The 72,089-nt window shown below is 36.8% G+C and overlaps 1 long non-coding RNA gene across 1 annotated transcript; it reads left to right on the top strand.

The window, feature by feature from the left end:
- The first annotated feature begins 33,138 nt into the window (after window positions 1-33,138).
- Window positions 33,139-43,810, top strand: LOC144367728 (uncharacterized). Its single transcript, XR_013427254.1, has 2 exons — window positions 33,139-33,340; window positions 42,747-43,810. It is a non-coding gene; the product is annotated as an uncharacterized LOC144367728 (long non-coding RNA).
- Window positions 43,811-72,089: the final 28,279 nt, after the last annotated feature.

A 72,089-nucleotide genomic window follows, 5' to 3' on the forward strand; every position in this document is an offset into this window, starting at 1 on the left:
AAATAGCTCTTAAATTTAATTTAAATTAATTTGCATTTAAATTTTATTAAAATCATTTTTAAAAAGTGTATTTGGGGACCATTTAGTTATATGAGTTCACTCTTTAAATCTTATGAAATCTCTCTTTCTCTCTCTCTCTCTCTCTCTCTCTACATATATATATATATATATAACATGTATTTCTGACAAAATGTTAATATCTGATTAAGATATTCTGTAGGTATAAAATATATACTAAATTTTGAAAACTTAGGAAATAAGAATATAAAACATCTGAATTTTGGGGGCTGGGGTTGCGGCTTGCCTAACATGTGTGAGGCTCTGGGTTCAATCCTCAGCACCATGTATAAAACAGGTATATACAGGCAACACTTGAAATTCATCCTTGCAATAAAAGGGGGTTAAAAAAATCTCAATTTTTTGCACTATTTTGGATATGTTAAATACATAAAATGTATTATCAATTACATCTGTTTTTTATTTATTTTTAATGTAGCTACTAGAAAACTTGAAATGACACATATGGCCCATTATTTCTTTTGAACAGTGTTGGTTTAGACTAAGGAAAAAGACTTTACTATGGGAACTTGGCAGAACGTAGGGGAGATCAGTAAAATCTAGTGAACAAAATCTCCAGCATCTGTGAACTTAATACCTAGCACATTTTGTTTTGGAGGAAGTAGCAGAGCAATTGGTGTGTACCTGAACCTGGAGCTTGTAAAATCAAAAAACAAATAGGACATGATGTTAGGCACACAAGAAGCAGAGTCATCACATCATCTCAGGAATTAGGGAAAGAAGTAGAAGCCAATTGTATGCACTCAGATTTCCTTTCTCCATAAGATCAGTTCCATAAAATCAGCAACTGGTAAGTTAAGGATTGGGTTAAATTTATTCTGTGCCCATTTCAACATTTTCTCAATGCAGAGAAATTTTACTTGATGGAATACAATATGTCTTTAACTGGTTTCTTAGGTACCTTCTTGTGTTGGTGGCAGAAAATTCAAACCATGCAAACCCGAACAGCTCAAGGAAACCCTTTTCTGGATCCTTCAATGGTAACCATCACAAACCCCATTCCAGTCTCCTTTGCCTGCACTCTCAGTGGTTTTCAGGCTTTCTTGGGAGTCTAATCATCCTAGAAAGCTTTGATCTATGATTAATAGACCTTTTTATGCCATCTTGGTGTGTGTGTTGTATTTGTGTGTGTCACCATCAGTCACCTTATCTGAGCTAAATTTGGAAGGGGAGAATGTCAAAAGTATATTCATCTCTGTAGGGTGATCTTAAGAGCACATCATTCTGGTTAACAGCTCTCTGCTTTCAACTCCTTAAAGTGTTCATTTCCTTTTGATTTTTATTGTTGCTATGATAATTGTGCTATTGGTATAATTTTAATTCTTCAAATATATGTTTTTTTTTTCCCCTTCTCTTTGGTAGATTTTAGAAGATCCTTTTGTACTTTGGTGTTCTGAAGTTTTACTGTGATGTATGTAGGTGTGGATTCAATTGTATTTATCAAGTATGGAAATACTTTTACTTCTCAAGTCTTATAATCCATGATCATCTCAATTTTGGAGCAATTTCTCAATGATTATTTCAATACTATCTCTTTTTAATTTTCTCTGTTCTATTCTGGACTCCTTTGGAAAATCTTTCTTCTATATTAGGCTGATCTTCATCTTTCTATCTTATGTTATAAGAATAATTTTAAGAGCTCTATTTTCCTATTTTCTAATTCTTTCTTTAGCTAGATCTAATCTTATTTAAGTAGATTAATTTTATATTTTATCAACTATATTTTTAAAATTACATGTGCTCTACTCTATTTTTTTAATTACTGACAGTCCTTTTATAGTATATTATTTTATCATTCTTTCATAGCCTTTTTAAATATTTGACAACTTAAACATGATTATGTTATAGTATCTAAACTTCTTACATGAGGATAAGATGGGACTAATCCCCTGCTTCCTGAATGTAATGATTTTATTTGTGGAGGCTGTTTTCTACTGTGTTTCATAAATTCTAATTTGTGATGCCATTTTGAATCAAGATTATCGCAAAGACTCAAATTCACCTTGTCGAGGGTTTATACTGCCATCAAAACTATGTTTTCTTGTACGTAGCAAGCAAGCAGTTTGGGCTTCTGACCTGTAAACTTCTTAGTTTGAGGTGGTATATACACACATTTGTAGTACAAATTTGAAAGACTTCAGTCTAAAGGAAAGTATGAAGTTACAAATTCTCAAGTTGTTATGGTTTAGATATGAGGTGTATGAGGTGTCCCTCCAAAAGCTCCCACATTAATGTAGGAGGTAGAAAGATTAGAGAGCTGTAACTTAATCACTTGAATTAATCCATTTGGTTGATTAATAGTTTTAATGAACTATCTGGGTGGTAACTGTAGGCAGATAGGGTGGAGCTAGAGGAAGTAAGTAACTGGGAGCATGCCATTAGGGTTTGTGTTTTGTTCCTGGTGCCTTAATCACTCTCTCTGCTTCTAGTCTGCCATGAACTGAGCAGCTTTCTGGCACCATGCCCTTATGTCACGATGGTCTGCCTCATCTTGACCCTGGAGGAATGGAGTTAGCTGACCTTGATTCAAAGCTCTAAAACCATAAGCCAAAATAAACTTTTCCTCCTTTGTTTCTTTCTTTTTTTTTTTTTTTTGGTCAGGTATTTTGGTCATAGAGACGGAAAGCTGCCAAATACAAAAATATATAGTCCTTTCCCTCCACTTGTTCATACAGAAAATCATCCTTATTGTTTTCCTTTACAAATGGGGAGGGGTTTTAAATCTATGCTGTGCAATTCCAGCTTCATCGTGGTGACTCCAGGCCTTGCCCTTGCCCACTGGTTTCTGAATGGCAGCCCATTCCTACTAGCACTGAAGGGTCAGCTCTGGGTCACTGCGCTGCTTGTTAATTTCCTATTTATTTTTTTAAACCTGGGTTTCTCACAACTTTGCCTATGCATCTAAAAGGATGTGTGTTATAATTTTTCTTAAGTTTCTAGATGTTTGATAGCTTGGAGAGTTTTCAAGTTACATAGTCCACAGTACTGGAAAACATGAGATTGTGGACCATGTCAAATTGCACAGGTTCCTGGATACATTTGGAGTAAATAAAGGGTGTGGTATCTCCACACGTTAACCTACCTACAACTTTAAGGCCACAGATTTCTCTGGTGCAAAATGCAGAGTAGCTGTGCCTTGTTGGTATGTGTGCATATGTATCCACAAATACACATTTATTTGTGTATGTAAATGGATACATATATAGACATAGATATTTCACTTTGGAAATTACTGCTTGTCAGTTCCTGTTTCTGTCTTGTATGTTTCCTGTTTCTCCTGAGGGGAGACCCTCACCACAGTTCCCAAAGCAGTCTGGATTCACAGTAGGCAATAACTGTGTCTCTCACAGGGCCAGAGCATAAAATATGATCACCCCAGATGATTACCTGGCCATTGTGCTCCTAATTTCATGTGCTACTAATCAGACCCAGGACTGTCACCTCTTAATGTCCAATGGGCTACTGAGTTGTTGTCTTTTTTTGTGTGCCCAAGTTTCTAGACTTGAGATCTTGGTTAATTTTTGCACACTCTCTTGAAATTCCTATTCTGAGAAACTCTAGTCCTGAATACGAATTCCAATCCACTTATTCTTGCTAGTATCTTTCCCTGGGAATAGAGCATCTGCCACCAATTGATGATATAATGCTTGAGGTACTACAACCATGGTTAAAACTCTTAAAGCAATCTCCCAAGTTCAGCTTGGTTCTCCACATACACATTGAGTGAGTTCCAGGTCTCCCCTTGGAAAAACTGGTATGTTATGTTTCCTAGTTTGTTTGTTCTGATTACTTACGTTCTTTAGACACAATGCCTTGCCTAGCTTTTCTATATTCATGAGAAGTACCATTTATTCTCACAACCAAATTTTCAGATAAGTCATTATCAACCATTTCTTTTAAGATGAATATAAAATGAATAAATATTTTAACCTCTATGAGTGACTATTTATACACATTTATATATATGCATACATATATATGTATATATACATATATACACATACATACATATATACACATACATACATATATACACATACATATATACATATATATACACACACATATATATTTCTTTTTCTGTCTGCAGAAGATTGGTTGCCAAAATATTCACTAGGATAATAATTTTGATATTTATTTGCAAGCTTGCCTTAGCTACTCATCATGAAATTGGAGACAAGATCTCCTTTCTCCCTGGGTTTTCATTTTTACAATAAAATAAAAATTCTTTCCACAAGAATTATGCATTATTATCTCATTATGCACATTCGATGCCTATTGTTCACCAATGAACTAAGTAACTATGGGAACTCTATAATAAAAATTGGCCACGTAAAACCTCAAAACACAGATATCCTCAATATTTTAGTATTAGGACAAAACATGTATTTCAGTCTTTTATGAGTGTGGTACAATGTGGGGGGAAAAAAAGAATCCATGAAATTAATGGATAAGGGAACATAGCTGATTAGAATAAGGATATGTTACCAATAAAGATTTTAAAGAGGATGAGGAATGAGCTGTGAGAAATCAGGGAGATGAAGAGAAAATTGGAGAGAAATGAAGAAGGAGCTATTCATAGAAGAGGAAGACATGATCTGCAAAAAGAAAAAAAACAGAAAGAATTAGAAAACATTTTTAATTACTCTGACAAAGATACTGGGCAAACACTTCTAAAATGGTAGAAAAGAACAAAGACCCTGCGGCAGTGAAGGAGGGTCCTTTTTGAGAGAGAGAGGGTCCTTTTTGAGTGGAGGTAGGATATGGTAGAGTTTCTGGCAGACATTTATTCAACTGGATCTTGTAAAATTTATTTCTGGAATTTAGAATTGGAAAATTGGATGTAACAGAATATTTAAGCAAAAAAAACTATGTAAAATATACCAATAGCAAAAATATGAAGTCAAGTCTTATATAACTTTTAAAACATTAATCTTATTTTTCCTCAGGAAATGATTATAATTCCATCCATAACCATAAGAGAGATTAATTTAAAATTTAAAAAACCTTCACATGCTCAAATTATTCTTAATAATCTGGAGATAGAATGTGTTTTGTGGGAGTTAGGAATAAAAATAAAGGATATAAAAGAATGCCATCAAGTAGAAAACCAGCTGAGGCTTTTTTATTTTTCTTAAGAAGTCTTAATATCTACTGAGCAGCCCACATAAAGGAAACACGTATTTAACATATTTTTTCATATTCAAACATATTAGTCACATTCAATGCATTTTAAAATATCACTACATACTTCATAAATGTAATTCAGAAAAAGTTTGCTAATTTTCACTTCCCTAATCTGCAAACCCCCAATTCTCCCAGAGCAGCCCATACATAGTCTTACTTCACTTCTCAGTGAAGATTTAATAGCTGAGAGCTCTATCGTGTTCTCATATTACTAAGACTTCATTACTTTTACATGCCACACTACAGGACACTTACTAATATACTATTAAGTATTATCATAAATAATTAAAATGCAACTACACTTGACAAAATGAAAGAACAAAGTGTATTCTGTGTTGCAGTCAACTTGTGTGTATGTTGGCTGGAGTGAGCCAAGCACATATTTTAAAAATAGAAAAATCAATTACCAAGAGCGACCTCAGTCGGACTGCAATGGGTTTACCTCTCATTAGTGTCAGTTAGTGAGGTCTTTTTCTGGCTCCTACCTGCCAATTAAATCATATAGCCATTATATCATTATCACGGTTAAATTTAAAAAAAAAATTAAGTACCAAGAGAGCTTTGTCTTCATGCCAGCCTCCTCCACATAGCTCTGCTTTCCATTCGTGGTTGATTTGGAGGAATCACTAAACCACTCCCTCCCTTGCCCCATACACCCCAAGGTAAGAATTTAATATCCTCTTACATGGTCAACATATATTTGGAAGTGCTTGCCGTGTGGTCAGCACTTGTATGAACAACGTCCAGGATATTTAAGGGTAAGCAATAGTCTTTGTCTTCAAGGAATTTACAATACAATGTGGGAAACAAGATCAGCAGAGAAGAAAGAAAATAACCAGCATTGGAACACACAGAGTACCATCTTGAACTGGGTGGTCTTCACTCCAGGGCTGCATGTTACAGGATGCTGAATCCAGAAAAGCTTCCCAAATTCTAGGAGACTGCAATAAGTATGGGTCATATGTGCTCTGCTGACATCCTGCAGTTGCTCTGTGAGAAGCTGCCCATTTATGGAGCTGTCATAGACTGTAATCCTTGTGATGTAATGTAGTATTTCTCCGCAGACCATCTACATCTCGAGGACAAGGATGAAATCTTGTTCTGGTCCCCTCTCGTGGAGGGCCCTGAACAGAAAGGAGGAGCACCCAGTGGCAGGAAGCTGGAGACCAGATGAGACCAAGGCACCCAAGACCTTTCTACAGAGTTTGACCATGAAATGGCACAGGCAGATCTGAATTTTGAGAAAAGCCCTCAGTCCACAGTGTGTTGAAGAACAGAGTAAAAGTAAATGTGGGGAGTTTAGATCATTTGAAATCAACATTTAGTTAAGTAAAGAGGGGTGGCCAAAATCAACATGTGTTTGTGGTGTGATTTACTCAAATTTGGGTAATAGCCAGACTTTTTTGGCCAGTAGCTTGGAAGTGTGGTTACTGCTCTGTTGTTATGAATCAGCTCATTATTCCTGAAGGTAAACAACTTAAATTACATTACTCTCACTTTTGATAAACTTTGATGGAGTATTTGCTGTTTTTAGAGGTTGTGTATAGATATGGAAGCAAATTAAAGGCAACACAGAAATACCTTCACATAGTTCTCCTTACTCTCTTAGCAGGTGGTTCTGCTGAGATACTCCAAATGGAGCATTTTGTTTTTTGAATCTATTATTAGTTGCTAATCTCACTAGGTGTGTGGTCCAGATTGCTGCATTTTTAATAGTGATTTGCATCCCCTGTGTTGGAGAATAGGAAGCTGTCCAATCAGTGTGCAGGACAACCAGTGCTACTTTGGTTCCTGGGAGATATGGATCTAGAAGGGCAGCACACAGTTTTGCAGAATGCAGCTAATCCCAGCAGGAGCTATGGTATTCTCACCCATTTCTCTCCCTACTTGAGGCCTCTGTGTGGCTCTATATTGTTTGTGGGGTCACTTCTAATAGCTGTAATAGGTTCTACCCAGCTTTGCCTGGATTGGCTGCCTCCTGCCAACCACAGAATTTTCGTCTCATCCTTTTCTCTCCCATGGTCAGCCACGCAGGTTTCCCTTAAGATCTTACATGTGCCTTCTTCCTTTGACAAAGGACAGGTCACCCACCACTGGACTCTGCCTGGAGTGTTCTTGACCCCGTCCCCAGCCTCCCCTCTAACTAGGTAATTGATTCCTGCTGTTTCTCTAAATCAAAGTTCAATAATTAATTTTTCAGACTAGAATTCTCTGAGACCCTCCCACCACTACCTCCACTCTAGGCTGGGTAAAACTCACTCATTTCCAAATGGCACCCACATATTATCCTTCACACTACGTTACTCTTGTACTATTTTGGTGGGGGGTGCCAGGGATTAAACTCAGGGGTACTCAACCACTGAGCCACATCCCCAGCCCTATTTTGTATTTTTATTTAGAGACAAGGACTCACTGAGTTGCTTAGTGCCTCACTTTTGCTGAGGCTGGCTTTGAACTCAAGATCCTCCTGCCTCAGCTCCCAAACTATTGGGATTACAGGCCTGCACCACCATGCCCGGTTAACACTGACACTTTTAATTAATTTATTTACATCATTATTTGATGCCCCTCCCTCATCAAACTGTGAGCTCTCTCTATTTTTGTATAACATTAGGTCCCTAAAGGTTAGCGTGGTACTTGGAGTGTAGTAGATACTCAATAAATATTTTTGAAAAAATAAATGACTAAGTGAATGGATATATATTTCTAACAATAATATTCCTTAAATTTCACTCTCTCTGTGATCTCATAGCCATTGATTGTAGGTTGTAATTTTCTCTCTGCATTTTACTTTGGGTTATCTATGTGGTAGCTATAGATTTTCTAATTGCCTTTCTTAATATAGTAGCTGAGAGGGTAGTAGCCACCAGGACAGTGGCTGGATCCCAGGAAGTCCAATACAAACCCACTGGGGCAATGTTTCAGCTTCCCAGTGTGCTCTCCTGCAACTGAGACAATAAAACCAATACCGAAGGACCAAGAGGGTCATTTGTACCAGAATCCTGGTTCATTTTCTGCCATTCAAAAGGGAGATGCCACCTTATGAGTTTTTATTTTATTTTTCTAGATTCAAAAGGTGGGATTTAAAGGGAATTGTTTTCAAGGAAAAAAAAAATAGCAACTGTACTAAAAATCATGGACAATAAGGACTTCATAAATTCACTTGAGTTCATTGTTTGGGCTTTCCCAGTGGGTTTTCTGCAAAATACACATACTGTACATGGTCCTCACAACTTGAGAGAAGTACATTTTTTTTTCTCCCCCTTCTTTCATACATATGTGGGACCCCTATCCTCCTCATAAAGAGAAATTACTTAAGGGTCAGTGTAACCTTAGACTAACTTTGTCTTTAATTCATTCTTACTGTTCTCTGCATGCATGTGACCATGGTGGTGGTGGTGACAAAAAGACTTGGAGGAAGAGGTCATTGGGAAATGGAGAAAAGCAACAGGTAATCACGAAGTGGGAGCGATTTAAGGCATGACTCATCCCACTGTTGATTCTGTGGGCCAGGGTCCCCCCAGTTCTTCTGGCTTCTGGTTGTCACAGACGCAGACCTGGAAGCAGAGACCATGTGGTCCCAGGGAGAGTGGAGAGGGCCTGCTTCCAGCAGCATCAGCTGTAGGAAGGCAAATTTGCCCTTAGAGGGGAAGATGGCAAAGCCGGCCTGGGGCCTACTGGGAGACTTGTTTTTAGTCCTCTTTAAAGTTGCAATAAAATGGCATAAAGTAGTTTTGAAGCCTCCTTTGAACAATTTTATCATCTGTTCCCTTTGCCACAGAAGGGTAAAGTTGATAAACTGCTAAATAATCAACCTTTGTATATTTCATTTGAAAACTTTAAAATTTTAAAGACTCATTTTATGGCCCTGATAAAGCATGACAAGGACTCAACGCTGTCCTCATTGCACTCTTCTGTGGGTGGATTGGAGATGCTTGCTTTAATAGCACACTAAGGGACTGTCACTGGCCTGGATTACACCCCCAGCCCATGACTCACTGATTGGAGACAGTAACTACTCCTGGGAAGCACCAATTTCATGCATTTCCAGGGAAGAGGCTGAGCCCAAGACAGAAATGGAATCCAGTCTTTCAGTATCAATTGGGGGAATAAATCATATTTATTAGGAAAGAAACACACAGATAGAAGTGGATCCCAGATTGGGGTGGGAGGAATCTAACAGCACACGTATTTAACACTTTGAAATATTTGTCTACTTTTCTGAAGACAGGGATCAGGTTAATCCATTTTTGTACTTTCAGTGTTTTCTGCAGTTTGGCACATTTTAGGTGCTCAATACATACTTGTTTGATGAAAGTCTCAAGGAGCGAGAAAGCAAACTGAGTAAACCTCCAGTGGAATTGTTAGTTTCCTAAGGTTTTTATAATAAAGCACACTGTATGGCTTATCTTATCTCCCAGTTTTGGAAACAAGAAGGCTGAAATGGGGGCTCAGGAGAATCATGCTCCCTATGGAGGCTCCAGGCTTCTCTTCCAACTTCTAGTAATTTTTTCATTTGTAGTAGCACAGCACAAGTCTTCACAGGGTATTCTCCCTGCTTGCACATCAGTTTCCAGATTCCTTCTTTTCATAAAGATCACCAGCCATATTGAATTAGGGATTCACCCAATCCCAACAGGACCTCTTCTTAACTAATTGCATCTGCAAAAATTCTATCTCTAAAATAAGGTCACAATTTGAAAAACTAGCAGTAAAGACTTTATTTCAATTATCATTGCTTCACCGTGAACAAAATACCCGATGTAAATAACGTAAGGGAGGAAAAGTGTATTTTGGCTAAAATATATTTTGGCTAAAAGTATATTTCAGAAGTTCCAGTTCTTGGTCTGCCAGCTCCATGTCTCTGGGCCTAAGGTGAGAGAGAACATCATGGAGAAAGCCCAGGGCAGAGGAAAACTGATTATCACATGGCAGTTGGGAAGCAAATAAAAGAAGAAAAGGGCCAGAGAGAAGATAAACTCTTCCAGGGTGTGCCCCCCCATGACCTACTTACTCCATCTAGGTCTCATTTCCCAGTAGTACATTCAGCCATGAATGGATTAATCCACTGATGAGGTCAAAGCCCTTCTGATCCAATCATTTCCTCAAAGCTCCACCTCTGAACACATGCAATTTGGGGGGACATTCTAGATCCAAACCATTAAAAGACTTTGACGTGAGTTTGGGGTGAACACAGTTTAACTTAAAACACCTTCTTTTATGCTCTGACTACACTGACAAGTTAGATTGTGGTTATAATATTCAAAGAACAACCTTGTTAAATACTTTTGTGGGTGTCAATAGATACAGGTTCTAGACTAAGCTCATCCATAAAAATAAACAAAGATTTCAGTTGAGCTAAGAAAAGGGGTTAGGATATAAAGTCTAAAAGATGCTTTTAACTCAAAAGTTCTGACTTTCCCAGCTATCCCTTTGAAACACATGGCTTATGGCCCTGCCTTAGTTTTCCTTGCTGTATAGTTAGATTAGATTTTCAGAAATCTGCAGCAATTGAGTCCAACCACATTTCTTCAAAGAGTTCAAGAGCTTGCCCTTCCTGCTTCAAGGAGACCAATGTTCCGAATTCATGAAGTAGGCACCATGTCTGTTTCACTTACTGATGAATTTCTATAACTAATACAGTGCTTGGCATTCCATACTCAGTAACAGTAAATCATAAATATGTGCTGAATAAAGATTAAATGAATGAATATATCTACTTCAGTATTTTCTCCATGAATTTTTCAAATGTGTTCATGTATGTTTTCATGTTTTTTCCTCACCATTAACATTCCCCTATATCTACTAACCACAGACTAACTTAGAGCTCAAAAATCTTGGGTTCAGTGTTCATAAATCAAGGGTTATCTATAGATAAAATAATTTTGAGATATCTATTAGATTATTGAAGTATTCTGAGTATAATGAAGACATCAAGATATAGTAAACATCTCTACCGCATGGAAAATGGCAGAAAACTACCAATATCCTTTATGAGCCCAGTGGAGAAGATTATCACCTCTACTAGGATGTTTCCTAATAAGTTTTACAGTTGATATTTTTCTATATATTTTAGATTGTTTTATTTAAAAAAAATATTTTTTGTACCAGGGATTAACCCAAGGGAATTTTACCAATAAGCTACATCCTCAGCCCTTTTTTATTTTAAATTTTGAGCAGCGTCTTACTAAGTTTCTTAGAGTCTCACTAAGTTGCTGAGGCTGAACTCAGACTCACTAGGCTCCTGCTTCAGCCTCTTTAGTGGCTGAGATTACAGGCATGTGCCACCATGCCCAGAAGTTTAGATTATTTTATGTAATGAGACACTCATGTATACATGAAGTAAAAAAGCATAATAGAAATCTCAAAAACATAGAAACCATTCATTTCCTTGTTACCTTAAAACACGTGACTTTGGGGTGGACACAGTTTAAAAATTATAAAATCTCTTTTGTATGACTAGTTAAGTCCCAGAGAAGTTGATCTTCCCTTCTGTTGCCAAGACTTTGATGTTATTTCTTCATTTTCAAGGTTTGAGATTTAAACTAGTCCTAATGAAATGGAGAGGGAGGAACATCCCAAGCTGCTGAATCACATCTGGCTAAGCAATTCCACCAACAATTGAACTTTGAAAGAGGACATAACCTGCTAAAAGCAATAACAAGCGAAATTTATGAAGCAACCCAATTCTTAAAGCATTTTAATAATTTAAGAGAGAATTTTAAGTTTGGGGGAATAGAATCCCAGGAGTAGCTTACTCGTCCCATTTCCACCTAACCCAGGTAACCCCTTGCTAGTGGAACTGCAGCAAGCCATTAGCCTGAAATGGGGAGAGCTATTTGAAAAATCTTACAGGGTGCAGAGGTGCCTCGGCTTACTGCACAGGACTCATCCAATGACGATGTTAGAACATTTTATCTAGTTTGATTTTTCTTCTACATCCTGGTTTCATTTATGAGACTGTTCAGTTCTCTGAGGCTGTAGCCAAATATCAGGAAAGCTTTTCTGCCAAAGAAGAAAAGATTTCCATTTGACAGAAATGCCGTTCATAGTGATTGATTTAAAAGTGCTGAACTCATATTCAGAGCCCGAAATCCAGAAACCACCAGCTGGGTTGGGATTCAAAATCGTAAGGCTGGAGTGAGTTTCTGAGTTGTGAAGCATTAAGCAGTGGGGGCAATTGGTTTTCTCACCTATCTCACATGGGATGGAGGAAGGGAAACATTTAAGAATTAAGAAAAGAAATTTCAGGACTGTTGAGTTACTGCCTCTTGCTCTGCTAGAGGCAGAATCAGCTTAGTAGGGAAACTTTAGTGAGGAATTTAATACATATTTTGGTGACTGTGAATTGTTTAAAAGGGAGTTGGGAGAAGACAAAAATAAATAATAGAGGAGGAAACCATATAGACCAGTTACTTTACTAAGGCTGGATTTACTAAATATGTAGGTGTCTGAGAGTATAATGGACCTATTTAAAACAGGCAAAGCATTTTCAGGGTGTGACTAAAAGGAGTTGGTCTACTGGAAAATGTATCTTTTGAATATTCTGCAAGAAACCCTAAGCACAAACAATGGTGCTGGGAGATTAGGGCGAATAATGTTAATTTACTCTTTTAATTTGTGTACCATGGTTTTTAACAGATGGATTTATCAGTGGTTTATTCCCCCACCCCCATAGGCATGCCAAGCTATTTCCTTGCATGCCATTTTAAATAAAAGTATTTTTAAAGGGGACACAATGTTAAGGGAGATGTATAAATAAGACCAGTGCTAATTACAGTGTCTAAAAAGAATTGTCTTGATCCTGTAAATTGCAGCATAACTGCTTACTCAGAGGAGAGAGTTCCATTCTGGAACTGCACCTTCCATCAAGTCACGGAGCGTAAATCTGGGCAATAAATGATCAGGAGGTACTGTACTGTGTAACTTGTACAATGTTCATAAAAGAAATTAATGAACAAATAAATATTCTCTGATGGACGAGCTGGCAAAAATATAGCTTGCAGAAATGCCTTCCTCTTTAGTTGGGGAGAATGGCACGGAAGTGACATCTCTTTGAACAGTGTGTCTGGTCTCACAGAGATTAATGTTTGGCAAGTAATCTCAGTGCCTGATCTGAAAGCCTTGACATAGGCCAAACCCCTGTGGCTGTCAGTGGGGGATCTGCCTGTGGCAAGGATGCAGGATCAAGGTAGTTTCTCACCTTCTGGTCACAAAGCCTCCAACTCACTTGAAATTCTTAGAGATCCCAGTATTGATTTGTATCCAGATAGGACTTTATGGGTCTTCATTCTGAATAGAAGTCACCCTAAAAGCTTGAAAATCTGTTTAAAAAAGAAAAAAGAAGAAGAAGAATGATTATGTCAGTTGGCATATTCGGAGTTTCGGCATGATGGTTCAAAGCACTCTAAGCTGCTTTTGTTGAAATGTATACATAATGCATACCACCAGAAACACCACTCTTGGATGCCTGTATCCCTGTATCTTGGGCAGGAGTATACAGTGGCTCTGTAGCTGTAACAGTCAGTCCTAATTCTGTGGTGTGGTCTTTAAGGTTCTGATTTATATAACTCTATTTCCCATTCAAAATTATGTCCTGCCATTTACAAAAGGAAATACAGTTGTCTCTTGGGATCCACGGACAGTTTTCCAGGTCTCTGCAGATACCAAAGCTACTTATATAAAATGGTATGGTATTTGCATGACGATATGACCTAAACATATCGTCTCCATACTTTAGATTGACTCTATGTCACTCATAATACGTTATATAATGTAAATCCTACATAAATAATTGTTATATTGAGTGGTTTAAGGAATAATGACAAGAAAAATAGCCTATACAGTCTAGAGTCTATATATATAATAGTCTATATATATAATAGTCTATATATATAATAGTCTACACAGTTGGGGTTTTTTTGTTTTTTCGTTTTGTACTGGGTATCCAACCTAGGGATGTTTAACCACTGAGCCACATCCCCAGCCCTTTTTATTTTATATTTTGAGACAGGGTCTCACTAAGTTGTTTAGAGCCTTGCTAAATTGCTGAGGCTAGCTTTGAACTTGCAATCTTCCTGCCTCAGCCTCCCGAGCTGTTGGGATTAAGGCATGCACCACCATAACTGGCTCACTACAAATACATTTTTTAAAAATATTTTTTATTTTCTATTAGTTGAGTCCACAAAGGCACAGTCCTGCAGATCCAGAGGGCAGAATCCATTTCTACTTTTTCTTTGCTTCCTACATTATCTTTTGTCTTTTCCTACCCTCATTCTTATTTTTTTTTTTTTTGTCCAAGGTGTGCATACTGCTTTTCTCCTGAAATTCTCAGAGATCTCAGTACTGATTTGTATCCAGATAGGACTTTATGGATCTTCTTTTTAAAATGCATGCCCAACCAGTCCTGCAAGAAACAAACCAAGGCTATTTCTCAATGAAACTTCCCCAACTGCTCCATCCCCATGATAATTGTTTCCATTCTCTAAATCTTTGGTTTGAGAACTTGATGACACCCTGAATTCGTTTTCTTATAATTGTTTCACTTTTTCATTACCTTCTAACTTAGGCCTAAGCCTTTTGAGGTCAAGGTCTATATTAGACAAGGCAATTCTGTTTTGTGTGAATATGTAAAGTAGGCATTTTAAAATAGTGTGACTTAATATATTAACAACTCCATATTTTATGTACTGAGTTTTAAGTAATGATTTTAAAATTAATTTATATTTTTAAAATATCAAGAATCTTATAATTTATAAAGATGTTATGTTTTAATCTTATAGCAGTTTTTTTTTAGTTGAAACATAAAAATATTCTCCTTCATTTGTCTTTGTCATGTGAACCACATTTCTGCTGACCTGAAATAAAATTTTTGTAAGAAATTTTGATCACTGTTGTGATTTTAATTTTAATTTCTGAATTATAATCTATTAAAAGGAAATTCAATTTTTAATTTATCAGTATTCAGGCTTTAGCAGCAAATTAATGTGATCCAACTAAATAACTTTGAATTAAAAGTTAGATTTGATAAGAAGATACTAATAAAGCCAAATAATCACCATGATATACCATGAATCATTTAGAACAAAATCCTTTCTGAATTTCTAGTGGAAATATGATGAACAGAAAAAGCAACCTTAAAATAAACACATCTTAAAATTCTTAGAAACTGTAAAATAATCCAGCCAAAAATGATTTAAAAATGGGGACAAAAAAAAATAAGTCCACCTGTTGTTGTGGCTATAAGATCAATACCTCCAATCTGCCCAAGGTTATAATGGCCATAGACGTACAAATGAATTCTGACACCCTATTCCCTGCTTTTTATGTTTATTACATTAATTATGTAAATTATGAATTTTGAACAAACACACATACCTTTCTTTTGTTGTATGTTTTCTACAGCAGAAGGTTGCCAGATAGAATGTAGAATAAATTAAAACTTACAATGTCAGATAACTTCAGTTAAATTGGAATGCCAGATAAACAACAGAAATTGTTGGTATAGGTTTTTCCCCAAACATTACATGTGACCCACTTATGATTAAAAAAAAGAACAGTTTACTGTTCATCTGAAATTCAACTTTAACTGGGTGTCTCTATAACTCTATTTTAGAAACATTCTGGATGATTTGTCATAATGAAAACTCCATCATGTATGTGTTTGCACGTGTGTGTAAAACCTAGTTTGGGGACTAGGGGTTGAAACTCAGGGCACTGATCGTACTAGGCAAGTGCTCTGCCACTGAGCTACACCCTCAGCCCCAGTTTGGACAATAATTTTTTATGAGTCATCTGGTATAACCGTTCATCTAAGATGGGTGTCCAGTTGAAAACATCCCTCTCAGTTTATCTCTGATTTGACACAGTGATGGAATTTAAAGTTTGGAACAAAACTGGCAAAGCTTCCTTGAACTTTGTGCCCCCCTCAAGAATAGGATATTGTCTACTGATTATTTTAGAGGGCATCTCCAAAATATTGAAAGACAACTGTATGGTTCCATCCTCTAACCCCTACTCCTATCTCTTCAATATTTTACATCTTTACACTAAGAAAAAAAATCACCATTTCTTTAAGTTATCTCATGATTTAGTTTCTAGAGGTTTGACTAGTTCTAGTAATTTTTCTCAGATCTCATTGTGATTTTTCATTTTTTTTCTTTTTTTTTTTTGTACCAGGGATTGAAAACAGGGTGCTTAACCACTGAGCCACAACCCCAGACCGTTTTTTAATTTTTTTTTAATTTTGAGATAGGGTCTCACTAAGTTGCTGAGACTGGCTTTGAACTTGTGATCCTCCTGTCTCAGTCTCCTGAGCTGCTGGGATTACAGGCATGTACCACAGCACCCTGCTCTCATTGTGATTTAACACTGCACAGTCTTTAAAGAGCACAGTTGTATAAAAAATCTTTGTGTCTGTTTATCTGCTCTCACTTTCTCCTCTGTCACCACTGAGCTTTGTAGCTCACAATTTGTAGATATACAGCCTTCCTTAGGCTTTTCATGATTCATCCAACCAGAATGTTTCTCCTATTTTTCAGTGAGAGAAGAGTGCCAGTAGGTCAGGGATGATCACCATGCTATAGGACTTTGAATTTTATGGGCATTATGGGAATTATTAATTATGGGAATTTTATGGGAATTTTGCATCATGAGCTTTTCCTTGGAACAAGGTTGAGAGCAGAAGAGATGGAAGAAGGAAGAGGTAGCCTCAGGCTCCATTCAGGTTATTTGTGGACAAATATTTCTTACCTGGAATGCATGATAATTAACTCCATTCATGTCAGGGCCATATCCTAGGCAATATGGGTAATATTCTCTCTCTCTCTCTCTCTCTCTCTCTCTCTCTCTCTCCAGCTTGGACATTTATTCTCTGTAGGGCATGGCTGCCTGCTTCCTGGTCTTGAGGCTGTACACGTGGCTCCTGGCAATCAGCCAGGAGGTGGTGCTGTGGGTGGTGACGGAGGAGGCAGACCACCTCAGGATAGGTCCAGGACTCTTCCGCCCTGGGGGATAGCTCATGCCTTCCTTGGAAGGACTATGGGATGGATGTACATGTGAACTTGCTCCACCCCTCTGACCTTTATTCTGTTTGGCTCCTGTGCAGTATATAAGCTGGTGTACTTCCTTATTAAATGAGATCCTGCTTTGACTGTTCTCCCTGGAAAGTCTGATTGTCCTCCCGGGAGGGAGGCAGGGAGGGAGGGCTGGGGTGGGCGGCCAGTCGACCTTTACCTTTCTTGGCTCCTCCTGTTGTTCGGGGCATGCTTTTCCCGCTTCTCCCACTGGTCAGGAGGAGAGGAGATCAGGGCTAAAAAACCCGACAATTCTCCACGGACTGAAGTTTTGATTTGGTAAGTCAGAAGGGGTGGGGACTATCCCTTCTTTCCTTCTTACTCCATTTGATTTCCTACTAAAGCTCCTGGATCACAGTGGGCTTCCTATATTGAGGACAATGCACTTTGACTGTAGCTACATCAACAGGTGCATTTTCTGGCTAAAATAACTGAGGGAGTGCTTGTTCTAGTGTTAGTGGTAGTTTTTGTTTCCTGAACATTGCCTGAATTCTGCTTAATTCATAGCCCGTTAGAAATAAATGTTTGCTAGTGTGAGTTGTTGAACCACTCAATCTATATTTCTTTATCTTGGTACAGTAGGGTCGCACTACTTGGTAACTTCAAAAGTCTCAATTCATTCTGGATGGAGATTGCCTTATTCATTCTGTTTTATATCATTTATGTGCTGATCCCCTCTTCTCCCAGACATCACATTTCCCAAAGATTCTTCCAAATTCCTCATTCAAATTGAGTCAAGTGGTCTTGATGCCCAGTGGAATAAACTGAGTGGTATTTCCTTTCATCCAGTCCCTTTTCTGCTGTCACTGAAGATGCTACTGGTGGTAAGTGAGAACCCTACACTGAGTTCATTTGTCTTGGTATCTTCCACTTATTCCCAACAGACACATTTTGACCACAGAAACAAATAGTAGCATTTTATCTCCCTCTGGTATTTTATGCTTGGTTGTAAAATTCAAAGTCCTAACCATCTTGACCTACTGGCACTCTTTTCTCTCACTATAAGATACTCATTGAATCCTGCATGCTTTCCTGTGAATTGCAGGCTTCTAACCTTTGAGCTAACAGGTCTTCTTGCTACCCCATAGCTTTCCACTGTTGCCCCATCCACTCTTGTCCAGTGAAATTTCTTCCAATTTCTTTCTTCTATAAGACTCTCTTTCTTCTGTGTATAGTGGGTACTCAATAAATCCTGACTGTCCACTTTATATCTGTCATACTACTTCACTTTCTTTATTTAAAATTTTCCCAAGCACCACTTTTTGCAGACATTTCTTTGATACAATTCCTTTCCAGAGCTATCATTATTAACATGCTTGCTCATATTTGGCAAATATGCTTAAAGTCACAATAAAGATATGAGGTGAGATGGGGTGATGAGAGAAGTAGCAGAAAATTCTCCATTAAGTGAGAACAGCACATGTCCCATTTAAATTCACATTTTGAACCATAAAAAAATCTATATTTTTGCAGTTTTATGGTCTGTTCTACATGATAGCTGATTAGCTGTTACATTTTAAAAACCACCATGTCCGTGATCCACAAAGGCCTTTCTGCTTCAATAATTTTAGTAAACAAAAACAAAACAAAATACAGCCCACTGACCCACATTTATCCCCTTGCTAAGCTTAAAATAGCAGGCAAAGTGGTCTAAGAATTCTTCCAGCCCTCCCCGTCCTCTTTCCCTTTAACTGAATTGTAATTTTATCTTACTCTAAATCAATATTAGGATGAACGAAGAGTTACCTTCATGTGCAAATGGAGAGGGTCAGGATGGGATTTGGGGGTGCTTAAAACTCTTCCCCAGTGACTAGTCCTTTGATTTCTAGAAGCAGTCTTCATATATATTTATTCTTCTGCTCCACATGGATGTTCCCCCAAACCATTCTGTGGTTCTACCCCTTTCTGTGTTTCTCCCTAAATTCTACTATGGCAGTCTGGGCACACATCCAACATCAGTAAATGAAAACCTCCTCCTACAGCCCAGCTACAGCACTGGAGACCAGCAGTTAAATGCTGTCTGTCCCGTCTCCCTCCACATCCAAATGTTAGCATATACAATATCAATAAGCTGTTCCTTTCATCTTCCCAACACTACGGAGGTGTTTATATTTGTGTGGGACATTTAAGCACTTCCAGCCAATGGCTTTTTACATGGGGGTAGGCCCCAGGCACAGAGCAGCCTCAATTGGAAACAGGAACTGAAAGTGTTCTTGGTAAAACTCAACCTCAGCCCAAATCTAGTTGTCTAGCTCAATGCCTGACCTTCTAGAAACAGGTCAGTCTCAGAATTATGGGGCAGTTTGATAAGCTGGAATATACTAATTTATTGGCCATTAAAAAAAAGAGGAAATTTTATTATGGATTACTCTACTTTCTTGAAAACGTTTTTTTTTTCTATAATTAAAAACATCTGGAAGGCATTTTAATATATCATAAACAAGAGGAAATCCAAAGCACGTGACTTCTAAGAAAATGATGCAAATAGAATTCTTTGCCAAAATTTACTGTAATCTGTTATCTCCCCTACCCACCCACCCTCCCTTTTTTTTTCTGGGGCGGGAGTTCAAGAAAGGAGGGCAAGTGAAAATATCATTGAAAATTCTGCAGAGAAAACAGTTATTTCAAAATTAGTCTACTGCTATTTTTGGCCAGTGTTAGAAGACATTACACATTGGCAGAGATTGTGAAATATATTTGGTTTCTTTTTAAAAATTAGTCATTTTACTGGTAACTTTCTTTCTGAAGTGGACAAATAATTAAATAAACACAAACTAAATTGGGAGGTTGTAATAAGAAGTAGAACCTGAATGGAGACATCTTCCAGGGTGACGCTAGGTAAAGAACAGACTATTTGCTTTGTATTTCACTCTTCCTTTCTGCCCCCATCTTTTATTTGGATATTAGCATAATAAGGTTACATGCATTTCTAATAGCTATCACTCGAAATTGCTGCTGCATACAACACTTCAAAGATTTCCCAATTTGTCTTTCATCTGATAGGGAATAATCTAGCTTGTAATAGAAATGGTGTGTTTGGGGGCACTTTCTTTTAAACATTAAACTATATGTAAAGTATCATCAAGCTCAAGAATTGCATCCTCTTAAAATTGTGGGTAACACACCACACGCCCCTGCACACTCACCCCTCCATAAAATAGGCCTAGCAATAACAATGTGGCCCATGTTTACCTTATTTGGCGTCCAAATCCTGGATGCACATTTAATAATTCCATGAAAATAACAATGTGCTTTTGTTTGGTGTAGAGCATATTTTAAGTATATAAATAGTTTATAAAACTCATTGCACAGCTATAAATCTATAATTACACAAAGTATGTGAAAGAAACAGTAGCATTTTATAAAACACAGGAATTCTTATTTTCCTGGATAAATTCCAGATTTGGTGTTGTGGGGAAAGCCAGAGTTGAAGGAAGATGACTTATGTTCAGCTGGTGGCTGACATGTTATAGCAGTGATTCCCCTGAGTGTCATGTTCCTCATTTCTAAGATAGGAAATAATATTAGCCATATTTTCTATGAATTAAATGAGATAATATTAATATATTAAAAAGCTGGCACAGTCTAAGAGATAATGGGGTACTGACTGATAGTTATTGATGATGATGATGATGATGATGATGATTCAAATAATCCCATGAAGGACCCATTGGTGACAAGGCAATTTGTGACTCATTTCTGTTTTCTTTCTGGGGGTGGCTATTCTACTTTGCCTCTTTTTGTTCAAGAACTTGATCAATGAATTGAATGACTAACTTATCCCTTCAACACATTTTACTATCTGGGGGTGGTGGATTCTGACCCTTCTCCTTAAGACCCCAATGTAGACATTAGGGCCTAAAGGAGAACAATTAAGTATCCATTTAGTGATAGACATTGTGAGATGTTGATATGAAATGGGTAAGACAGCTTTCTGCTCTGCTTGAGGAGCTCAAAGAACATTTGTCTTTTCCAGCTTAGGCAGAGGTCTAAACAACTGGAGGACAGAAAAGGTGGCTAATGTTGACTATGGGACTTGAGGGGTGGGGTCAGAGGTCAATTTATACAGAGAGCCCTCTCGAACTACAGGTTCAACATCAGTGGATTCAATGAAACTTCGATTAAAAATATTTTTAAAAAATTTAATTTGTGCCAAACTCATTCAGACAATTTTATTGAAATTATTCTCTAAAAATACAGTATAAGAGATGTTTGCATAGTATTCACACTATGTAAGGTATTATAAATAATATAGAGATGATTTAATGTGTATAGGAAGATGTGAATAGGTCTATGCAAATGCTATGCCACTTTATATAAGGAACTTGAGCATCTGCAGATTTTTGGTATTCACAGGTCCTGGAACCAATTCCCCGTGGACACCAAGGGATAATTGTATTTGGGTGCAATGTGCCAGACTGAAACAAAATTAATAAAGATCAGCATTTTAGATCTTATTTACAAATATCTATATGGAAAGAAAAATGTTTTCTATAGAAAAATGTTATAAATTATTTTAGGCAATTAGCAATTATGTAAACCCTAATAGCAAATTCATATTTTCCAAATTGTGAGATCCAAGTATTTGGAGGTTGTGGGTGAGGAGCAAAGAATTCAAAGAGGATGTGTACCAAAATCAGGCAGACATGATTTCATATTTCAACTCTGTAATTTCCCAGCATGAAGTATTAAGAAAGTTATACAATCTTTTTAGCTTTGACTTTTCACTGACAGAATAGGAAAAAACATATATAAATATACAGGGTTGTTGTGAAGATTAGTATTAATTTATTTTAAGAATCTGGCAAATGGCAGCCCTCAATAATGCTATGAGATATTGTTGTCCATTATTATCATCATCAACAAGAAAGTCTAAAGGCTTATTTAATTTACAAATGACTTTCCCTGAAATGAAAATATAACTCACATTATTTTTAAATTTACATGTGGTCCTTCTGTGTTGGTATGAGTGTTTGGTCATTAGCCTTGGACATGAGCTTCTAAAATATTTTGAAAAATACCTTATCTATCCTTATGTATGTTAGAAGTTTTAATTATGCACTATTTTCCAAGAAATGTATTAAAATAAATATGGGGTCTAGCACTTTCAAAGATGACAGCCAGTGTTTTACAAAATTTATTTTAAACTAATGTAAAAAAAAGGAATCATTTAAAACCCATATCTGAACTAGATGATAGTAGATTATATTTACCGCTCTTCTGACTCCTTTGTCCTTAATAGAACCACAAAACAACAGCCTGAATAATACTCAACTGCAGATTAGGTGAGCAAGAACAGACTTTTATTACAAAGGAAATTACAAGGCTAATTTGCATTGACTGGTTTAAACAACAGTCTACCAACCACACTAATCGAGAAAATATTACGCATAGAGAGAAATGGAAGGGATGAGGCTAAGATAATGCTTTTTTCACATTCATATTTCAGAATCATGATATCTTGAAATGGATTGTCAGATGTGTTAATGGGCCTTACTATTTCATTTTAACACTAAATACCCTCCCCAAAAAAATGTGTTTCTGGAAACTACACTTTATCGGAGGCTTCCATAAGCCCAAACCCAATAATTGTTAGCTACACAAGAGGCATGGAGCACATTAAAAGCCAGCAAGAGAAAGGTGCATTTGGTAGACCGGGGATTTCATCATAAATATTGCTATGAGGAATGAGGTATAACAAAAATTAAAGCAATCAGCTGTAGACAAAATACTAATATTTAATAAAAACATACACAGCTTAGAGAAAATGGGGGAAACAATACATACTAGAAGCAATAGAGAGAATATTAATAGCTGTTTCACCAATTCTGTGTAAGCCCTGACATGTTATCTGTCACCTGCATGGGATTCAGAATGTCTTTTTCTCATTTTGGATCTTGGCCTATGATGATATTCTTTAGCCTGTGCCATCTACTCATGTGGTTTAACAATTTGTACTGTCAACCAGTCTATGTACATATATTTTGAAGAGATCTTTGGCTTCTGTTAGTGGAGCCATTTCCGGATTAGAGAATAAAACAAAGGGGAAACTTTCTGATCCAATGTTAAAAAACAAACAACACCAGACACATACACACACACACACACACACACAAAACATCTCCACAAACACACACAATCTTCTCTAGAATTAGAACAAGGTAAATATATTTAGACAAGATAAATAGACGCCATGAGCATTAACTATAACCTATGTATTTAAGGATGTCAGCCATCATGCAACAGAGACAAACAAGGGCAAAAAATGTCAGGGATGTTACTCAAGCTGCCCACATTAAAGTATTACTTCTGTAAGAGGTCATCAGTAAATTTTAAAACAGTGCCCGATTACTCTTTTTCTGTGCTCAGTTACTGATGCTATCTGCCAAGATATAGTCAAACTGTGTAAATAAATAAACCAATAAAGCCCTTGGAGAAAAGTCCTTAATCTACAACACAGTGGTTTTATAACTTGGAAGAAAAAAAAAACTTTGAAAAATAAACTTCAGCAAAATCATGCTAGGAATGATGTTCATCCTTCTACCTATGGAGTTGACAAAAGCACAGGAAGTGGGTTCATTAATTTTGCAAAATATTGCTTAGTCAAACTTGATACTATTTTGGAGACTAAGACAGTTATGGTCTCCGTCCTCATGGAGCTTCTGGTCTAGTATAGTATTTCTTAATATCTTTCCTTTAATGTCTAGGCAATATGTATATTAGCCAAACAATCATCCATCCTTGCAAACTCTGCCTAGAACGTAAAGAGTAAGAGCATGTACGGTGGAAAATAATGTTGGAAAGGCAGGGAATCTGAAGTTCCAAGTATAACCTCATCTAAGTGGCAGACCTCAATTTCTCAATGATTACTATCACAAATGTAATTTTAAAAAAGATTCAGCAATCTGTATACGGGGTAAAAATGGGAGTTCATAACCCTTTTGAATCAAACTGTGAAATATGATATATCAAGAAAGATGTAATGTTTTGAATGACCAACAATAAAAAAAAAGAAAAAAAATAAATAAATTGCTGAGGCTGGCAAAAAAAAAAATTTCTTCCTCCATTAGAACATGTTATAAAAAGAAAAATTACTAGAAAATTTGAAAAAAATGCTGAATATAGTTTAATTCATTTAAATTGACTTATTCAACAAACTTTGGTTATATGCCCCTTAGACCCAAGAAGAAAATCATCATGGCCCAGGCTACTTTTTACAAATAGGATATAGTATACTCACAGGAAATCTTAATGAAAGGCAAAAATTACAAATGTGATTATAAAAGTAAAGTACATTAGGATGGGTCCTTAGATGTTGAAATGGATTGTTTTGACTGGGGAAACTGACCTTGGGCTGAACCTTGATATATAGGTAAGATTTGATGTGAGGAAATGGCAAAGGTATTCTTTGGGAGGGAAAAAAAAAAATAGACACATAGTAAAAAAAAAAAAAAAAAAAAAAGTCCCTATATAGCCAATTAGATAGCTTGATTCTTCAGATTTTCCTAAATACTTTTTGTGATCCATAAATAACGAGGAACTTAGGATCCTGAGATAACTGATAGGAACACTGAGACACAGGCTGGAATTAGATTGGGGGACCAGATTATGACTGATCTTGATAGAAAATTAATGACTCTAAACTTTTTTAAGCAAGAAGAATCTTGAAACTTTTGACTGTAGTCAGATCTGGTCCTAAGAAAGATTAATTTAGTAGCCTTTGCCCAGTCAGTTAGAGATAAGGGAAAGACTGGGAGAAAGGTCTGGCAAGAATTAGGCTAGAAGTAATGAAGGTAGTAAGGTTTGCAGTGATCTGAAAATTAAAAAACTTGACAGTGGAATGGATTTAGGGGCTAAGGAAAAGAAAAGAGTCCAAATGTCTGCCATATTTCAAAGTTAAGTAACTGGGAGAGTGGTATGACAAAAATTAGTAGGATGCTGGAAAATGTTTAGCTTTCAGAAAAAGGGAAGAAAGAAATGAGAGGAAGAAGGAGAGGAGAAAGAACAAAGAAAACAAAGCCCTGATTTGTAGTTTTTGCCTTTATCTGTAGTATAAATGCTCCCACCATGGCTGACTTTGGGATTGGGGAAAAAATGCCCACAATGAGTCTTCATAAACTGGTATGAGTCAGGTCTAGCACAACACTGCCAGAAAAGGACACAGAGAAGTAACGGGACGCCTGAGAAGGATATTGGGGACCTCAGCTTTGGACATATTGAGCTGAAGTGATTGATAGGAATATCTAAAGTGATAACGTTCAGCAAATAGTTAGAAATTCAGGATTATAATCTAGCGGAAAACTCGGTTGAAAATAGAGGTTATAAATTATTTTTGCATAGAAGTAATACTCAAGGTACACAGTATAAATCCAAAGAAGATATTGCAGGGAGGAAAAAGATATTATGACAGAATCTTAGAAAACACCTGTATTTGGTGTAATGAATTAATTTTTTTGTTGATGTAACAAAAAACTCAAAGCATGAGGGCTTCCTATGGAAAAGAGGCTTGTTGAGTTTGAAGCTTGGAGCTTGAAGAGCAGGGCACCAACATCTGTTCAGGACCTTCTTGGCTGTTCACAATATGGCATCATGGCTAGCACATGCAAGGTAAGTAGCCAGAGATGTTTAGGGATCAGGGATTAGACTTCTTATTTTATAACTTCTCACTCTCTGAGAATGAGCTCCCTCTCACTACCTTTCCAGGGCCATGCCTCCACCCTAATCATTTCCCACCAGGCTCCATTTGTTAAAGTTTCCACCACCTTTCAACATCATCCACAGTGGGTCTCAACATTTGAACCTTTGGGGGACAAACAACATTAAAATCATAACATTTGGGGAGCAAAAGGAGACAAAAAGAGTAATTGTTTAGAGAGGTAGGAGGCAAATCAGATCTTTGTATTCTGGAAACCTAAGAAGAAGGAAAACACAACACTTTAAGAGATCTTGGTTAAAGTGTCAAAAAAGGAAATCAAGGAGAATAAAGTTGAAAGAAAAGTTATTGAGATGAATCCCTGAACCACTGGGACTCTGGAAGAAGCAGTTCCAGCAGAGTTATGGGCTGGAAGAGAGTTTTAGCAGTGTATATATTCTTATTTTCCCAAAATATTTGGCAGTGAAAAGAATAAGAAAAGGGTAGCATACTTGTTTTTTCTTTTTTTTTAAGCTACTATGCTATTATTATTTCAATGGAAATTAAGCTGCAGGATTAGAAGAAAAGTACTAGTAGCAAAAATGGATTTATCCCAAAGTCCAATCTTGCAGACCTATTGGGACTGACCCTTGGGCTGCTCATTATTTGCCATGAACTTGCTTAGTCAGACCACTTGGGAGAAGAAAGATGCTCATGGACAGCTGTGACCAAGTAAACAGAAGCAGTGGAATGAGCCAGCAGGAATCTCATGAAGAGGAAGAATATGAAAAAACAGTTGCTTTATGAAAAATATGGAGGCACAGGGCCGGGCGGGGGAGGATGCAATGCCAAGAACAAATATCTGAACAAATAAATTTTTCTAGAATTTGTGTTGTTCAGCCAACTTAATGCTTACTACAACACTGTCTTCCGAACGTCTAATTTCCCAAGCCATTCTACGTGCTGATTTCTTCTTGCCTCAAAGAGTTGCTTTCTCCGTTTCCACCTGTCCTGATTCTACCCTCAGTGTGAGGCTGAGCCCACCTTTCCTGCTTTATTTCTTCACTTTCTTATCAAGTTGCTCAGACTGGCTACTCCTTTTTGCTATTCAACAGATGATGTAGGGCAACATACCATACCCAATATTGGGTACCTACTATTTTCCCCAAAGATTTGGCAGTGAGAAGAATAAGAAAATGGTAGCATACTTGTTTTTTTCTTTTCTTTTTTTTTAGCTACTATGCTATTATTATTTCAATTACAAGCAATAAACACATGTTGACACAGTTATTTCTAGTCTTCCATTTTATTCTGATTGTACTATGTGTTCATTGGCTGAGTGAAGATCTTGTCTCTTCCTTGTATAAACCTCTCCACCCTACATTATTCACAATGTTGGAGGTTGACAAAATATACTTGATGCTTTTTCAATTAGATTGAAACTTCAAACATTCTTATTGAAATCCTCCTAGTACTATATGAAAACTATTGTGTAGCTCAAGATAAACTATAGTCTATCTTTATTTTAAAGTATTTTGTTTTTAAAAAGTAAGTTCTACAGAAAAGGAATGGATCTCTAAGAAATTAATTTGAAAACCAAGTGGAAGACAAAGTAATTTCTCACTATCATCAGTTTCAACTATAACAAGGATAAGCCTTTTTGAAGAAATTAATTGACCCTCCTTTTATTCAGCCAGAGGCATCTGTTATCTCAGGAAGGACTTGGATTATTAAAACAGGAATACAAAGAGGGAAAAAGAGTTATTGTTCATGTTTTTTATTTAATCATCAGTGTGTAGTGAGACAAAAATCTTGTGAATCGAGATTTGTGGTAACTGAAAGGATGTTTCTAAGTTCTAGGAGCTATTTATGTATACAAATTAAGTCTTGGAGGAATGAAAATAGGCTTCAGTGTAGAGCAGAAAAGAACTAGATGTGAGGAAATCGCAACTTAAACCAAAAGCAAGACAAAGATACAGTCCTGAGAGTGGTTCTGAGAGAATTCAAGGGAGGGGAAGTAAGAATTCAAATTGAATGTCCTGGCTTTTCCCTTAGGAAAATGCAAAAGGTAAAAGGGAAGGAAGTTAGGTTTGAAACACCCAGGTCTGGGAGAAAAAAAAATTATTCTCAGTACTTAATGTTTCAGGCTGCAGCTCAGAAAAATTATAGTCTCTGGAAAAAAGCAAAAAAAAAAATTTCAGAGGCTACATTATGCCACTTATGTTATTTTTTTTTAGAAATTGTTGGCCTGTATTTAATCAAAAAGAGGGACTAAGAAGAACCTTCACATGTAGTTCACATCAACCCTGGGGCAACTGAAAGGTCAGGATGACCTATTATGGCAGAGAAAAGGTGGGTATGGAAGAGATCTGTAAGTCACCTTATGAATCTAGGAGGCTCAAGCAACTGGTTGAACTACCATGCAACAGACCTTCAATGGGACCACCATGGTGAGGCTAAGAGCAGATGAAAGGCAGCTGACCAGAGGTTCTGCAGAGACCATAAGAGCTGAGATAAGGCAGTGAAGACTGAGCAGGACATTTCCTTGAAATTCGCCAGACATATATCAGCAATGGCATTATGTCCATCCCTCCAACCACTCAAAAAGAAAGCAGTACCAGCAACAATTCAGTGGCACTAGAGCCAGATGCTAGTGACTAGAGAAGACCACGATGCTTTTGTCAGATCATAGACCAGCAAAAATGATATGGACAGCATGCAGACCTCCTTCCTCTTTGCAAGGATACAGAATTCTTTCCATGAACCCAGACACTACCTTGAGAAATAGGAAAGAAAGGAGAGAAATATCACGAAGAAGCAGCTAGACTATGAATTAATTGGTATTTACCCAAAACACTTTGTTTTAAATGCAGAAGTTTGGGATTATTTATTTGAATGCTTAGACTGATAATGGAAAGTAAGTATTAAACTTTTTTTTTTCTTTTTGCACTGGTTGAATTACAGTCCACAGATTTTGATATCCAAACTAACAGGGGAGGAACAAAAATGTTGGAAAATATGATTTGTTGAGATCGTTTTTTAGGTTGCCATGATATCTATCTGTCATTTATAATCTTGCAGTGAAAGGTAGTAAAAACAAATAAATGAAAAGAAAGCCATGTTTCCTTTGCATGACACAGTAAAGAGAGAAACTTCCAGGAAACTGAGTACAGTCCAAAGAATTCTCAGCATCTCAAGCATCACTTATAAGTAGAATAAGTTTATTTTCTAAAAAAAAAAGGAGGTTTAAGTAGTAGATTAAAGTAAATTTTATTGACAAAAAATAATACGTGTCTAGAGAGTTGTGCTCATTTAAATAAATCTTGCTTTAAAATTGATTATTTTAAGACTATGGAAATGCTAAAATTTATCATTGTATTTGTATTACTCTTTTAACAAATGTTTTATCTTAACAGGAAAAAGTTAATGGGACAAAAACACACTGTATGAAATTCAGAAGTTTCTGACTATACACTCTGTTTAATGGACTCATATTCATCAGCCAGAGATGTCACCAACACCTGTTGGTGGTCACCTAGAGGGGAGATGCCATTTCCAGGATGATTCAAAAAGTTGTTAGGTGACAACAAATATCATATAGTAAAGACATGATTTTGTAAGTAATTTATGTAGGATATTCTGGTTATTGTAGATGTTAAAGAATCTTGTCAAATTTGAAGGACTTTTTTAAATTATGAAAATAAAAAATTACCTGAAATTACTTCTTGCTGACAGAATTATTTTGATTTATTGAAAACAAAATTTTGGTGCAGGCAGTGAAAAAATGTATATCTATGTTACATTGTGTCTTCCCAAGCATTTGAAAAAGTCATTCATATTTATTGACATATTGTTTTCCTTAAAAAAAATGGTACTATTAGTTCTGCAAAAACCTTAGCACCACCAATATCTTTAATTTCAAGAATAAAAATATTAAAATAACTTTGATAACTATGTCCTCCTCTTTAAAATGTGCTTCCCCTCTAAGAAACATGAAAAATTTTGTAGATTGAGCTTCACCCTAAAAATAAATAAATAAATACTTTATCCTGGTTGTGCCATAGGCAACGAGATTTTAGATTGTTATTGATTTTACCCTATAGGTTTGTAGTGCTCTTGTAGGGTTCCAAGACCTCTCCTTTGTGGGGAAAGATAATGTTAACAGATCCCACTATCAACAATATACCACCCATGAACAATTTGTTGTAATTAAGACGTTTGTAGGTTAGTCTCAATGTACAGAAATGTTGGATTCAATTATTATCTAAAATATAATCAGTAGTTTTTTGAAAAGGGTTATATTTTCTCATGGTGGACAATACATTGGAGGTGAGGCATAGGAGGATATGCTGAGGAGGTAGGATGTGAGGATATAGAGTTAATATATCTTAGGAAGTATGAAGGAGAAATCTAGAGAAGAGGGTTAGTAGCAAGAGAATAGACAGGAAGTAATTTAGGGTAGGCAATGACAGTAGAGTACAGAAAACAAACGCACATATGTATTTAGAAAAATACAGATGTTGAAACATTAAAATTTGGAGGGGAAAAGAAAAATGAAAGAAGGAAAAGAAAAAGAAAAAAGGGGGGTCATACACAACACCTCAATATTATATTATTTAGATGACTCAGTCCTCAAAGTCCTATTTCATGCAAAGTTCTTGGTTTCACATATATTGGGGATGTGAGGGCCGGAGGATAGAGGAGTAGAAGAGGAAAAACAAACAAACAAATAAACAAAAAAAGGAAGAAACTGGGGTTGTAGCTAGCTTTAGAGATTCCTACCTTTCCTGCTTCTTTTCTCATCCAATAGGTAGGGTCATCTGTTGTCAGCTGGTGTCTCTACCCTCCATATGGTGGAGGTAACCAGGGTGGGAAGACTGGTCCTGGTGCAGGGTGCCTGGATGCAGGGAGTGGCAGCTGCCAGTCCCTGCAGAAAGAATGCACCTCATGGGTCTCTGTTTGGGACCGCTGGCTTGTATGACGTGAGTGCCCGGTACTATCTCCCTCTCTTGCCTGGAGATTTCCCAGTTCCTGGTCTCTCTGTTAGGCTCCAAACTTTAGCTCTGTTTCCCTCTCCCCTAGCAGTTCCCAATTGAGGAAACTCACCCTGGGCTCGCATAGACAGCTCCCTGGTTGCACTGCATACCTGTACTGGACAGCAACTGTGTTGGGTTACTGCCACTGGGGAGAGGGGAAGGTTGGAAATTGGTACCTGGCCGCTGGAGATCTGATCTGGGAATTGCCTTCACCTAATGTGATGAGAATGTTGAGCCAAGATGGCGGAAGCCTGCTTTCAGTGCCGGGGAGCCTGGTGAGGTGGGGGGAGCCTGGTGATGTGGTTGGTGAGGTGGGGGGGGGAGCCTGGTGAGGTGGGTGGTGAGGTAGGGGGGAGCCTGGTGAGGTGGGTGGTGAGGTGGGGGAGCCTGGTGAGGTGGGGGGGGGGAGCTGGGCAATTGGCCTTGTGCTGTGGGTAGGTAGCAGCTGAGTGACTTGCATGGGAGTGGAGTGAAGTCTTGGTGATCTGCAGATATTTTGATAGGTGATTCTGCTAAGGCGCTCCGGACCCTTGCATGGGCTGGAAATTGGGACTTTGGGTCCTGCTTGAATGCCAGGCGTCCTACTGGACCACTGAGGCCTGTGTGGGATCACAGTGCTGATGATTTCTGTGGAGAGCAGCTATATAGAGGTCCTCAACACTCTCAGAGATGCAGTATTCCAACTCGGTGAGATCTGAATCACAGAGCAACACAGAATGCTGCCTCCCTCTGGTCCGCCATCTTGAAGAGCCTTTCAGTTCTTCCAGGTTGACTCTGCAGCAGTGGGTTGGGTGGGACGCAAAATTTTAAACAATTGAAGTAAGACCTAAAACATTAAAAGAAAAAATGATATATAGAGTAACATGGACTTGCAAATATATTCAGATTTGCTCCTTAGTAATCAAAGGAGAATAAGGAAAAACAAAATTTCAAATTTCTGCCCATTAAATTTGGTGGAAATTTTTCTGGTTGTTTCTTTATGTTAATACTGATACTTGCCACCGAGCAATGAGTTAGGTCTCCCCTCCATGGTTGGAAGAACCATAATTGGTGCAATCTTCCTGTAAAGCATTTTGAAAATATGCATGGAATGTCTGCAAATATTCATAGGGCTGAAAATAGAGTCTCCATAGCTGAGGATCCATCCTAAATATGTAAAGGTAAATCAATGCTCCAGATACAATCATTTTCATTATGTATTTACCATAGCATTGTATTTGAGTGGGATGGGTAAAGAATAGCTCCAAATGTTACTTTAAGGTTAATTCTCAGTGGTGAAATCATATGTGACTTTATATTATGTCCTTTTAAAATTTCTCTGAATTTTGCAAATTTTTCACCATTAGTTTTTAAATCAGAAAAAGTAAAAATTATTAAGCCCAATGACAAAAATAGATCTTAAAAACCTCATCCCTATTATATTGTACAAATAAAATTTATCCCTCAAATTTCTATTTCAATGCAATATTGTATTTGACTTTTTCATGCAAATTAAAATGAAGTTCAGAAAACTTCAAAAAACCATGTTAGATACTAGCCCCCAAATCAAGAGTATTGTAAATAATACTTCTTATTTTATAGAAATATACAGTTCTCAAAGCAGTTAGATATATATGAATCATCTGCTTTTTTTTGCCCGCTCAAGCTGTTTTTAATATAGAATCAGAGAACCCGAGTTGGAAGGAAACCCTGGGAGCCAACCAATTGAAATCCCTCTTAGTGCAAGAGAATTATTATAACTCCCTGAGAAATGTTTCTTTCAAGCATGTTTCTAAAGCTTATAACACCACGAGTCATTTTCATTTTCTGGAGAGTTTTGATTGTTATAAAGTATTTCCTACACTGAATGAAAACAGGTCAAAAGAGTCTAGTAGTTATTTATTCCACATTTCTTTATGTGAAAAGACATTGGCTGTCCCTGTCCTGAGCTTCCATTTCTGCCACAAATTAAGGAAGACAGCTGGAAGCTAGAGCCGGGATTCTAGAAGTGTGGTCTGAGAACCTTTTGTGAAACAGATTTCCAAGTTTTCCCTGAACACAACTATCTGGAGGTAGAGTCTAGGAATATCCCTTTCCACGAGCTTTCTAAGAGAATTTTAGGTGTTTGTATGGGCAGAAGGCCTTACTGGAAAGAAATAAGCTATTCTGAGAATGTTGCTTGCTTTTATTTGTAGATCCTGGCTTTCGTCCTCCACTGGCCAGCACCAAACTGGTCATTTCTTGCAGCATTAAGCCTCATGTTAAACTGCTTCATTCAACAACCACTGTGTACCATGCCAGACACTCCATCAAAGGCTGGGGATAAACATATGAAGAACGCGTGGTCTATGCAGGTGAGAAGCTCATTGCAGAGCATAGCAGCAACATGTGGTCAACCTGGCTGAGAATGGTTGACCATTTCTGGTATCAAAATTTGATGATATTTTTCCCCTTGTTAACTTGCTTTGGTAAGGAAAATCAATTGGAAGGTTCTTATATTAGACTAAGATTTATTTTTATAATTGGACCCTGATGTTCCCAATGGGTTCTTTCTGATTTGGAGAATTAGTCCCTTGAGAAATTTCCCAATATTTGCCTGGAGGATTTTCAAAACCTTTATGCATTTTTTAAAAAACTTTTATCTGGTGAATATACATTCTTTTTGCTTTGTTTCAATGAGGTACAATTAACATCACGTAAAATTAACCCCTTTAAAGTAAACAATTCAGTGACATTCATAATGTTATATGACGAGGACTACTACCTCTATTTAGTTCCCAACATTTTAATAATCAAAAGGAAGTTCCAGACATATTGAGGAGTTCATTCCCATCTTTCCTTCTTTGAATATTTTTGATGGTTCCTCTTTTGGTTAATTTTCACACCTCTCCACTACCTGCCCACTTAAGGCTTCTCAATATGGAGACATTGTTTTTGGTTTTGTCAGCAGTGTTCTGGAAATGTTCTACATCGTGGGCAGCTGATAGCATCTCAATTTTTCCTTTTATCATGAACACTTAACTACCAGACTGTCAGATGGTAGTGAAACACTTTTGTGATGGTAATACCATAAGTTATTTCAATTATAAAAGTAATGCACATGTTTGGTGAACATTTAAATAACATATAAGTAAAGTAAAAGGTGGAGTTTACCAGAGTGATTACTAGTAATAATTTGCCATGTAGCATTGCAAATATTTCTTGATTTAGTTATATGCCTATCCCCTCCCCCAAATTGTCATATTAATCATATACTTATATCAATAGAGTTTTATAACTTGTTCATTAATTTTATATTTAACTTATTCATTAATCCTTTCAATCAATATTTATTGAGCACTTATTAGAAGTCAAAAATTCTTCTAGTAAATGAGGATAGAGGATGAATAAATATCCATATGAGCATCTGTCAGCTCATTACTTGAAATAGGTAGACATCATTCCATCACCTAGATGTGCTGCAATTTAACACAATTTATTTAACCATTTTCTACGGGTGGAGAGAATTCTTTTAACTAATATTTATTAAATACTTACCACTTATGAAGCACTAGACTGAGATGAGGAGTACATTTGCTTCTTGTTTTTATAACTGAAATTCAAATCAAGTATTATTCTGTAATAAAAATAACCTCTCTTTTGTACCTAAAGCCAAGTTAGGTTTTTAGGAAGCTGTGGGTGAAAGACACACACTCATTTCAACTATGTGCTCAGAACTATGGGGAATACATTAACCCCTCCCTTTAAGATCATATAGCAGGAAAAAAATAATCAAAATAATTAAAACCTTCCTGGCAGGGGCACTAACCATTCAAATGGACACCTGACCAATGAGAAAAGGTACACATTATTTTAAAAAATGAATGCCTATCAGTTTAGCTATACACCCTGGTAAGCACTGTAGGGGTAGCCAAATCACAGTTCAGTTGAATCTTTTCCACACCTTTGTGTATATGTGATTTGTTTGCTTTGTTTTGTGGAAAATGGGCAATATTTGTGTTTTTTCATTTACATATTTGGCTATGTAGAAACCCCAGGGAATGAATCATTCTGGATAGTTGAAAATTTTAATCATTTTTGATGGAAATCTTTCTAAAATGGATTTCACACTTCTCTGCCTTCTTAAACAGAGTAGATGGAATGTAATTAATCTCTTTTTGATGACTTGGTTTTATCATTATGAACATTAATGACTCTGCTGTGCTATCCAGAGATGACATCTTCGACACCAATTGTGGTGTGTAGGATGGTCTGTGGTCTGAATATTTCTGTCTAGATTATATTCTTTCCTTGCTGGTGGACTATCAGTTGCCACTCTTGCCATTAACAGTGAAGCAGCATGATGTAACTACGAAGAGGTGGACTTAGGAGAAAGAGAAAGCTGTATAAAAATCCAAGCTTTTCATTTGGGGTCACTTATACCCTGACCTCAATATCTTTATCTGCAAAATGAACACAGTAATATATCTAAGAGTGATGTATTAAGCACTAAATCATAGGTCTTATGCATAAAGAAAAGTAAACCAATGTTAGTTCCTATCCAGTATAAAAATCTTACTTATAAAAATAACTTTCCTGACTACATTGTGTGGTTACTACTCTGCTGTGGCACCAAAAGCTGGACAGTAAGTTTGATAGGGTTATGTACAAATGAAATTAATGAAATCTGGGGGAGATGAGGCACTGAGAGTTCTCAGTTGGATTCCATATAGATGATGTGATGTTGACTTTGGGTACTCAGATGTGCAGGTTACTTCTTGATTCCTAAAAAAGGTATACCTCTAGAAAATAGAGTTCTGAAGGGAACAATGCAACTTAGATATTTTCAGGTCCATATATTACATGGAAATATCTTACATCGGTTTGAATATACCCTCATAAGTTATAAAGTTGGTTTTCAGGACCAGAAAAAATTAACATCTTTTAAAAGCTTGAATCTGGTATAGTTATCAAATACCTTCCTCGTGCTAAGTATGTTTCTAGGTGCCATGGATGAAGTAGTAAAATAGAACAGATAAAAATCTCTGGCCACATGTACCATCCATTTTTGGGGGGAGGCGGGGCAGTGGCGGAGAAAGAAAACACACAGAAAAGAAAATGTACAATGCATCGTTTTATAAGTTCTCCTGAGGAAAAAAAAATAGAAAATAATATAAATAAAACCAGGGATTGAGGGAAGAGATTCAATTTTAAGTAAAATGATCAGTGAGGATCCCATGGCAAAGAGGACAGTTGAAGAAAGGCTTAAAGGAGAGAATCATAAATATGCTTGACAAAAATCACATAAACAGAGGAAGTAGTAAATACAAAAGGAGACAGGAAACTACTTGTGTTTGAACAATGGCAAGGAGTCCCAGAGACTGGAACAGAATAATTATGTCAGATGGCGATAAAAGCAAGGAGAAGTAGGAGTACTTGGGCTGAGATAATAAGTGGAGTTAAAGTACAACTTCAAATAGACAATCACATTAAAGGTAAATGGTCTAAATGTCTCAATTAAAACACAGAGATTATCAGATTGGATAAACATGTAAGACTATATTTGAACCTATAAGAAATACACTTTTATTAGAAAGACACAAACAAATTTAAAGTAAATATTGGAAAAGAAAAAAGGCAAGTACACCAGAATAGCATAGAGCAAAAGAAATTTGGAATGGACAAACTAATATCAAACAAAGTACAGTCTATGGCAAAGAAGATTACTGTGGATAAATAAGGATATTTCATGATAAGTATGAGTGAAATCATCAAGAAGACATCATGGTCCTAAATATTTATGTACCTAACAATAGAGCTAGATTATACGTGACCAAAAAATTCATAGAACTCCAGGGAGAAATAGACAAAAATCATTATCAGTAGATGCCACATTCTGCCTGGGCACAAAATAACCGAGTTACCACAAAAACTTGTAGATTCCAACAGCAACTCTTTATTCCCGAATTCTCACCGGCCCACTACATGCACGTTCTGGGGAAAAATCACTCCCTCCACTGGGCTCTGCATACCAAATATTCACGGGAACTCAAGGAGCGGGTGCCTGAGGCAGCAGGATCCACTCTAAACCTGGAGCCACCCTAATCCAGCAGGATCCACCCTAAACCTGGAGCCGCCCTAATCCCTGAGCAAGGTCACCTTTCAAACCAAAACTCTCAAACATTCATGAAATGTCACTGCAAATGACCTGGGTCCAAGTCAAGCCCATTTCCACAATGGAGAGTCCTCCCTCTAAGCAATATTGGGTAGGCTGACAAGGAAATTGCCATGCGTCATTCCTACTTGGCTGTGGCTCTCAGCAAGTAGAGATTTTTCACATTCCTCTCTTGAGAGTTAAAAGAATGAGTAAGCAGAAAATCAGTGAAGGTCTAAAATATTTGAACAACACACCAACCATCTAGACCATTTTGACATTTATAAACACCCTTCCACAGAACAGCAGAATACAGTTTTTTCTTTCCCCCACAAGGGCATACAGGATATTTATCAAAGTATGTCATTTTCTAAGCACAATCCACAATCTTAATAAACTTAATAAAGTTGAAAGTATTCAACTTATGAAAGTGGATATCCTGATTACAATGTAGTTACTCTTTTAATCAGCTTTTTCGCTGCTGTGACTAAAAAGACCTCACCAGAACAATTTTAGAGGAGGAAAACTATATTCTGAGGACTCACAGTTTCCGAGATCTCAGTCCGTAGACAGCTGGCTACATTCCTTGGGGCTCCAGGTGAAGCTGCACAACATGACAGAGAGTGTGGTGGAGAGAAGTAGCTCACATGCTGATCAGAAAGCAGAGTGGGTGGCAGGATTCCACTTGTCAGATACAAAATATGTGCCCCAAAGTCATGCCCCCAGTGACCCACCTCCAGCCACAGGCTACCTGCCTTCAGTTACCACTCAGTTAATTCTGTCAGGGGAATAACTCATTGATTAAGTTAAGGCTCTCATAGCTCAATCATTTCTCTTCTAAATCTTCTTACATTGTCTCATACATGAGTTTCTGGGGCACACCTCACATCCAAACCATAACATTTACAGTACAATGTAAAAGTCAATAGTGAAAGGATATCTAGAAAATCCACAAATAATTGGAAGTAACTAACACAATACATTTGTCCCTTACATCCATGGGGGATTGGTTCAAGCACCTCTGCCGATACCAAAATCGGAAGATGCTCAAGTGCCTTACATAAAATGGCATACTATTTGCTATTTTAGTATATGTTATTGCCCTTATAGTACTCGTATAACCTACACACATCATCCTATATACCTTAACTCACTTCTAGTCTACTTGCAATATCTAAAACAATGTAATTGCTATGTAAATAGTTTGTATACTGTATTGTTTAGAGAATAATGACAAGAAAAAAAATTCTGTACCTGATCAATATAGACACATTTTTTTTTCTTAAATATTTTGGATTTGCAGTTGGTTGATTCCATGGTAACAGAAAGTATGGATACTGAGGGCTGATTTCACTAAATACCTCATGAGTTAAATAAAAAATTGAAATGAAAATTTAAAGGTATTGTGAAATAAATGAATTTGTACACAACATTACAAAATTTGTGAGATACAGTAACAGTCATATTTAGAGGAAAAATACATACATATTATCCTTAAGCACATGCTATTAGAAATAAATAAATAGAAATTAGAAATAAAAGTCCAAATCAGTAACCTCAGCTTAAGAAATTATGGATTGAACCCAGGGATCCTTAACCACTGAAATACATCCCCAGCCATTTTTACTTTTTATTTTGAGATAAAGTATCACTTAGTTGCTTAGGGCCCCACTAAGTTGCTGAGGCTGGCTTTGAACTTGCAGTTCTCCTGCCTCATACACGCATGTGCTATCATGCCCAGCAATAAAAATATTAATAAATAAGATGAAGAAAAAAAATCCAACTCTGGTTGTTTAGCAGATCATTAAAACTGATTTGCCTCTAGGTGTTCAGGAACAAGGAACTATGTAAATTACTAATATCATGAAGGAAAGAAGTGACATCATTACAGATTTCACAGGTACTAAAATTATCATTAGTGAGAAGTATGCAAACTTAGTCTCAATAAATCTGACAACTTAGATAAAACAAACAGATTTCTTAAAGTTACAAACTATGAAACTCTGCTCAATAATAAATAGATTACTTAAGCAGTCCTCTCTATGTTAAATAAATTATATATAGTTAAAAATTTTCCACAAAGAAAACTACAAGCCCAGATGGCTTCAGTGGACAGTGTAAGGAAGAAATAAGACCGTTCAACACAGGCTTTTCCAGAATACTAAAGAAAAGGGAAAACTTCCTAACTCATGTGAAACCAGCATTATTCCTGTACTAACACCAAATATAAGGCAAAACAAACAACCACATATCAATTTACCTCATAAACATGGATATAAAAGTTCTTTACAAATACTATAAAATTGGATTAAAAATATATAGAAAGTATGGACATCATGAACAAGTAGTGTTATGCCAGCAATGAGAAAGTGGTTTAACATTTGAGAAATCAATGGATGTAATTTATAGTAGACTAAAAAAGAAAAAAAAATACATTCAATTATCCCAATAGAAATAAGTAAAGCATTGGACAGATCCAACATCCATTTCTAATAATGTCTTGGCAAACTAGGAATAGATAAGTTACTGAAACTGTAAAGTGGCATCTATGAAAAATCTGTTTAATATCGTAACCATTCTTAATGGTGAAAGACTGAGTGCTAAGATCAGGAGCAAGAAAAAAAAATGTACGTTTGTTACTTTTGTTCAAAATTGCACTGAAAGCTCTAGATAGTGAAATGAGATAAGAGAAAGATTGGGAAACAGTGAAATACTTCTTATTCACATATAAAATGTTGGTCTATATAAAATCCCATGGAGCCATGAATTAACTGGGATGAATGCAGGATAGACGATCAATAAACAAAATTGGTGTGTTTTTACTAACATCAAGCAACTGAAGTTGAAATTAAAAATCTATATGATTTAGAAAAGCATAAAATAAAATATTTTGAAATAGATATCATAAAAAGATACAAATGACTTGCATGTTGTAAACTAGAAAACATTACTGAACAAGATACAAGTAAATGAAGAAATATGGATTCCTGGATGGCAAGAAAGAGTTTTTTTCCTAACAATTATCCTCACATTTATCTAGAGAAATAATACAATCCTAATCAGAATTCAAGAATGATTTTTAATGTCAAAATTAGTAAGCTGATTCTAAAATTCATAGGAAAATGCAATGGACCTAGAAAAGTCTGACTAACAGGAAAAGAATAAAGTTTGGAAATTTATGTCACTTGATTTTAAAACTTCATTATAAAGATCAAGACACTATTATAAATATCTTTATAGTGTGATATTGGTAGAAAGAAAAATATTTTACTGGGACAGAATAGAGCATTTAGAAATAGACCCAGATATATTGTTATTCAATTTTTGACAAATTGCAAAAAGAATTCAGTGGAGAAAATGGTCTTTTCAATGAATAAAATGAAAATAACTGGATGTCCATATGTCAAAAAATGAACTTTAATTCCCTACACTGTGGGCAAAAGTTTCTTTTTAATTTTCTTCCTTTCTCCCTCCTTCCCACTCTCCCTTCCTCTTCTCTCCCCCTCCCTCCCTCCCTCCCTCCCTCCCTTCCTTCCTTCCTTCCTTCCTTCCTTCCTTCCTTCCTTCCTTCCTTCCTTCTTTTCTTGAATTGAACCCATGAACCCAGGGGCACTTTACCACAAGCTAGGTCCCCAGTTCGTTTTTTATTTTTTATTCTAAGACAAGGTCTCACTAAGTTGCGTAGGGCCTCACTAATTTGCTGAGGCTGGAATTACAGGAATTCACCACCACACACAGCTTAGGAAAAGATTTCTTAGATATATTAAACACACAATTCATAAAAGAAAATAATGAATTGGACTTAAAAGCTACTCTTTGACAGTTAAAAGAATGAATTGTGACACAGACTGGAAATTGAAACGCAGTAATAAGAAAACAAGCAACTCAGTAACATATGTGCAAAATATTTGGACATATATATTCTTCACTGAAGGTGAAGGTGTGTGGCTGGCCAATAAGCACATGAAGATGTACTCAACTCATCATTACAGCAATGCAGGTTAACACTAATATAGTATATCTTAAATCCCCTACAAAATGTCTAAAATGAAAACATGGATCTATCAGTTGTTGATAGAGGAAAACTATTAGTGGGATTATAGAATGGTACACTCACTTAGGAAACTTTGGTAGTTCTTGGAAGTTAAACGTACTAATAACAACCCAGAATTCTACTTCTATATATGTGGCCAAGAAAAGTGAAAATGTGTGGCCCTACACAATTTATACATAAATTTTCAGAGTAGTTTTCTTTGTAATAATAAAGATCTAAGAAAAAAATCCATATGTTCTTCAACAGGTGAATAAAAAAAATAAATGATGATATAGCTGCACCCACAGTACTATTGCTGAGAAATATCATTTGGCAATTAAAAAAAAAGGGTAAACTAATGCAGGCAAAAACCAAAACAACAACAACAAAAGGATTTATCTTGGCCTAAACATGGTGCGTCAGAGAAGTCAGACATTTCCCCCCAAAAGAATTTATAAGAATTACATATTCTATTTATGCAAAATAGTAAAAACTGCCAGCTAGTGTATACAGAGGAAAACATACAAATAGTAGCCAGGGGACAGTGTTGTGGGGAACAGAAATGGACATGTGAGACTACTATGGGACAGGAGGAAATTTTTCAGGGTTATTGAATATTTTCACTATCTTGACTCTAGTGATGTTTTCACAGTTGTATGTGTTTGTCAAAATCTATCACATTTTACACCCTAATTATGTACAGTTTACTATATGTCAGTTGTTTCTCAGAACTGTTAAAAATTAAGTTAAACTAAAATTAAAATACAAGATGCCATATAATAAGAAAGATAACTCTAAAATTTGCTCAATGTAGATATTTTAATATTAAAAAATTAGACAGGCAATTTAAAATTTTTAATTTTCACTTAGTAGTCACTGATACAGTGCTCACTTCATGGTACATATTCTTAGTACTTTACAAAATTTTACTTACTTAAGTGCTGTAGATAATTCTGCTGGGGTGAATATGGCATTACCCAACCCATTTTAAGTATGAAGATACAGAGGCACTGAGGTGGTATAGTTTATAAACGAAGAGCCAGATTTCAACCCATTGCAGTTTGGCTCCAGAGATACAGCTCTGTTTAATCTTGCTTATAAGAGAGAGTGTATTTGTACTACTTCACAGATTCAGTAACTGTACAATGGGATTTTAATTTCATTCTCCTGCCACCCACATTTTTTTGAATAGATTTTTGAACACAGGTTGAAATGTTTACTGCCTGTTTTATAGGAAAATACTTTAAAACATACTAAACACTGCTCTCATTAGCACACATTGTCCTGCCCACCAGACCCCTGCCTTAAATACATCTCAGTCTTCCTATTCCTTGTTTCTTTTCCAAATTAATTCCATCCTGCAAAGCATGAGTCTTCAGGTTTTGAAATGAATACAGCAATGTACCACTTACTTTCTTTCTACCTAAATCCTTCTACACCATTGTAAAGTTTCCATGTCATTCATTATCCATACAGGATTACTGAATATCTGATTATGTATTACTTCTAAAGATTCTTGCTTGTAGTGTAAATTTTATGTTGCCAATTAGATTATTTATATTTGTCATCAGAAATCAAATCTTTTCTTTTTCAGGTACATTCCAGTAGACCTATTTTGGACTCAGATTTGCCAACTTCTCTTGACTCACAGAAACATACATGCCCCACTTCAAAATATATTCCTATTGTCTTTTTATAGCACTCTTACAGAATAAATTACTCAGAACAGAGGATTGTCAATGCATCCCTCCCTATCTCTAGCATTTTCTCTAAGTTTCGCCTTGGGTTTGTAACGAGAAATGTTCAGTCACTCATGAAGAATGGAAGTGAAATGAATAATGTTTAAATTGCGAAAATGGTGCCCTTTATGTGGTTAGGAAAAATTCCCAATTTTTTTCTCCCTTAAAGAATGTGACATTTGCATTGAACTAGTGAAGAGTGGGGGGTCTTCTTGGAATAGATAAAAATTCATTGAGTTCAGCAGGAGCAGCAGGATCCACGCCTCACCTCGTCCCTCCTCCTCAAATAGTTTTCATTAACTCTCTGAGTTCTAAAACAAGTCACTCTCATTTTTTTCATTACATGTTTCATATAATTTATTGTACATAATAAATAGTTTGCAAGAGTTGGGTTTATGAATAGCTTGAAACAGGTTTTCCATGTCCAAATCAAGCTGCCATAGTAACCATTTTTCATTTCTGCCAAACGTATGGTCTATTCCTTTTTTTTTCTGACTTGAAATATGTTGTTTAAAAAAATCCCAAATTATTCAGGAAAGTTGATCAGGTTTCATTAAAATAATGACTTCATTGTTAGCAAATGCTCATTTCAATCTCTTATTAAATGACTCCATTTTACATTATGAGCATCAAACTAAAAAAATCTATAGCTTTAGATTTTGATTTTTGTGACATTTATCATAAAAATAAATTAAAGCACGTTTTTGTTCTCCATCCATTTCATGGTAAAAGAACTCTCTGCCCTCTTCAAACAATAGAACCAGGATTGGGCCAGGTGAAAGTTCTGCCAGCACAGTCCCATACAGAAAGTCCAGGAAGACAGTAGAGTCTGCTGTATATTTATATCCAAACACACTCAGGGAGCTTCAAATTCCTTGTCAGAAAGGATTTTTTTTTCTTTTTTCTTTTTTTTTTTTTTTTAACAAAGGTTGTTTCTACAGGTTTTTTTCTCAAATTCTCATCATTATAATATTTTGCTTTTTTAATTAACCAGCATCCCCAGTTGGAATCCTCCAACAGGTGACCAGGACCTCCTATATAAACTAACAGATTCTAACAGCCAACTCAGTTCCCTGTAGTTCACAAAAGCTGCAGTCAACAGCCATTCATCTCAAATCTTCAAACAAAAACCTGCCTTCGAAGGTGACTACAAGTGTGTGCACTGTAACAGTTCTATGGAGGTCAAAGGGAGTGGCTGTGTTCTAGCAGGCAGCAGAAAGATCTGCTTTTATGGAGACTTTCTTTATGTTAAAAAGAATCATAATATTAAGGTTTCTTTATTTTTTAATTAAAATTTGAAAACTTTTGGCTTCCTATTTCTGTTCTTTCAACCTTTACTAAGTGGTGTTTAACTGAGAGAAAGAAAATTATTAATTAGTTCAACTTTTATTCTGCAACTCGGGGACAAAAAGAGATGTACCCATTTTTTAACCATTGCCTATTAAAATGCCTTGCTTTAGAGTATTTGCTGAAAGCCTCCTTGTTTTCTAGTATATTCTCTAGATTCTTACATTGCCAAAATAACTTTATTTTCTTCAAAACTTTCTTCCATATATTCAACAAATATTTAATGTAATATCATATAGGTTGCATGGAGATATATATTCAAGAGTAAAGTCTGAAGTCTATCTAAAGGATGTAAATAAAACATAAAGGTGAAATGAAACATAAAGGATGGAAACAGTTTATGTAAAATTTTGAGAAATAGAAGTCTGTGAGCTGGGGATGTGACTCAAGCGGTAGCGCGCTTGCCTGGCATGCGTGCGGCCCGGGTTTGATCCTCAGCACCACATACCAACAAGGATGTTGTGTCCGCCGAGAACTAAAAAAAATAAATATTAAAAATTCTCTCTCTCTCTCTCCTCTCTCACTCTCTCTTTAAAAAAAAATAGAAGTCTGTGTTATGACACCACTGTTACTAATAATATATTGTTCTTCTTACTATAGCAATGACTAATACTAATATTAACAATAGTTAAGAAAAAATGTAGGTTGCAGATTCTAACTGCAACTAGTTACCTGAGAAAATAGTAGTGAGGGAATCTACTGGAAGATCTAGAGTATCACATGGAATCTGAGGCTAACCTTGAAAACTAGAGGGATTAGTGCCCCTGTGGATTCTGAGCTAGAAGTTTTGTCTCTTGATTACTGCTACAAAACTGAAACAGCTCCTAGCTTCCAGTCGAAGGCTTTTGATTCACAACCCATAATTCTGAGAGAGAGAGAGACTCTAATAGCTAATCTTGAGTCAGTGTTCATTACCAGCCAGCTGTAATTGATTGAACAGGTTCACTTACAGCAGTCAGTGATGTTGGGGTACAGTCCTGGGCATTGGGCCAGTGAAGTTAGGAGAGGTGGAAATCATGGTGATAGTTGACAAAATGTGCCTTCCAACCAGGAGCACACTTGTAATTCCAGCAGCTCTAGAGGCTCAGACAGGAGGATTGTGAGTTCAGAGTCGGAGAGCAATTTAGCAAGGCTTTAAACAACTCAAAGAGACCCTGTCTCTAAATAAAATATTAAAAAAGCCTGTATATGTGGCTCAGTGGTTAAGTGCCTCTGGGTTTAATCTCCAGTACAAAAAAAGTGACTTCTGTAACTACAGCTGGAGTTTCCTAAGTGAGGCACTACCACGTGTCAGGTCAGGGTTCAGTAATGGCAAGACCTGCTAAGCACTGTGCTAAGAAGTACTTCTCACAGGTTATCTAAACTCTCTCCTCTGAAAAGCCTAACTCAGTAGACTATTATTCTCATTTTTCCTGTAAGAAAATAAAGGTTTAAAGGGGATACCAGCCAATGAGCTGTGAGCCAAGTTCTAAAGTCTGCTCTTCCTCACTGCAGAGCCTCTAATCCATCCTTCATCTTGCATTCAGCAGGTACACATGTAGATTGAGTCAGGTACCTCTGTTCCTGTGGGCTCTCCATCCTCAATGTTTTATTTTAAATAGGTGAAGAGTTGATTGAAAAAGAATTAAAAGAACTAATAAATACATGGTTAACTAATGCCCAAAAGGAACTTAGCCTTTTTATCACATTCTGATATTAAAAGGGAAATGTGTCCCAGGTATATATGGGTGTGCTTCCCATGGAATCTGTGTGATGCATGGTACTCAGACAAAAGATAATATGACACTAATAATATTGTGCTCCAGTGCATTATAAATGGAAATAACTTTTTGTGGGAAACCAACCACGATCTATTATACTGTTTCTATGCAAAACTCTAAACATTTGACCTAGAAATAAAGCCTGAGCACATACAAGAACTACTGGCCCGTTAGACATTGCCCAGAGATCATTTCTTCTGGACACGGTCACCATAGTACAATATGAAAATGAATATAATATTATTTTTTCTAATGAGTGAATCTTGACTTGAAAAATGGGAAACAATCCGTATCACTTTTCCAATAGAGGAGTGAAATTCCTCTGGGAATTCCTAGAAGAGGATTGAGGACTGAATTTGGGGTAAGAGAAATCCAAGGCAGCCATGACTTCTCTGTGCACGTTTGCACACTAGAAGGTAACATTCTGGGTGCTCTAACATATGAAAAAAGCCCAGTTCCTTGTCTCCTCGCAGGTGGAGTGGATAGTGGAAATAAGAAGAAGGTGTAGGGAGAACAAGGCTTTGCCATTGCTCATTCATATTCTCAGGTTATTCGTCCTAAACTACAAAGTGAGGGTCTTTCCATGAGGAAAATCATACTACATTGTAATACTACAAATAAAATGGGTGGAAATTCTCATCAGGGTAAGCACACACAACCTGTAAATAGAATTTGTGAGCTTTTCATTTATGTGGTGGACCTGTTCTTGAACATATAACCTTAATAAAAGCACTTACATTGATTGCCTCTTTTGGGTTAACTGTAGGAAATGAAGTTTTTGATGAAATGAGAACGTTTGGTCCTAGATGGAGGGCAGGATTCCACTGTTGCCTTGGAATTCTCAATAATGTGAAGATCAGCTGGACTCCCTGGGTGGATAAGTTAGGGTGACTCTTTAAACCTCTTAGTTTGCCTACTAGTCACAATATCTTTGTCAACATCACAAAGGAGTTAAGGAGAAGGCAAGAATGTAAAAATATACAAATTAACATTGATGAATGAATTAATTAGGATATGACTAATTCAAAAATTCTGATAACAAAAATAGGAGCCGGTGGGAAAGTAAATTACCTCTCTTCTATCAGAGAAGGCAACACATTCAGACCTTCTCTTCTGATATTCAGTTTAAATATAGCCCAAACATACTCCAGATTACTTTTCTTCGTGATCTCAGAGAATGTACTTTTGACTAATTCATCTGGTTGAGTTTCCAAGAAGATTCTGGCACAAAAAGGAAGACTTGTCGTCTGAAGGGTACACAGAATGTACTCAAACAGCTCTGACACTAAGTGGCTGAGCAGAGGGGAGCTACCTCCACTTGTTAGGTCAGAGCTGGAAGGAATAGCATGCAACTGCTGACATTCTCATGGTACACATGACACAGGTGCCCTTCAAGGGACAGAGGAGAGGGGAGGGTGCAGGAAAAGAGAAAGGAAAAGATGAGAAGAGCAGAGGAGAAAGGCAGAGAGATCAAGGAGAAATTTTCAATGGACATGGAATAGTCAATTAAGATGATGTGATTGGGAATATTTTCCCCCCCAATTCTTAGGATGTTAGAAAATAATTCTCATTTAAAGGAGAGAGAAGCATACTGGAAAGCTAAAACCATTTCCAGAAAATTGGCCACAAACTTCCTTCACACAAAGACAAGTTTGAGAGATACGAATAGTCATGGGAGGAATATTTTATGGAACAAAATATTTATTCTTGTTTCACTTATGAGGATATCAAGACAGAAAATTGTCTCTGGAGGAAATCATGCCTCGGAAAGATATTTTAAGATCAAAGTTTGCCTGACACATAAACCAACTCACTAACAATGAAAAACATGAAATTCTGTTTTGAAAGATACTGATTTTTCTTTTCTTCCTTTATCAATTCATCTCTTTTGTCTCACAAAATATACGTGCAACCGTAACAAAGTGATTTTTTTTTTTTTTACCTATAAAACTTGAAACGGTGTAATGTGATGAGAGAATTCAAGCCCCATATGGTGCATGGAACTTAGTTTCCTTGACATACTTCTGATAATTTTTTGAAACAATGAAATTTATCTCATGCTAAATGCCATCAATCTTCCCATTTATATACACAATGCATGCTAAATTTTTGAAAAAAAGAGACTCAATAGTATAATGTCTTTTCTGTGGCTCCATTTCTCTTTGGTCGATGATGAGAAAATCAGAAATACATTATTCTTACTAACTTGAGCTGAATGAAAGTCTTCATTTAAGTAACTTAATTATATACAGAAAGTATGTAATAAAATAATGACCTCTATTATAAATCATAAGTAGCAATCAAAATAATGATCAAATCAGATAATAAGTTTGATTATGAGCAGAATTCCACTTTCCTTAGGTATGTTATTACTCTCAGAACAGGGTGGAAACAAAAGGACTTGGCTGGAAATAGGCTTTCTCTTGATCACATGCCTAGTATGGTTCTCTGTGCCCAGTGGGTTCTCAATAAATATTCAGTGATGATTATAATGAGTCTTCAGGAAAATGCTACAATGTATAGGTATGCACTGATTTGAGATCAGGAAAAAATTAGTCAGTGTAATTGATTGTGTCAAAAGAGAAGGAATTCTATATCCAATATCAATCTCATAAATTGTGGACCCAGACAAACACAATTGCTCTATGGCTTTTCTTTTAACTTCATTTTTATTTTTTCCTGGCTACCCTACATATTAAATGGAGATTCACTGAACACACATGTCCCTTGATTAAATTACCCAGGGACAAAACACCGTTGTCAAATATTTCTGGAAGGTGTACCTTATTCCCTGAAGAGGTCTTTGATTTCTGACTGTTCTGTTCCAGAGAGTCTAGCCCTGTGGAGAACAATACACTGGAAGGTCTTGAGATTGCAGTTATTGTACCAGTTTTGTCCTCTTGGAAGTCAGAAATCAAAGTTGTAAGTGCCATGAGTATTCATGTTAAGGAAATAAATGCTGAATTAAAATAAATAATCAAGCATGAAAAAGCTCTCTCTGGTTATTTGCAGGTTGGGATGATACCTGGGAAACGTTAAGATTAGGCCAATGGAAAAGTGGGTTAGATATTTTGTTCATTATTCTAGCCTAAGAAGTTCACCTTTAGCCAATGTGAACTATAGATCCTCAATGGGGAAAGGGAAGAGTTGATGATGAGATTATCAAGGCAGGAAATGGGAGGTCAATCTTGACCCTTACCAGCCTCCTGCCACCTTCCTATGCAAAAAACATGTCACTTGTTGCCAATACATATCTTAACTTCCTCCGATACATTTGCCTCTATGGTGTTACTCACCTTCTTAAATACATAGATGCAATAAATTTATTTTGTATACAGTACTGCAGTGGGTACTTCAGATATGTCTGTTTATTTTTCTTATTTGATCCTCTCAAAACCCAATTTGATAAATATAACTGTATTCATTTAATATTGCTTCTGTAACAAATATGATGGCTTTAGTGGTTTAAAGCCAAAGAAATTTATTTCCTTTAAGTTATGGAAATCAGAAATCTGAAAGGAATCTTCAGGGTTAAAGTCAAGATTTAAAAAAAAAAAAAAAAAAGATAGTATTTGTAACCAGTGATATTGGAACCACTGGATATCTACATGCAAAGAAATGAATCTAGACACCAACCTTACACCCATCACAAAAATTAATTCAGAATGGGTCATGGGCCCAAAAATAAAAGGTGAAACTATAAAACTCTTAGAAGAAAATCCAGATGACAATGGGTATGATTTATTTAGATACAACACCAAAGACTTAATTCTTAAAAAAGTTGATAAAGTGCTTAAATTAAAAAGCATCTTTTCTATAAAAGACATTCTTGAGAGAATGAAAAGACAAGCTGGAGACTAGGAAAAATATTTGAAAAAGATATATCTAAAACAGACCATTATCAAAAAGATAGAAGTACTCCTAAACTTCAACAATAAGAAAATAACCCAATAGTTAATGAGCCAAAGACCTCAATAGATGCCTCACTGAAAAAGATAAACAGATGGCAAATGTGCATATGAAAAAATTCTTAACTTCATATGTCATTAAGAAATTGCAAAATAAAACAACTGCAGACCTATTAGAATCATCAAAATCCAAAACACTATCATTATCAAATGCTGGTGAGGGTGAGGAACACCAGAAACTCTTATTAATTGCTTAGTAGAAATGCAAAATGGTATAGTTACTTTTGGAAGACAGTTTGGCAGTTTCTTATAAAACTAAATATACTCTTTATCATATGATCCAGCAATCACATTCCAAATAACTTGAAAACTTATGTCTCCACAAAAACCTGCACGTGGATGTTTATAGCAGCTTTATTTATAATTGCCAAAATTTGGAAGAAACCAAGATGACCTTCAGTAGGTGAATGGATATAATAAACTTGGTACATCCAGGTCATAGAATATTATTCAGTGCTAAAAAAAACCCCACATTATCAAGCCATGAAAATACACAGAGGGAACTGAAATCACATTGCTAAGTAAAAGAAACCCTTCTGAAAAGGTTTCATACTGTAGAATTCCGACTCTGACTTTCGGTAAAAAGGCAAACTATGGAGATAGTAAAAAAAAAAAAAAACCCAAAAAACAAAAAACAAAACTACTAAGGGTTAGGGGAGATAAACAGGTGAAGCGTAGGGGTTTTTTAAGTCAATGAGTCGCTCTGTATGATACTATATAACAGAGGATACTTGCCATTGTACATTTATCAATACTCACAAGACATAAAACACCAACAGTGAGCCCAATGTAAACTACAGACTTCGAGTGATGCCAACCGTGTCTTTGCAGGCTTATCACTTGTAACAGAAAAGGGGGGCCACTCAAATGAGACCTTATAGAAGCAAGATTATGAGTTTCAGTCTAATCAAGAGATTGGACATAGATTGGTGATTTAGATGAAAAAGTCAGAGGTTTATGCCTTAATGCTAGACAAAATGGTGGTGCCATGGGTCAAAATAGAGGAGGCTGAAGTTAATACTTTTTTTTTAGACTAGGTAACAACAATTTGGAACTTCAGGAATGAACAAGATCACTAAGTCACTGCAATTCATAGGCTGGAACTAGAGAGGGGATGCCCAGAGTTAAAGATGAAGATTTGGTCGTTCTTTATATGGATAAATAGCAATTCTTTACAGCAACTCACTTTCATTGAACACATTTCATTTTACATGCATTATCTCATTTAATTCTTCTGTCAACTCTATAAGTAGATATTATTTTCCTACTTTATGAGTGAGGAAACTTAGACAGGTCAAAGAACATGCCCAAGTTCAGATAAGCGCACAGGTGACAGAGTATGGGACCATGGCTATGTGATCTCAGAGCCCATACTCTTGAGCGCTTTGTTATAATGACATAATTCAATATGATCACCTTAGGCAGTGCTCCCCAGATGTCACTTCCAGATTATACCTGATGGCAGAGGAGAATCCCAGGCTGTCCTTCCTGTCCATAAAGAGGGATATGATGGATACCTTTCAAATAATATACTGACAATTAAAAAAAAAGGAAAAAGAAGCAGCTTCCTACCTCAAAAACCCATCCTAATGTTCTATTAATATAATGTTTTCTTTTTCCGAAGTGTCAAGGAAAATTTGTTCTCTAAGGAGCTGTTTCCTCTGTAACTTTAGCCTTTTCTTTCAGCAGACTATGGTGTACCCTGGGGTTGGGAGAGGGATGACCCAGGCTGAAACACACCAGCCACAGTGGAACACAGAGGACGAGGAGCAGAAGCCTAGATATACTGACAGAGATGCCAACATTCAGGAGGTGAACAAAGAAGTCAGACTTACAAGAGGAGTGGAAGAGCTATTAAAGGAATGGTATAAACTGGCAGAGTATAGCATGGAGAGAACATGAGTGGGAGTTTCTACTCTTCTCAATACTTCAAGGAAGTGTCTAGAAGTTGAGAATTTACTAGAGGGGAGGGGGACAAACAAAAACGCTTTGTTTTCACCAGTAAGTGACTTTCAAAAGTGAAGTTTAAATAAGCGTCAGATTACAAATGTATACAAAACAGTAGATATCCAGAACTTTGCGGGGCAATCAGTGAATAGTATTAAGTGGTGAAGTTTGTTAATAGAAAAAAAAAAAGGTGCTAGTTCAAGCAAATCCAGACACTACAGCTGGTGAGGTATTTCTATCACAACACAAACTGATTCTGCATTAAGTGAAGGAAAACTAAGAGTTAGTACTAGAATGAGCTGCAGAATCAGGCTTCAGAAAGTACAAGAACCAGACCAGTTCTAAAAGGAACTTGTTAATTGGAACAAGTTCCTTCAGGCCAATGCTGTCGGTGACTTTCCTCCATTTCTCTTCAATCCCGGGATTGCTATATGTGTTACTGGCCCAGTTCTGGTCCTGGGCTTACTGATGACCAAGGAGAAACAACATCCTTGAATCAGAGCTTGCTACTAAGAAAAAAGTTAGTTCTTAAAAGATAGTCTAGAGAATGGATTACAAGAGAAAAAACAAAAATAACCCCAACAGACAGACTAATCAAAACCGAAACCAAAACCAAACTAACAACAATGTTCATGGTCCAGGAGTAGAAAAAAAATTCAGGTAATTCTTGCTTTGTACTGTGCAACATTAGCTGAAGCACACATGTTGTGGCGGTGATCGGGCACTTGGCACTGTTTTGTGGTAACTGGCATTTGACCTTAGACATCATGGAATACCCCCAAGTGAGAAACCAGAGCCAGCATGCACCAGCTTCGGTGAACATGGTTCCTTGCAAAGCAAGCACTCACTGCCTGCATAAATGACCATGAACATTTATAAAACATGAGACTTCAAAGGCAGATTTGGAGAATCAAAACATAGTAAAAAGGAACCTTAGAGATGATCAAATCTAGCCCTTGCCTATCATAGTGAAAGAAGTGGAGCCCAAGGGAGGCCCATTAACTTGTCTAAGGCTTCCTTTTTTGGATGAAAAATTATAATAGCTAAAGAAGTTAAGAAAGCAAGAAAAGAAAAGAAGAAGAAAGATGAAGAATGAAGAAAGAAGGAAACGTTTTCCCTAACTGCTACAACTTAACAGGGAAAGCAATCTGAGGGAATGAGCTAGGTTCTGAAGGACTAATGAAATGTGTTTCCTCAGGTGTAAATTGAAGAGGGCTGGTCTAAATCTCTAAGAGCCTTTTGAGCTGTGACATGCTATGATTCAGAGCAATATGCACTAAAATTAGCAAGTCATATTCGGAGAATAGTAAACAGGGTGGCTTGATTGGAGCAAGGAAGCATGTTGAGGAGTAATGACAGCTCTGGGAGGGTCAACTGATGGATGTCTGATGAGAGTTCGGGGTTAATACTCCTCTGAGAGGGTTAAGGAAAGCTGCCACCGCCCAAATGCTGCAGTATGCCCACAATCATGAAAAATGAGCCAATGCACTTGTTAAAACAATAGCACCCAATACACTTCCTATGGAATGTGATTGAAATATTATTGGGAAAAGTTTTCCTACAGGGCTGTAATAGCTGAGATTCCCTATTGTCTTATTAGATGAAGCAGCTATAATTTTTAATTCTGATTCTCATAGAATACATGTGACTTCCAGCAGATGTGTGTAGTCCCTAAGGCCAGTGTCTAGTGATATACAGAATGAACATACAGGCTGAAGATTGAATATAACTCATTTTAGTAACCATATGACAAACCCGCTCATAGATGCTAAACAGGGTTTGCTGAGTGTTTTATTCCCTAGCAGAGGCATTTACTTTTCATATGTATAGAAGTTAGATTATATTAAAAATCAGAAAATTACCCTAATTGTTTTGGCTCTCTTATGTATTATGTTTTCACAAACCCATATGCTTTTTGATCAGATTATGGGATTAATGGATAAGGAAATGCATTCAGTTCTTTCACTGAAGTCCAGTTGTACTATGATGTTTTAATACTAAAACACCAACATCTTGTGCTTGCTTCCCTGCCTGCCCTCTTCCTTTTTTTCACGAGTTTCAGCATCCTTTTCTAATTCTTCTGTATCTATGTCTGTTTCTCAGTTCCCACCACTCACTTTCTGTACCGCATTAGTTCTGTTTGAATTAATTAGGATATTTTATCTTCCCTTCACCTTCTCTTCATCTCGGTGCACTTAGATCCAGTTTGCACTGCATTTTTATAAATGGAATGGGAATATCAACTCTGTGCATAATTGCCACGTGGGCTCATTCCAAATCCAGGTGACTCTGGAATCTGTGAATGAGAACTGGGACAGACCTGGAGTGGGAGCAGGTTAGAGTGTCTTTCTGATCTCAGTTGTCCTTGTGTCTCTGATAGTCCTGCAATGTGGACTGTGGAACACCTGCCCTCTTACCAGTGGACCTCCTGCTGTCACCATTTTCCTCAAACACTTCATCTATTTCCTCGCTTCAGCTGAAACCAAACGCTATCCACCTGGTACCCATTAGAGTCCTCCGTTGTTCTACTCTTTGCACACCGGTACTTCACTGACTTACCCAGCTATTTCTTTCTTCCTCCTCCTTCTTTTGCACATTTGCATCATAAGCTTATGCCAGAATTTCTCCCTTATTATGTTTTTATCTAGATATTCTTTCCCTTTTCTGGATGACATAAGCACATCTCTTCCTCCCCGACAATTATCATTCTCAAAGATTTAGACAACGAAATGGAAAATATCTTGACCTCAAATTTCTTCTGCTCGGCAACTCCAATGATCTCCAAACACAGCCATATTTCAGATTGCATTCTTACTGAATTGCCCATCTCATGCCTCCAATTCTAAACTTCCTTTCTCTAATTTTCACTTCCTTCCCTCCCACTTTCCAATGTCTCCTTTCAAATGTAAATCAGATCTTATCATCCTTCTCCTCCTCCTTAAAACCCTCCATTGACTTTTCATTGCACTTGAAATGAAATGCAAATTTCTTACCAGACTTGCTCTGGGAATGGATCTGACTTCACTTCCCTCTCTGATATTAGCATACACCATTTTTTCTTCCTCCCTCACTGTTTCTACAACAGCGCAGCATTCTTTTTCTTCCTAGAACAAGACTATCCCAGACATGTGGATGACTTAAGCTTCACATTGGTTCCTCCTCAAAGAGGATTTCTCTGATCTCCTGTCCAAAAGAGACTCCCTCTCTGATTTTACTTCTTTTTCTTTGTTCACACCACTCTTGGAAATAGTCTTTGTGTTTATTTCTTTATTTGTTCCTCTTCTTAGGTGGGTCTCTTGTCTATGGGATTGTTTTCTGTCCGGAGGAGATATTATAAACATCAAGATAAGGGCTGGGCATGTAGCTCAGTTGGTAGAGTGTTTGCCTTGCATGCACAAGGCCCTGGGTTTAATCCCCAGCAACACACGCACGCACGTGCGCGCACGCACGCACGTACCCACACAAAATCAAGACAAAATCTTTGCCTTCCACTCAGACGAGTAAGAAGGCAAATATAACACCATGCAATCATCTTGAAGCAGTAGTATAGTCATTAAGGTATAGGCTGTGCAGCAAGGCTTATCTATCTGATAGAATACTTAACACCTGGAATGCAGTGAACACTCAAAAAGGAAAAGAGTTATTATTTATCAAGCTTGTTTTTTTTTTTTTTTTCCACATCCTAGCCACCATCATGACTCCAGTCCCACCTGTCGGCATCCCTTTCCTGGAGCATTGAAACAGCCTTGGCTTTAGTTTTATAGCTCTCTAATTCACTCTATATTGCCCATACATTGGTCCATTTCCTGAATCACTTCAGTGGCTTCGCATACCTTGAGATAAAGTCCAACTCATAAGTGTGCTGGCTAGGCCCCTCGTGATCTGATCTCTCTGCCTTCTCCCTAGCCTCTTTGACACTCCATTGCATTTCTCACTTGATGATTCAGAAATGCCAAACTTCTCATAGTCTCCTTACCATAACCTATTTCTTTTCTTTATGCCCAAAACTCCTGTGTCAATGCAAGAATATACAGAGGTAAAATGATTCCATTTTGAGAGCTATAACCTCATCAGTCCATCCTTGAAGGGACTCACTGGGTGGTAACTGTAAGCAGGTGGGGCATGACTGGAGGAACTGAGCCACCAGTTGTGTGTCCTGAAAAAATGCATCTTCTCTCCCCCAACCTCTCTTGCCATTACAGGCAAAGCAGCTCTTGTCTAGCACACCTGTCCACTGTGATATTCAGACTCACCTTAGGCCCAGATCAATGGAGTCAGCTGACCATGGAATGAGCCTCTGAAACTGTGAGCCAAAATGAAATTTTCCTTCTATAAATTGTTCATCAGTTATTTCGTTCACAGTGACAAAAAAATGGACTAACATAATCATGGAATATCCCTACTCTATATTATACTTGGTTTAAAATTCCCTTATAGTACCCAGCTCTGAGTTTTATCCTCACAATGTAATTCCCAAAGGTAAGGTTGAGATCTCTATGAAATACTGTGTATACCATCATCATTGCATTGAACACACCACCTTATCATCTGTGTCTGACTACCTGTGTTTCTCATGGGTAGACTTCTTACCATTTTTATATCCTTAGTGACAAGCCTGGCACATTGAAATTTTTTTGTATTAGTCAATTATTGACATCCTAATACATATCCATATATAATGTTTTACTAGCTACCTGGGTGGCCCTTAGCTCAGACAAGTTGAAACATACCATTAACCATCACGACCAGTATCATAAATGTCCACCCACTCCCCAAATGCCCAACACTCTCTAAATGAAGACAACAAAATCCAAACAATCAGACAATGTTCAGCATCCTATTTAAAATTATTAGCCAATCTGACAAGCAGGAACATGTGATTAGGAGAAAATTTAGTCAACAGGCTAGGAGATGACAGAACTAGCAGATAAGGATATGAAAATGACTATTATACTATATAACCTACTTGAAGGAAAAAAAGAACACAATGAAAACAGGAATGAAAAACATGACATGAGCAATTAATATTTGTAAATGAAAAACATATAAGTCTGAAATGAAAGTTTTCTAGAGTCAGAATATACCTTGTCTTTTTATAAGCACATTGTATTTTGAGTATTTGTTATAATAGTAGAAATCTAACACAGATTCCAAGAAGTTCACTACAAACCCAAAGCAGAATGAACACATAGCCATAGCCACAGATGCACATGTACACACACACAGAGGAAGATGGAGTCAGATTGTGGGAAGCCTGTGAGCCTGACCCTTTCCTGGGTTGGGCACTGGAAGTAAGTTCTATATCCTGGGAACCCCTCACCCTGCCCTCAAAAGTGGGCAAAGAAGAATGGTTAGTCATAGTAGATGGAAGAGTGATGATGATAAGTTCTAGTGTATTTGTAAGCTCTAGATTAAACACTCAAAAACAAAACAAAGAAGTAGAGCTAATAAGAGGTAAAATGGAATGTTAAAAATACTCAATCCATGAGAAGGCAGGAAAGCAGCAATGGAAGAACAGATAACAAGAATTTTTACAATGGCAAGTTGAGCCAGGTGCAGCAGCACAGGCTTGTAATGCCAGCTATTCAGAAGGCCCAGGCAGGAGGATCACAAGTTTAATGCCAGTCCAGGCATCTTAGCAAGACCAGTTTCCAAATAAAAAGAGGAATCTCAGTGGTAGAATGTCCCTTGGTTCAAACCCCAGTTCACGGAAAAAACAAAACAAAACAACAACAACAAAAAAACCAAAGAGTTACCAGCCAAGTCATTAAAAATTAAATACAAACATCCAGTAACACAGGGAACAATGGAAATCCCAACAACAATGATAACAAAAACAGCAAGTTGGCAATTCGAATTTGACAATATCAATAATTGTATTAAATGTAAATGGTCTGAACACTCCAACTGAAAGACATGAAGTATAAGAATAGATAATGAAAGAACTAATTTCATGTTGTTAACAAAAACACAATCATTAATATAAAACACAAATAGCAAATAGTTTAAAAACAAAAAAGGGAACACTTATGTGATGTATATTCTGAGCATAAAATAAAATAAAAATACTATAGTGGCTATAATTACTGTCAGATGAAACAGATTTCAGAACAGGATGTATTACCTAAAATTCCATGATGCTAAAGGAAGCCATTCATCAAAGACACGGATAGTTGTGCATATGTAAGCCCTTGATAACAATGCTTCAGAATACACAAAGCAAAGATAAATAAGCTAAAAAGGACAGATATTGATAGAATGAGTGGTCAGAAAGTCAGTAAAAATGTAGAAGATTTGAACAATACTAAATAGCTTGACATAATTGACATTTAGAATATACCAATCAATGTTGGAAGAATACATGCTATTTGAAGTTCATGCAGAGACCACATAGATTATGTTCTATTTTAAAAAAATGTTTCAATAGATTTTAAATAAAATTGAAATTATTCAGTGCATGTTATCCATGAAGGAGCTAAATTTGAAACTAATAACAAAGAGATACATGGAAAAAATCCTCAAATATTAGGAAAAGAGCAACATGTTTCTAGACACTCATGGAAGAAAACCACAAGGAAAATTAGAAAATATTTTCAAATGAAAGAAATTTAAAACCATCGTATATCAAAATCATGGGCTGCAACTGAAGCTTGGGGAAAATTCTGGAGCTTTAATACTTGTATTGGAAAAGTTTAAAATTTGAACATCAATAATCTAATCTCCTATATTAAGAAACTTTTAAGAAGAACAAAGTAAACCTAAAATCAGCAAAAGAAAGTAATAAAAAATACAGAAGAAGGTGATAAAATAGAAAAAGAATAGAGAACCAATGAAATAAAATATTGTTGCTTTGAAAAAAAATCAATAAAACTGATAAACATAGTTAAACTGATCAAGATATAAAGAAGAGACAAACTACAAATACCCAGAGAGAAGTAGGGAACATTACTAAGGATTCTATAGATATTAAAGCAACAATCAGAGAATATTATTAAAAATTTTGTGCCAACAAATATGACACCTTAGATTAAATGGACAAATTCTTTGAAACACACAAATTACTAAAATTGACTAAATTCATCTCATTGCAACTGACATTCATGACAGTCACACCCATGAAATCATTTGGATACTATCAGTAATGACTGAATGAAATGAACTTTTGAGTATTGATATCTGTTTGGAATAATCTTCTATTTTGTTTTGGGTGAGGGGAGAGTCAAAGTATGCATTCTGTGGTTTATTTCTACCTCTATCATGATTCTTCATCATTATTTTCCATGACTTACTTTTCTCTTATCTATGCCTAAAGTGTAGCTCCTCTCTAAGATTCTGTCTTGGAATTTCTACTCCCATTCAAAATCCTATCTGGATAATCTTGTTTATTCCTAAGACTTTATTACTTCATAAATCCCCAATTTATGACTCAGTCAACTAGAACATCTAAGCACACAACGGGCACCACAAATTCAACATGTCCCAAAGGGAACTGACTCTCTCTCTGGAATTTTCATCTTTGTATCCTCTTCCTCAGTAAATAAATGAATCACTTCCACAATTCTCTAAGTTTTCCAAGCCAGTGAATTGAAAGTTATTCTCCACTTCTTATCTTTCTCATCTTCATCACCAAGTTGTATGGACTCCAACTACTTTTTATTATTACTACCTCAGTTTAGGCCACCATTTCTTGCTTAGATTACCAAAACAGCCTCCTGACTATCCTCTCTTGCACCATTCCCCACCCCTGACCTGTGATCTTCATATACAGAAATCCTATCATTTTCTTAAGATTCTTTATTACTCTCTTTACCAATACGATGAAAACCAAACTCCAATGGAATGTGCAATATCTCTTCTGACTTGATCCTCTCTTTTTTCTGTCATTCTTATCACCTATTTCTCAACCTTTATATTTCACTTCTTTTCATACTGAACTCACTACTTGGAATTGCATTCTTTTTGGTCCCTGCCCAGGGCCCTCAGGTCCTATGCCTAGATGCTATCTCAGCAGAGGAATGCTTCCCCCATTCCATTTTTCCACCTGAATACTTGTTCTTCAGAACTAGGCTCTCCAAGCATTGTGCCTGCCAAAACCTCATTGGATCTCAGCAATCTGAGCAGTCATCTCTCTTAACTATTCCTGTACTACTTTCTTCGTACAACGTGCATACTCACTGCACTTTGGAAAAATAGTAAAAATAAATAATGACCTTTGGAGAAGCAAAGCCACAACTGGATGACATAGGACCCAGAGAGAGAAAAGTGAAGGAAAATATTAACACAACACATTGAGATTGGTTCAGTGAAGACTGTCGAGGAAGACACTGGCAACAAAAGTAATTAAAAGGATTTTAACATCAAAGAGAGAAGGGGTGAGGAGAGAAAGGAAGAAGAAAGGAGTAAGAAAGAAAAGAAGAAAAAGATAAACCTCTTTATAGGAGATTCACTGATGAGTGGTGTGATCTCGTTGGAAGAAGAATTGTAAGTTCTAATATTTGATGCACCTTATGCTAAAACTATCTAGCACTTGAAACATAAACAGGGTGAGGAACAAAAATATTCTCTGGACCCAGGGTTTTGGGGATTTTTTTTAGCTTTTCCCCTTTAATTTTTGGATGGCTGTAATTTCTGTGATGTCCCTTGAGAAATCCCAACTCTGATGGGTCAAAGTAATTGGAACCAAATGCAGACAATTTGTTGCCAACACCTCAGTCCTTGTCCCTGATGCCAATCCCAAAACAAGCACATGGTTTTGAGAAAAAGGAAAAAGAAGGTTTATTGCTTTGCTATCAAAGGAGAAACACAAGGGGACTCCTGTCCCAAAGGCTATGATTCTGCCCATTAGCAGGTGATTCTTTAAAATGAGATTAGGCAGAAAAGATCAGGAAGCAGAAGATCAGGGAGAAGAACATTAGGGAGAAGAAGACCAGGAAGGAGGAGATCTGGAAAGACAAAGTTAGGGAAAAGATCAGGGAGGAGAAGGTCAGTGAGAAGAAGGTTGGGAAAAAGAAAAAAGCCTGAACTGTCAAAGCGACAAGGGATGTAGTCAGAGCATTAAGTGAACCCCTGTTACAGGTTCACCACACATCTTCTCACTGCCAGGTCTAGAACTCTGATTTTTCATTGTATCTAGAAAGGTTCAGGTCCCAGTCTGTAAACACAGGCAAGAAGCATCTTTAAGCAGGGAGATGATGTTGGGAGGACCCAGGACTTGCCATTCCCCAGATATGGTACAGAGCACTTAATGGGATTCCGGGGAAGCCCGTACTAAATTGAGCATTTGAGAGCCACAGGGTGTAATTACTTCTATAAAATGCTTGAGTCACTGACCACTGAGAAACTTTTTTACTCAAAGGGTCAAATAAAAATAAAGAATACCTCTGGGTTCAATCCCCTATACCCCCCCAACCAACCTCCTCCAAAAGGTCCAAATAATTTACTTTCTTTTTTTTGCTTTACATAGGCAGCTGCTAGGAAGTATTTTGATGCTAAGAACTGAGAATTATGGCATGTGCCAAAAGGATTTGAAAATTGGGATCTAACTTGTGATCTAATTAAACAATAAGACCTGACAAAACAGTCACTAGGGTTCTGTTAATGACTTCCTGGGGCAGTTCAACTTCCAGGGTCAAAGCAGAGCAAGGGCAAGGTCATCTGCCTTTGGCATTATTATTAAAAATAATGCCTCTACTGTTCCTCCCCCACCACTTCTCTCTTTCTCTGTCTCTGTTTGCTAGAAAAAAAAAAAAAATCATACACTGAAACAGTGACCAGAAAGTCTGATTTGAAAGTCCCAAAACAGCAAGACAAAAAAAAAAAAAAAAAAAAAAAAACTTAACAATTATCTAAAAATATGCAAGAAAGAAATAGCACACCACAACCCACAGCTCTACCAAATAGAGGCAGAAAGTGAGGCAAAGGAGTTGGACAGCTTGAGAACATACATCGCCACAATGAGTGACATGAAGGAAAAGGCACAGGCAGCAAATAGATAGTCAAACTCCAACTCCCACACGTGGAAACATCTGCTCACTTTGTGGCCACACCTGTGGGCCCAGCTCAGCTCTGGTTATCAGCATCTCTTACTTTCGGGTGTGACTCTCAGGAGGTCTTGTTGGCTCTGTCCATTTTAGTACTGGTGATTTTTTTTTTTTTTTAAAGAGCCACTGCACTTGTTTAGGTGAAAAATTAGACTACTTCACTGAATAAAAACCTAGTTCTTTAAAAACAGCAGCAACAACAACACTTACTGCATGGCATCAAAGCTAGATTAAGAAAAGTCATAAAAATGTCTCTAATAGAGGCTTTTAGATTATTAAGACTGCTTTTGAGTTCTTATTTTCAAAACAATGTTTTAAAATTTTAGATTAATTTTATTTTTTTTTGGGGGGGGAACAAATGTAGTTTGTTTGTTTGTTTGTTTTTTCTTCACATTATTCCCCATGTTAAGTCCTTTGTGAATGATGTGGTAGCTGACTTCAGGATGAAAATTAGACCTTCTTGCATAGATAAAATAGACAAAATATAAGATGCCTATAAATATGTTCCTTGCATTTTTGGGGACAGTTTTGGTTATGCAATTCAGGAAACCTATTTTCAGATTCTTTTTTGTTTCAAATAATTTTCAACATTCTTTATTTAAAAAGAAAGGAAATACAGAAGTATCATACCGGTGATAAATTTGACTCAAATATAATTAACTGAAAAAAATTATATACATTTTTTTAAGAAAATAAAGACTTTGATTGTAAAGGGACTCTGTTTGCCAGGCCTCCTCATGCTAAAGACAGAACCTACAAATCTCCCAAGGGAACTTTTCCGAGGAGAAGCTGGGGCCAGCCCCAGACAGGATTTTTTAGCTTTCTCTCTTGGGCCTGAGGTGGAGACTAGCATTTCAAGGGATTCTCCTGCGTAGTTATTGCTGGTGATAATCTTCAGAAATGCCGGTCTGCCTATTTTGTGTACAGCTTTTCTAATTTCCAAAATTATGATTACATCTGCGACTATGACCAGGGGAGTTTAATTTAAGCAGGTAAAACTGATTCACTCATTTAATCTTCCTCATAAAGATTTATTCACCTTCTTGTCCTCTAAAACACTGAGCCTTCTTTTTAAGTTTTTAATGCAGCAAACATTATCCTACCTGCCCATTTCCTTTGGGATTTCTGCATGGTTTACTCTAATTACTCGCAATGCCAGACCTTGTGTGCTATGAACAACTTCAAAGAAAAAAACTAGAAAAGGAACTGTGTGGTGTTTCCCACCCCCCCCTTCCCTTCCATTTTTTCTTTCTTTTTCTCTCTCTCTCTCTTTTTTTTTTTTTTTTAAAGACATGCCATCAAGGAGACAAGATAGCATTTTGCTCTCATAATGTGATGGACAAATCATATGGATGATCTATTAGGATGATGGATGGTATAAATTTTAATATGAAACATCAACTGTAGTGAATTTCTCCTAGAATGTCTTTGAAAATGAACAGTCTCTGTTTGGTCTGAATTTAATAGTCAGGTCTCTAAATTTAAAACTTCTTGGATATAAAAAATTTGATTGATTTTAATTATGTTCTTTGCAAGAACCATTAAAACCTTTGTTCAAAGTCATTGTTTTGTGAGGAACTACCTGACAATGGAACCCATTTCTTGCCTAGAGGCTAAATAGTATCTTACCCTGGATGTCTATTTACACTATTGTCCTGACTAAATGTTATTTCCCTACTTTCTGTTTTTATTTCCATAAAGCTGAATTAACCCAATGAAATTGTTTTTGTCTGGCTCTGTTTTGTTTTGCTACAGACTCTTTATTTTCTTAAAATGTTTTGTTCAAAAGACATTTCTTATGTGTTTACTAAGTGTGAGGATTCACATCCCTTGGCCTTGAAAAGCATGATCCTGTCTTCACAAAATTCCCTGTCTTCTGCGAGTCAGAGACAAATAAAACAATTGGAGTTATAAGATACGATGAATGCTTTGCTAGTTATGTGTATAAAGTGCTTTGGGAGCAAAAATGATGGAGTAACTAACTCATAAGTGTCATTTTATAATTCTAATCAAAATAGGATTTTCATAGAATTATCAAGCTTGAAAGTATGTCACTGGTTAAAATTAGAACTAGTTTGAAAATCTGACTGTTACTTCCTAGTCATATGACATTTAAAAAATTACTTAACCACCTTGAACTTTGATTGCCTTTTCTATAAAAATACTGATGTTAATCCATACAGTTGTAGAATAGTGAGAATCAGATCCAGTAACTAATTCTATAACTACCACCACTATTATCGATGGGCTTTCATTCTTGAGCTGCGACCAATACCTTATATATGTTATTCAATAAACCTTCATAACGGTCTTCTCAGGTCCGTATGCCATGTGTTCCCATTGCACAGGAGAAGAAATTAAAGTGTCCAAGGTCACAGCCAGTTCTTTGAACCCAGAAAGACTTTAGATCTCACCTATAGTCACAATACTGAATTAATTCAACAGAGCTACCATTCTCCCTTTTAAAATATTATTGTTGTAACTATTACTATTGATGAAAATCAGATATCACCTACTTAGAGCCCTTCTTTTATAAAGAAAGATCAGAGTATTGAGTGTTTAAGACTTGGTGAAGCATAGCAAGTGGGGGCAAAAAAAAAGAGATTAAGTGTCTTAGAATATTTGTCTGCTATACCAAAAAACCAGAGACTGGGAATTTTCTAAAGAATAGGGATTCCTCATGATTCTGGAAAATGAAATTTAAGGTCAAGGTGCTGGCAGGTTTGATTGTCTGGTGAGGGTTTCTTTCTTCTTCCAAGATGGCATCTTATTGCTGCATCCTCCTAAAGGGCAGAATGCTGTGTTGTCACATGGCAGAAAGCAGAAGAGCAAGCCAGCCAAACACAGCCTGAAACCTTTTTGACAATGAGTCCTCATGGCTTAATCATCTCTTCAAGGACCTCCTCCTCCTCCTCCTCCTCCTCCTCCTCCTCCTCCTCCTCCTTCTTTTTAAGTCATTGATGGATCTTATTTTGCTTATTTATATGCAGGGCTGAGAATCAAACACAGTGCCTCACACGTTCCAGGCAAGTGTACTACCACTGAGCCCAGCCCCAGCCAAAGGACCCACTTCTTGACACTATCACATTGGCTGTTGAGTTTCAACACCTAAATTTGGGAGGTGACACACTTAAACCATAACAACTAAGACTTCTGAGTAAATTCAGTATATCATTTGTTCATTTGTTTTTGTATTGAATATTGGTTTTTAAATTATAAAATCATGTTTTGGCCAGAAAAATCAAGGCTGCTTCACATCAATCTTCAGAAACAAATTAATCTGGAATAAACTTCAGGTTTCCCTCTTTCTGGAGGTTGCATCTATGAACATGCAATATCACAGGCACATTTCATGACTCTGAGATTATTTAAATGTATAGAAAGAAGGATCCTGCTCAGGGCTTAGGGAACCAGGATCCTATTTCCCCTCTCTGTATGCTACAGAATCATAACGTTTCAGAAACTAAGGGACCTGGAACCTCAAATTCATCTAACTCCACATGTCACAGGAGCATAAGGCACGCCTGCATGTGAGAGGACAGAGGCAACACCAAACACCGATTGGCGTGCACAATGCTCTCGAAACAAGAACATGAAAGCTAAATCACTACATTTCCTGAATCACCGATAAAACCTTTTTTTTTTAGGCTTTTTGATTGGACTTATCTAGCAATTCAATGTTCTTTCTATCTCACCCAATGTTTACAGAAAAGAAGCTAAAAAATAGATGTAAACTTCATTGTCATTTAGTAAAGGAGGTAAGCATCTGAAAACTAATTCAGATTAAAATAAATCTTTCATCATTATGAGGGAATAATATATAGGAATAGTACGTGTTTAAGGGCTGGGTTGTGGCTCAGTGGTAGAGTGCTTACTTAGTATGTGTGAGGAGGCATAAATAAATAAATAAAATTATTACTTAAAAAAAGGATTAATATGTGTTTAAGGTGTCAAATAACCACCGTATCAAGCTAACTAACCTTTCTAGACCTCACATGAATATCACTTCATCCCTTCTTTCCTTTTCTCTCCCTTCCCTCCTCTCCCCTCCCCTCTTCTCTCCTTTCCTTCCCTCCCTCCCTCTCACCCAACCTCCCTCCCTACCTTCCTTCCCATCTTTCTCTCTCCCTTTCTTTTCTTCTTTCTTTGTCTCTCTCTCTCTCTTTCTTCCTGGTGAGATCTCTTAATCTGTACCTCTTAGAATATCTGAAGTGTGCAATATAGTGTAGTTAACTAGTTATCATGTTGCACATTGGTCTTCAGAACCCATTTATTTTTCATAGCTTAAACTTTTTACCCTTTGAACAACACGTCCTTGTTCCTTACTACCACGGTCACAGTTGACAACTACCATTATAGTCTGCTTTTACGAGTTTGCCTATTTTGGATCCTATATACGAGTGAGTCATGCAGTATTTTTCTTTCTATGTCTGGCTTATTGCACTTGGCAAAATGTACTTCAGGTTCACTCATGTCATGGATGCATGACTTCCTTCTTTTTTTAAAGGCTGAATAATATTCCATTGCATGTCGATATTTGCTACAATTTCACTACACATTCATCTTTTGACAGATATCTAAGTCGTCTGCATGTCTTTGATATTGTGAACAATGTTGGGGTGAACATGGGGAGGGAGAGGATGTCTCTGAGATCTCGATTTCATTTCCTTTGTGTATATACCCAGAAATGTTATGGGTTATATGGTAGTTCTATTTTTAATTTTTTTGAGACATTTCCATGATATTTTACATAGGGGGTTTGTCAACTTATCTTTCCACTGAGATTATACCATAATTCTCTTTTCTCTACATCCTTGTCAACACTTATTATCTTTTGTCCTTTTAATGATAGCAATTCTATCAGGAGTGGGATGATAGCTCACTTCAGTTCTAAGTCCTCTTTTACTAACCAATAAGATTTCTCCAAAAGTAACATTACATCCACTGTAGAGAAAAATCAGATCACAATACCCTATGTTTTCATTTATCTATCTATATTTCCTTAGAATTATGATCAGGCCCCCACAATGTAAGTCCTGCTGTGCTGGTGCCTTTCCACTGCGGTGGCAAATACTTGAGATAAACAACAGAAGGAGAGGTTTAACTTGGTCGTGCTTTTAGAGATTTCAGTCAATGATCCCTTGTTTGGCTCCATCACTTCAGACCTGTAGCAAGACTGGTGGGGAACACAAAAGCTGCTCACCTTTCTCAGCCAAGGAAGCAAACAGAGAGAGAAAGAGGCCTTGTTCTGCATACCTCTTTCTAGGATTGTGTCACTGACCTAACTTCTTTCTACTCACTGGGCCCCACCTCTACTTTTTAAGGGTTTTTGTTTGTCTGTTTGTTTGTTTTTATTTAAAAGGATTTAATTTTGTGAAATCACATTAAAACTGGAAAAACAAAATTAGAAACTCTTACAGTTTCCAATAGCATGGCAGGCTGGCAATCAAGCCTTTGACGTATGAGCTCTTGAGGGACACTAGATCCAAACAACAGGAACCCACACAGTGTACCGGTGAAGTCTAATTAAATTTTCACAAACAACTCTGCAATCTTATTTCATTTTTCATAGAAATAATCTGAATCTCCAAAAGATGAAATAATTAGTCCAGGGTCTCACATCTTATTTAAGGCACAAGTTGGATCACAACTCAGGTATTTCTGACTCCAAAGATGGCACCCTTTCCATAAAGTTAGATAGCTTCTGGAAGAGACACTGATCTATGATTCTACCTGAAAGAGAAGCAACAGGACAATTAAGGAAGAGAACAAAGTATGGCTGGTTCAGGAATAAAATCCAGATTTCTAAATCGTCTTAGTGACTGGAAAATAGCCTCCATCACTTGGTTTGGAAAGAACAAGCAGTTACAAAGAAGGGAAGAGGCCAAAAGGGCCCACCAAGAGCAATAACAGGTCTTTCAAATCCACGTTTGGAAGAGTCCTGTGGCTGGGTTATGGTGCCTGAATGTCAGTCAGCTTTACATCACTGTGACCAAAATATCCAACCAAAGCAATGTTGAGGAAATGAGTATTTTGGCTCACAGTTTCAGTGCTTTTAGCCCATGGTCAGATGACTCCATTGCTCTGGGCCTGAGAGGAGATGGAACATCATGGTAGAAGGGCAAGGTAGAGGAAAGCTACTTACTTCATGGTGCAGGAAGAAGAGAGAGGGGAAAGGGCTGCCGGGAAGATGAACCTTTCTAGGATACGTCCCCAGTGACCCACCTCCTCCAGCCAGGCCCCATCTGCCTGCACTTACCATCTGGGCAGACCATTCAAGCTAGGATGGATAGATAAAATCACAGTGCTCACAATCTAATTTTTGCACCTCTGAAAATTCCTTCCTGCATGAACACAGGGGTTTTGTGGGGCCACCTCATGTCCAAACTCTAACAATCTTCACCACACACACCTGTAATAATATAATATTCAAATACATGTGGCATCATCAAACTGCCTTTCCTACTTCTGTCCAGAGAGAAAAGAGATGTTCATCTTGCTCTAGGTTGCTGATAGAAATATCATGGTTTTTCCCTTCAATTTTTGAGAAACGAAGTCCAATCTATTAAATATATGTCAGTAAAAGAAATTCTAATATTTCATATTTGGATCTGTTGGAAGAGTTTTTTTTTCGGGTTCTTGGATTAATTAAACAATTATAGCTCAGATAAGGGAAGATACCATGGTTAACCATTGTAAAATGTTGTGAAAATGCTGCAAATGTATCTCATTCTGTCTAGAAATATTTTTAAACTTGAAAGTGCAGAGAGGAAAAAAAAATTCACCACAAGTCACCGGCTTTCTACTTTGTGGAACAAAATTACATTGTATAAAGAATTTCATAAGGAAGGTCTCCTATGGACTCTTTTTATACGATGACTTTTAAAAATCTCCCCCTACCCAATGTCACAATTTTTTTTTAAACACTAGAAATTCTGTGGAGATGCCAAAGGGTCTTTAAGCAAAGAAGAAGTAGAAATCAATGCTAGAATTATTATTTTGAACACCGTATTGACAGCTATAATAAAGTTATAGCAACTAGACCTGGGAATGTAAAGTCAGTTAATGGACTTTATTTAGACAACATCAGATAAGGACATTAGTAATAACTGTTATCTTGATGGATAACCTTAAATTCAAGAAAATGTTTCCCCAAACACAAGTTGTTGTGAATTCCTTTCCCTTTTATCTTACAGTAGGCAGAAGATTGCAACCTCCTATTATGAAATAGCATCATAAAATGCAGAGCACAACCACCCTGACGAAAACCACCTCTCTCCTCTGCTGATACAGACAAACTAGCAGTAAATGCTTTTTGAGCTCCTGGCGTGCAGATAAATTCCTACGGACGTCCCCAATTGGACTGAGAGATTGAGAGACACAAGGGAGAGAATAGCTGAGGCCAGGAGAATTTAACATGGCAATTAGCAACCCTTTGGCTTCGCTAGACCCCACAGCACAAGACAGGATGCAAGGAACCAAAAATCTCTCCAGCAGAGTAGATGATAAATTGGTTGGGTCCCTGGGGTTGCTGGACACAGTTATTATCCAATGGCAGGCCTGGATGGTGTGAAAGTCTATGTAGTGAGGTCAGAAAATGAAACAGGGCTTTAAATTCCCAAGGAGAGCTCCTTTGCTTACGTCTCAATTGGTGTGCCCTTTCCCCTTGTTTTGGAAGGCTCCGCATCACATCACATAATCTGTATTACCTTCTCCATCTGAACAAATAGCTTCCAAAACGTCAAGTATATAAAGCAATTGTAACTATTATCACCCATGATTCTGTCCTTGAAAAGTTAGAAAAGTAAAAGATAAAATTGAAAATGAAAATATTTAAAGACTCACAAAACTTTGCTGTTTTTTTTTTTCTTTTTTTCTTTTAAGCAGAGGGAGGAAGTGTCACAGGCAAGAGGACTCAATCCTTTGTCTGTATCAATACTGAAAACTGCTTTTAGGTGGTATTTCACTCATCATGTATGACTCATAAAAACCCAGTACTGTATAGAGGAGCACTCTTCACATTTCTCAATTTCTTAGAGTCTCAGTATTCTCATCAGAAAAGCAGGGCTAGTAGTATTGCCTATTTACAAAAATGTGATGATTAAATGAATTCATACATGCAAAATGCTAAGAGTGCTAGGAAGTTCTCAGATGTGTAGGTGGTGGTGGTGGTGATGATGATGATGATATCGAAAAAGAAGAAAAAGAAGTTGATGATGATGATGATGGATTTTAATGTCACTTTAGATAGATTTTATAATCCATAAAGTAAGGATCACATCTGCCTATTTTAGGGCTAAAACCCCAGCATTTAAGCACACTGCTGGAAGCACAATTAATATTTATTGATTGACAGAATGAATAATTACATTAGTTTTTTTAATGCTGAATTCCACACTTGTGTTACTATTGATCTAACTTAATTATGAGGATTATTAGGAGTCATTAAAAAAGAAGAGGGAAATATATTTAGTAAAATCAATGTCATCAGAATACATTTATTGAGGGGCTATTATGTGTAAAGCACAGTGTTTGAAATATCAATTTGTAATGGGTAAAAAAAACAAAGTACAGAGGATAACCTAATATGAAGACTATATATATGTGTGTGTGTTTGTGTGTGTATTCAAATTATATATATTCATATATATATTCTAATTATATATATTATATTATAACTATAAATTATATATATACCCACATATATATAACGAATTATTCAGTTTACCTATTATTAGAATGTATAATATATATTATATATAATTAGCATAAAAAGGGGCCATATGAGAATCCTATAGACATTTCAATTGCATTTTTTTGGCAAATATCTAATAAACTTCAAAATATCAATGTCAAGTTCTTCTCTCTAACCCTTCTCCCTCCCTCTCTCTGTCTCTTTCCCTCTCTTTCTGTCTCTCTCCCTTTCTTCCTTCTCTTTCTCCCATCCTCTCTCCTTCCGTCCTTTCTTTCCCTCTTCTTCTCCTTGTCTTTCTCTTTTCTCTTTTTCCTCCATCTTTTTCTCTTTCTTTCTCAGCAGGCCACATTCTTAAAGACCACATTCTAGATGTCTTAGACCAACTAACTAGCAAAGAGAGAATGTAAAACCCTGGCAATGTTAATCTTTCTGTGAAGCTGGTCCTTGAGATTTTCCACTAGGCACTGTGGTGGCTGGCACGGGAGCCACCTCTAGAGGGAGATGGGAAGACCGCTCCCACTGGAATTTCTTCCAGAGTTCCATAGCACTGGTTATGGCAGTCATGACTGACGTGTGCTTTAGGACAGAATGAGAACTCTGAACTTTCTAGTCAGTCTCCTCATCTTCAGAGAACTAGGGTGATATTTGGTGGGTCATTTAGCAGTGTCAATGTTTAAATTGAATGATGTTTTTTTGTTTGTTTGTTTTTTGGTGGTGCCAGGGATTGAACCCAGGGCTTTTTGCATGCTAGGCAAGCATTTTACCAACTGAGCTATATCCTCAGCCCCCCATCCCTGCTTTTCTTCTATTGAAATTAACTGAATTGAAATTGAATTAGTTTGAAGTTGAAAGTCAGTGCTGAATGTGTGAACACTGGGCAAAATTTAATAGTCTAGTCTAGGTTTAAAGTTCTCTTGAACTTGTAAAATCTTAGTTCAATGTGATAGTTTCAGAAGGAAGTGCCTGAAAATGAATCACATTTCCTGTCCTAACAGTGTCTGAAGTTCAATGGTCATTTTTTTCTGTGCCCTGACAAAATGACTTTTGCCTAGCTATGCTAGCCGACTCAGTTTTTGCTGTTTCCTGTTTGTTTGGTTTTGTGCTCTCATTGTTCTGTGCTGAATAGATGATTCTGTCATCACTCAGTTTACTTGACAGACATTTAGTAATTGATTCTGTGGGTTGGGCACTCAGAGACACAAAGTCAAATTGTGCTCCAAAACTCCCCTGGCAACCTTTGTCTAAAGTAACTGCCCTCTTTGCTCCTCCACTCCTATGCCCCTTCCCTGTCCTGTTTCGCTTCGTATCGCTTATAACCTCATGTTACATATTTATCTGCCTCATTTGCATATTGTTTTTCTCACTGTGTTTTAAGTAGGCAGAGGGCAGTGCTTGATACAAAGTAGGGACACACAAAAAAAGTATCTGCTGAAATAATTAT

Source organism: Ictidomys tridecemlineatus, chromosome 11, assembly GCF_052094955.1.
Source record: "Ictidomys tridecemlineatus isolate mIctTri1 chromosome 11, mIctTri1.hap1, whole genome shotgun sequence".
Classification (NCBI taxonomy): Eukaryota; Metazoa; Chordata; class Mammalia; order Rodentia; family Sciuridae; genus Ictidomys; species Ictidomys tridecemlineatus.